At 48.8% G+C, this 70,962-nt stretch overlaps 1 protein-coding gene and 1 long non-coding RNA gene across 3 annotated transcripts; one reads left to right on the top strand and one right to left on the bottom strand.

Annotated features, from left to right (window-relative positions):
- Positions 1-21,401: 21,401 nt before the first annotated feature.
- Ccr7 (chemokine (C-C motif) receptor 7) lies at positions 21,402-32,280 on the bottom strand. 2 transcript variants are annotated; one of them, NM_007719.2, is made up of 3 exons: positions 32,192-32,280; positions 26,238-26,287; positions 21,402-23,237 (listed from the first exon to the last, which is right to left on the bottom strand). In NM_007719.2, the coding sequence occupies exons 1-3, from the start codon at positions 32,199-32,201 to the stop codon at positions 22,161-22,163; spliced, it is 1,137 nt and encodes a 378-aa protein (NP_031745.2). In that variant the 5' UTR covers positions 32,202-32,280; the 3' UTR covers positions 21,402-22,160. The 2 variants fall into 2 exon arrangements, with proteins under 2 accessions (NP_031745.2, NP_001288642.1); NM_001301713.1 differs by lacking the exon at positions 26,238-26,287.
- Positions 32,281-45,514: 13,234 nt separating this feature from the next.
- On the top strand, positions 45,515-52,933 carry Gm32249 (predicted gene, 32249). The gene is made up of 3 exons (NR_168644.1): positions 45,515-45,646; positions 48,086-48,251; positions 48,763-52,933. It is a non-coding gene; the product is annotated as a predicted gene, 32249 (long non-coding RNA).
- Positions 52,934-70,962: the final 18,029 nt, after the last annotated feature.

Consider the following 70,962-nt stretch of genomic DNA (forward strand, 5'->3'; position numbering starts at 1 on the left):
AAGCATGGCTGGTTGAATAGCTGGCTGGGTGGGAGGGCTCAGGGACTTGATGTATAGATGAAGTGCTCTGCTCAGGCCTGGCTCTTCCACAGCTGTGTTTTCCCAGACTTGATTGCCCATTGTGTAGACACTCCAGTTTTTGAAACTGCTTCCCTGTTTTGGTTGCCAGCTTTTGACCTTTAAAGAAAGACTTCCATGCACGCATTTATGCAGATCAACGCTTGGCTTCCATTAGAATTGTTTCCTTGGGATAAATTCCCAGGAATGAGCTGACTAGGTCAAAGTGGGGTAGAAGAGCGTTATGCCCCTCGCTAGGAATTGCTTTATTGCTTTCTAACGACCATCAGAGCTAGCTCAACAGCAGTGGTTTACAAACTGTGAGGGGTCAGCTTCAGGGCTACATGTTATTCACACCCAGAAAATCAACTCCCAGGTCCTTGACAATTACCCAAGGAGAAGGTGGGGGGGGGGGAATGGGGTTCACTGCCCAGCATTCTGGATGGAACCATAGGATGTCAGGAAGTCTAAGGCCCAGGGAGCAGAATGAATGGTGTCCAGCTTGAGCTGTCAACGACATGGTCTTGAGTTTGACTTCTCTCTTCGGAGGTCTCAGCCCAGAATGACCCCAACTGATAACCAATACTGACCTTAAACTCCTGATCCTTCCTGCCTTCTTCTGCTGAGTACTGGAATGTATAGCCATGTGTCACCTCCCCTGGTTGGTCCTGAGTTAGAATTCTGACGTTGCCACTGACTAGCCTTAGACAAGTTACTTTAACTGAGACATCATTTTTCTTTGCATCTATAAGGCAGAAAATGATAGTGATTCTGACCCCCCCATAAAAATGAGAGGAGGGGCGGAGAACTGGATAGGCAGTTAAGAGCACTTGTTCTTGCAGAGGACCCAGGTTTTATTCCCAGCACCCACAAGGCTCACAACTCCAGTTTCAGGGGACCTGACACCGTCTTCTGACCTCCGAGGGCACCAGGTACGGATGTGGTACACACACAGGCTAAACACCCCTGCACATAAAATGATAAATCTCACAAAAAGATTTAAAAGGCGATGGGGAGACTAAATGAAGAATTATTTATTATAGAGCAAGAGATGGGGATAGGACTAGGTGATAGATGTTTCGTCAGCATGCTCACTTCAGTGGCTTAGCCTTAGTTTCCATCTCAGCCCTGTGCACATCCTCCTCTGCTGAGTCTCCATAAGAGACCCCATTTCAGGTTCTCCAAAATTTCCCTCAGCATCTCCTTGTCTCTCTGAGGCCAAATAGTAGTAATCTTGGTGCTGAGACCTTGAGTCTGATAGTGTTTGGATGCCCCCTTGTGGGCAGTTGTTTTCATTTGTGCTTTCTCAGCTAAAGGTGTGCGTGTGTGTGTGTGTGTGTGTGTGTGTGTGTGTGTGTGTGTGTGCACGTGCGCGCGCGCGCATGCGGGGGTGGGGTGGGGGTGGGGGCCTCTGTTTCCAGATAAAACAAGGATATCCCCTCACCTTCCTTGCTGGCTAAGGAAGGGTGGCTTTACGGACTCTCCGCTTATCTGTATGTTGTAGATGGGAGCTGCATGTGCTGTGGGTGTGATCTCATGTGTGTGCCCTTCTTCCCATGTGATCGTTTGGACCCGGCTGTTGTGATACACTCTGATCACTTCTGCTCGTTCAGATGGACAGTCATCAGGTACTTTCTGAAGAAGCACCAGAAATCAAGACAGAATTATCTGTACCCCCTTCACTCTTAGATCAGATAGACAGCCAAGTACATCACTACATCTCAGAGCCTCCTAAACTGCAGGGAAGCCGCCTGGCAGAGCCGACTGCAGCTGATCCCTGGCTCCCCTTCATCTGTGGGGTTTGTATGAAGGACATGCATGAGGTTTTAGAAGAAAGCAAGGCTGTTTCTGAGTTTCTTCTGGCTTACACCAGGGGCTTTGGCCACGATACCCCACATATTCTATCGACTTTGATGTTTTCTGATCTTTATTCACTCTGCCTGAGGAATTCTTTTTCTTCCACCCTTCAGTCACGCTCCACCCGCTTCCCTGAAGAAATGAGAACCAGATTGCGTGGTTTGAGCAGGAAAACACTGGCATCCTCACACTGGCCACGGGTGAATGTTTCTCTGCTCCCACCCCTGCCTTGCTGGGAATCTCCAGCTGCCCAGAAGTGACATGGCCAAGCGGGTGGGGGGTGGGGCGGCGGGAGCTGAACTTTGGTGAGCGTCTCATGGACCCAGTTCCTTTTACATTTGGCCATTTGAGGGTCCCTGTGAGGATACCACCGAGCTTGTGAAATCGCAATTCTAGTTCAGCAAAATGCACACTCATCTGGACCTCTGTAGGTGACCCCGCTGGGCATATAAGAAGAGCCTTCTGCCCTGAAGAGGACCCAGGAAGCTCTCAGAGAAAAGAGACGGAAAGGCAATGACAATGAAGCTGTTTAATGTGGTTCAGACACTTGTACCGTAGAGGTGAAGGTGTGACCAGAACATTGAGTTGTCCTTTCTGTTGACATTAGTCTGGAGGAAGATGTCAGATAATATGCCAAAAGCCTGTAGGTGACTCTACATTTGATTATAATCAGAATATATAGTTTACTGAGTGACTTCAGTCAAAAACCTAACTTCTTTTTTTTCCCCCAGTATGGTTGAAAAGGCTAACACTGAGCATGGACAGTGTCTGTCTGTCTGTCTGTCTGTCTGTCTGTCTGTCTCTTTCAGATTTTGGAATAGGATTTTGCTGTTTCCCAGGCTGGCCTTGAATTCACTCTTGCAGCCTGGACTTGAACTTGTGACCTCAGGCCCCTGTGGAGATACTATGAGGATGGCCTGACATAGGAAGTGTGAAGCGTTTATCTGCAGGGCACACAAGCATCAGAACCCACATGAAAAAGCTGTGCCCCTGGAACCTCAGCTCTGGGGAGGTAGAAAGGAGGCTCTTGGGGGCTTGCTGCCCCAGCCAATTGGTTCAGTTCAGGGAGAGACTCAGAAACTAAGGTGGGGAGTGGTTGAGAGGTTAGCCTCTGGCCTTACATACATGCACACATATATGTAGCCATGTAGGTATACCCAAGTACACATGCACACAGATACAGACAGGCAGGCAAGCAGGCAGGCACGCATGCACGTGCTCACACACACACACACACACACACACACACACACACACACACACAGAGAGAGAGAGAGAGAGAGAGAGAGAGAGAGAGAGAGATCCTAGCATCAGGAGGCACTTCCAAAGTTGGTAGCCCTGCCATTTGTATTGGTCTGGATAGGCTAACTGGTCTAACAAACAGGCCAAGAATAGCTAATTGCTTGGAGACAATAGAGTGCTCCTTGTCCTATACCAGGACATACCAGGGTAGTCAGTGGAGCTGCTCAGAGGCCTGCTGACAGTCTGCCACCTCTGTTTGGTGGACAGAGGGGGAAGAGGGAATGAAGGCATGCCAGCATTGTCTCAGAAGGGACACCTCTGCTCACATCCCAGGGGTGAGAACCAACCATGTGGTTCCATCTAAATGCTGTGGCCTCTTGGGAGATACGGTCCCTGGCTGGCTACTCCATTTCTGGTGTCAGGCCTAGACACAGTGAAGGGAAGGAGTCTTCAGGAGACAAGTGTGTCACAGTTTCTAAGTGTGTGTGTGTGAGAGGGGTTAGTTCTAAAATAGGGATGGGGGAGATTTTTTCTGTTTGGTGATCAGGCAGTGTTGCTCAGGGTGGAGTATAGGAGTTGGGCAGGGGGCTCATCTGAGTCAGGACTTCCCCAGGGTGAGCCAGCAGCCAGCAGGGAGGACACAGGTCACCGGGAGTCACAGGACTCCCATGACCAGCCAGGAGGCAGGAAAGTACAGGCCTGGAGAGTCTGTGGTGGAAAGGGGTGGAGAGGTGAGTTGGGGGCCCACCAGGAAGGCCTGGAATGTTGAGATAAGGGCATGGAAATCGGGAGTCATGCCTGCTCTCCAGGCAGTGAGGTCCAGGAGAGTGGGTGCTTATGGGAGTAAGAAACAAGAAATGGGGGAGGAAGCTGTGAAGATGGAGACTGAGAAATGGGGGTTGAGGGGGTGGGAGAGGCAAGCAGAGGGGAAGGAGAAGGGACAGGATGGGGCCTTGACCAGACCTGCTGTTCACTCCTGGGTTCCCTAGGCCTTCATCTAGCAGCCCTTTACCATAGGGTTCGCCTGCTTGGGGCCCAGCTCCCTACAGCCCTGCATGCAGGGAGAAGTCTTATCTCCCCTTTCTCGGCTTTGTTCTCCTTCCAGGAAGGAAGTGGCTCTGGAGGCCTGTGGGTGGGACATTCCTTGGCTTTGCTTACTGTTCCCAGATTTTTCACGATTCCTGGTGACAGAGCTGGCATCTCTAACCAGCCTTGGAGAGGGGCAAAATCCTCAGGAACATGCTGAACCCCAGGGAAGCCAGAGCCCTGTCTTTCAGCTACCCCAGCCCCCTGGGTGCAAAAGCCACCTGCAGAGGGCAAAGCCTGGGCTTAAGAACAAGCTGGGGGCACAGGGATCGGGAAGAGAGGAAAGAGCCCTGCACAGGTTATGAAGTGCCATCAATGAGGCTGTGCCTGTAAGGAAGGAAAACTGACCTTGGAGGAGGTGACATTTGTAATGGCCCCGTGACATCGGTTTCTACTGGCTGGGGTGGTAAGAAGAAATCGGGAGAAGGAATTGGAAAGTAGGGGAGACCCAGGGCTTCTTAGGGGAACATGAATTGGTGCAGGTTTTAGCTGCTAGGTAGGAAGTCAAGGGGACCCTGGGACGTAGTGGGGTCCAATGAAGGAAAGTTAGGATAAGAGCCTTGAACTTCACTGAGCAGACCCTCTAGCTTCTTAAGGCTTCTGGTTAGGGGTGAAGCTGTACCAGAAACTCCTCTGTATTTAGAACACGTCTCCCAGCTGCCTCTGTCCTGACATGGGATCCTTCAGACTTTAGGGCATTTCCAGAAGTTGATCTAGGGGCTGCCTTGCAATTGCACAGACCACATCGAAAGGCCAGAAGACTTGGGGACAGGAAGGTGCCACTCTGCTCTCAAGAATCAGTTCAGGTTCACCCAAAAGGCCTGTGGTCGTGGGAAGCATCAGGCTAGCATGGAAAGAGAACCAGGGAGGCTGGGGCTCGGCCCACTTCTCGGGCTGGGACCTGGGCGTATGAGTAAGCACCTCTGGCCCTTGGTTTCCTCAGCGTGTGACATGGCCGACAGCGTTGTCTGTGGTAAAATGAGGTCACTGCTTTGGTCTACTCACAGTCGTGTTTAATAAATATTAGTTTCCCTCAAATTGGGACTGGCATGGGTGGGGAATGAGGGTGGGTCAGTGATCCGTGCTGCAGATAGCTCAGCTGGGGACAGTGTTAGGGAGGCGACTTGGATCCTTCAGACTTGGCCCTGTACTGTCTGGGCGGAGTGATGTTCCTTCTCGGGCCTCCCTGTCCCTTCCTGCTCCTTTGATATCAAGAGGGCCACTTAAGGCCCCAGTGTCTGTGCCATTCTTCCTGTTTGAACAGCAAGTGCCACCCAACCGACCTGGCAGGGGTTATCTGGCTCTAGAGGCTGTGGGTCCCTAGGAGAGTTGGACTTGGCACAGGGTAGCAAGGGAGGTTGGAGGGAGGGCCTCAAGCCCAGGCTGGCCCAGCACTAGGGCAGACATCCAGGCCACCAGCAGGTGCTCCCTGGCTAATTTGCTATCTCCCTTTCTTTCGCTGGCTTTCCTGGTACTAGAGTCAACAAGAGCTTGTAGGACAAAACTCACTTGCCAAAGTATGTGAGAAGCGGGTGTCGGGGGTGCCCCTCTGGCTCCTCTGCTGTTCTTGGAAGGAGGCTGAGCAGACTCTTGGCCTCCTGTCTCCAGACTTGGCAGGTGGCAGTGGTACCAGACCCGTCTTGGTCCTAAATCTGGCCCTGCATCTCATGAGCTGGGTGATATTGTGTGTGGTATTAATTTCTTCCAGCCTCAGTTTCTTCCAGCTTACAGGTTCCTTGGCTGTAAAATAGGAATAATGTCATCAGTATTGGGAGAATTAAATTGCTAATAGTTGCAGAGTTAACATAGTGGCCAACACAAATCAGGAGCCTTGGAAGCATCGGTCTTCCTCCCTCCCTTGTTCCCAGATCCCTTCTTATCCCTCCCTCCCTCCCTCCCTCCCTCCCTCCCTCCCTCCCTCCCTCCCTCCCTCCCTCCCTCCCTCCCTCCCTCCCTCCCTTCTCTCTTTCTTTCCAGTCGCAACTCTGAGATGGGAGACCTGTTGGCAGGTACAGGAAGCCCCTCTCTTCATAGAACCCCTCTGGACCTCCAGGCCAGGAGACCGAGTATGGAGTTGGCGACCTGACTCCTGGGTGCAGACTTTTAATCTAGGGATGATGTTCATTGTAGCACGACCACTTCTGGGCACAGGCTCTTCTGTAACACTTGTCCTTGAGCTTCACTGAGGCTAAGACAAACAGGTTGGCCAGCTGGAAGAGGAGGAGGTTGGAAACTAGCTGGCCTGGGCCTTTTCCCTTTCCTGGGACTAGTGTCTTCTATCAAAACTCAACAGTGTGGATGGCCCGGCTCACTCTGCCAGCCAATTCAGGAAGAGCCAGAAGCTAATTCACACTCAAATGTTAATAGCAATAAATGAATCAATGATAGTCACCCCCAGGGGTGTTGATGGCTGTTAATGACTTTCAGGTTCTGCTGGCTGCTTTCAGAACAGCTCAATTCCCCTGAGCTACATCTGTCTTGGGCTTAGTCATTTAGCACTCTCAGCCCTCAGCTTCAAAGGCTGGGAGCTCAGGGAGGCTGGCTCTGGAAGAGTATGGGGTCCAAAGAGGGGGTCTAAAACTCTGATAACCAGAGGACACGAGCCAAGGGCCAGGGCTGGGACAGGAGCTGGCAACACTGGTATCATGGAGGTCGCACCATGGAAGTAGTGGTGGAAGAGAGGGTACAGCGCGGAGTCACTCTGACTGTGTGATGAGCTGTTGCATGTTGCTCTCCAACACGGGTGATGTCTGTGTGTCTGTCTGCCTTATCAGACCCTCTGGACACTTCAGATGCTTTTGGCTGGTGGCTGTATCCAGTAGGTTACAGCCTCCTTGGGGCATAGCTGGAAGCTCGCCGGGCAGGACATAGCTCTTAAGAACTCAGTCCTGAGTTGAGCCCAGTACTATATTTCAATCTTATTGGGGTGGGAAAGATCTAAGGGTCATGTTAAGATGCAAATTCTGGGGGCTGGTGAGATGGCTCAGTAGTGAAGAGCGCTGGATACTTTTCCAGAGGACCTGAGTTTGATTCCCAGCAACCACATGGAGGCTCACAACCTTCTGTGATGCCAGTTCCAGGGGACCCGACACCCTTTCTTGGCATTATATATACCAGGCATGCAAGTGGTGCACATCTATACAAGTGTGCACGCACATTAAAAAAATAAAATCAAGATAAAATTTTAAAAAAATGCAAATTCTGATCCTATGTGTGCAGAACCTGGGGTTTGCATTGAGTTTAAGTTCCCAGATGATGGGGTTTGCTGCTGTTTGAGTGCATGCGTGAGTGAGTGTGTGTGTGTGTGTGTGTGTGTGTGTGCGTGTGCGTGCGCAAGCACGCACGCGTGTGCAAAGGACCATGGGCAGGACACTTTCCTCACTGTGATCTCAGAAGTCCCCTCTGACTCTGACACCGCATCTCTCAGCACATAGTAAGTCAGGGATGAGTTTATCCAGTGCTGCCCCACCACATGCAGGCCAGTAGAGGAAGACAGCTAATCTTTAACGGGGGTGAGGTGGGGTGGGGAGGGGGGTCAATAACGAAATCAATCACCAATCACTGAAAACTTACTGTTGGCTCATCACTTCTCCATTGAAGAATCTGGCCTCAAGATGTTTTTGAGGCTGGGGGGAAACCAGAATCTGGAGAATTTGGAGATGAAGGACATTGAACATGTGTCTGTCTGTCTGTCTGTCTGTCTCTCTCTCTCACAGACCCTTCAGTAGTGATGAGGAGTTTATTAATCCTTTTCTTGGTCCTGGTCTCCAGCAGCCCACTTCACGGATGAATGTGCCGGTGGGACTGCCCCTTAGCAGGGAGGCATGCTGTTATCAGTGATGCCCTGGAAGTGCTTCTGGTCTACCACAGGTAAACAGTAAACTTTGTATCTAAGAAACTTCCCTCAGAGGGCTGGGTTCCTGTCAAGGAGTGAAAGTTTCCAGTGTGTGTGTGTGAGTGTGTGTGTGTCTCTGTGTGTGTGTCTGTGTGTGTGTGTGTGTGTGTTTCTGTGTGTGTGTCTGTGTGTGTGTGTGTATGTGTGTGTCTGTGTGTGTGTGTGTGTGTTTCTGTGTGTGTGTCTGTGTGTGTGTGTGTATGTGTGTGTCTGTGTGTGTGTGTGTGTATGTGTGTGTCTGTGTGTGTGTGTGTCCCACAAGCTGGTGGATGTGCTCTTTGTCCTTTCATCTCTGCAAAAAATCAGGTCAGTGGTTTCAGAGTTATCATCCTTCAAGGTTCAGGAGGGAGGTGACTAGGGTTGCTGTGGCCTGAGGGTCAAAGTCGCTTAGGCTATAGGGTCCCCAGAAACTAGTAGAAATGACTGCTCATCTAAGGAAAGGATGCAGCTTCACCCGGCTCCCTTCCAGCCTTTCCCTGGGGGGCTTCTCTTCTTTCTCTGCCTCTCTGGATGCGAATCTTCCCCTGGTCCCTGGCAGTGGAGTCATGGGAACTGTGGCTGCTCTGTAGTAGCAGGACGCTGGGTGGGAAGCGTGGAGAGCCCTAGGGAAATGGAGGTGGGACTCTCCCTATGGTAACAACAGCAGTAGAGTGCGCTCCTCGGTGTGCGGAGCACTTTCACACTTGTGTCTTTACCTTGCCCACAACACAAAGCCCAAAAAGGCGAGGACCAAGAGGGCATGGGTGGGTGTTACCGCATGTGCTGCCAGTTGCTGATAGCAGTGGAAAGCTACTTCAAAGGCATCTCAAGTCTCACACTCTCCTTCTGAACCCCCGAGGGTCCCCCAGAATACCACCTCAGAAACGGACGGGAAATCGGACCCACTGCGCTTGGTGGTAGCAAAGGTGTCTCTAGTAGCCTCAGGTCGCACCTTGACCCAGACTGACCTAAGCTGGATTTTTTGGGTCTAGGTTTGTCACAGGTGTCCTTGGGTCCCTGATCATTTCAGAACTGGAAGAGACACGGACCTGCTTCCTGGGTCCAATCTGAGTGCTGTGGGGGCAGGGCTGAACACTCCAGCAGCTCTCCGTTCTCTTCCTACCCTGTTCTTAAAAAGTACACCGCCTCACCCGCTGGCCACCCCATCCGCTTAGCCCTCCTGCCTCAGCTTTTGCTTCCCAAGCTGTTTCTCAGAGGCTCGGACAATGGAGGCAGCTGATCTGGAGCCTTCACCCCTTCTGGCGGCTGAGAGCCTCCTGCAGAGCCACGCCCCCTCTCAGCCCCCAGCTAAGCCAGAAATCATCTGTTAGCCATCCAGGGCGCTGGATTGCCAGATGAGATCCTCCCACCTCTTCCTGGAAGTGAGCCCCCTGGCCCTTCACTCTCTGTCATCCCCGCCTCAGTTCTCCCTCAGGGAGGTTCGAGGATAGTCTATGGTCTCTCTGGGTACCTCCTGGGCAGCCCCCTGCAGAGGAGGCAGGGGCTTGGTGCTAAGACTCTCCTGGGAGGTGAGTCTAAGTGTGACTTGCACAGGTCAGCACAGTGGCCTGTGCTGGCCACCTCCCAGGGAGCAGAGCAAAGCAGCTAGCTGTGGGGCGATGAGCCTGACACTGCACAGACCTGCTGGAAATTACAGAGCGCTGGGGAGGGAAAACAAACGGGGGTTTCAGTTCCCATGGAGACAACCTCTATTTGCATAGGTCCCTGCGTCAGAGCCTTGGACTCCGTGGTGTGTGTGTGTGTGTGTGTGTGTGGTGGGAGGGGTGACATTGGAGGGCAGGGTCATCTGTTTACTGTCTGGAACTGTTCCAACATAGCCTCCAAAGTGTGTGGGGGGGGGTGGAGGGGGGAGAACAAGTCTCCCATCCTTCAAACATGATGAAGAGATTTTTTTCAAAAATATTTATTTATTATTATATATAACTACACTGTAGCTGTTATTAGACTCAGACTTACCAGAAGAGGGCATAAGGGTGGTTGTAAGCCATCATGTGGTTGCTGGGATTTGAACTCAGGACCTCTGGAAGAGCAGTCAGTGCTCTTACCCGCTGAACCATCTTTCAAGCCCTGAAGAGATCTTATACAAGACCTTTTGGCCTAGGTGGGTCTTTACAGTACAGGGTTTTTCTTTTTTTTCTTCAGATTTAAAATTTATAACTTAATTTGTCAAAGGTGTAGGAAGACTCTAAATTCACCATTTATACAGTTATTAAACAAACCAATGGTGCTATTTATTTATTTATTTGTTTGTTTGTTTGTTTATTTATTTTTTAAACCTCCCATGTGCCAGACACTGGGCTCTGGGTACCAGCCAGGAGTTAGTTGTTCTGTACTTGCTAGTGTGGTGCTGTGAAGCACCACAGTCCTTTCTTGGAAGGTGCTGGGCTCAGTCAGATGAGGCTGGCTTCTTTGTGGAGATCATCAAAGCCCAGGAACTTGGCTACAGCACCCCCATTCCCTCTGTACTCAAAGCCAGTGACTTCTGTCCTCAGGTGTCAAGGGGACCAGCCAATTTCTACATCTTATAGGGCAAAGACAACCCCTGAATTGCTGAGTGAGTGACCCAGAGGGCAGGGGATCATCCTGGCTATTGTCTGCAGAGTGTCTTCCCCTACCTTCTCTACCACACCATGTGTTACTAGGAGTTCTACACTCGATGCTCAAACAGGGAAACTAACACTCAGGAAGTGCTTGTCAGGGCACCATGAAAATGAGGCATGATGAAACCAGGATGCAGATTGGTGGTCAAAGCTTTCTCTCTCTCCCTCTCTCTCTCTCTCTCTCTCTCTCTCTTTCTCTGCTGCTTCCTCCCTGTCAAGGGGGCGCCTGGTGGTCAGACCTCCCCTCCTGGCCGTCCTCCAGCCGGCCTGCTGCTATTCCTCTTCCTCCCCTCAAATGGGAAGCAGCTGTGCGGGTGGTGGGGTGGTGGTTGGGGGTGGGGGTGGTGGTGGTTGGGGGTGGGGGTGGTGGAGGTGAACTCAGGCCGTGTTGTATCTGGTCACTGTATCCTAGAGGTGGTGTATCTGAAAAGCCACAGGCACTACCTCTGGTGCTCGCTGGTCATTTCATCCCTCAGTGGCTCAGTTTTTATCTCTGCAAATCAACAGGGATGCCTGGCAGACTTCCTGGTGATCTATGCCTTCCCCGTGTAAGAATTCTAATGGAATCCGGTTTTCGGGGCCTTCAAGGTGGCCTAGTGGGTAAAGGGACTTTTCTTGGGTTTCCTGTTGGTAGCCACTCAGGGGGTCTTTTATCCACGTGTGGGTGACTGTGAGTTTGTGTGTGTCTGTTTGCTTGTTTGCTTGAGTTGATTAGGACGAGAATCTCATATAGCCCAGTCCGGTCTTGAACTCTCCCTGTAGCCTAGAGTGACCTTGAACTTCTGATCCCCGGCCTTCACTTCCCAAGTGCTGGGATTGCAGGCCTTGAACCACCACGCTAAGTTTATGCTGCACTCATGCATGCTATGTAAGCATTCCGATGGTTGAGCAATATTTCCCAGCAATTTTGTTGGAATTTTTCTGAGACAGGGTCTTGATCTGTAGCCCAGGCTGGCCGAGAATTCTCTCTTTCTCCCTTAGCCTCCTCAGCGTGGTGGGGTTACAGATGTGCACCATCACAATGAGCTGAAAAGAATTGTTTTTCTGGGTCACTCTTTGAGCATCTGGTATCACCTAACAGGATGGAGGGGCTTCTGGGCAGAGCCTGGAACGGTTTCTTACAGGCAGCACTGGGGTTAGGGGTAGAGAGCACAGGCAGAAAACTTTGGAGGCCTTGGGGGCTGTTTGGCTTGTGGCTGGAGCTATGGGATCAAAAGGAACTGAGGAACGTTGAAAGTCCCCGAAGGGAGGGTGGGCCTTGAACTACGGCCACCTCCCATGCTTGCATCTGGCTGGGAAGTGGGGTGGGGGTGGGGAGACAAGAAATAAACACATTCTGAAGGTCTGCCGTTAATGAGGGGGTCTGGAGTTTCTGAAGCAAGAGTCGGATTGCAAGGCCGGGAAAGAAGGCAAACTGTTGAATGTTGGGAGAGCCCAGAAGATGAGGCCGCAACTTCCACATGCACCACACAACCCTGCCATGCAGACAATACTTTCTCATTCCGTGGAGATGGAGACTGAGGCCAAGCAAGTTCAGCCATGTGCCCAAGGCCACCTAGCTAGAAAGAGGAGTGGGGCAAGGGATTGGCTGTTCATGTGAGAGCAGGAGCTCGGACTTGTCTGGGTTCAAGACCTGCCCCCGCCTCCCCCAGGCTCTTTCAGAACCACCACTCAGGCCAGTTCACTAGGCGCCTCCGTTGTCGCCCAGCCTGCTGTTTTTGGCTAATGTTCTTCTCCTCCTCCCAACCTCTCCTCCCAAGGATTCCTCTACTCCCCAAGGTCTCCTTTTCCTTAGTCTCCGCTGCAAGGGTTGGTGGATGAGCCCATAGCCCGAAAGAGAGGCCAGCTGTGACAGTTGAAGATACAGTAAAGGAGATTAAGCCCTTCCTTTCAGTGCCATCGAGGTGCCTTGATCTGGCTAAGTCAATCCATTCATGTCACTGGGTTGTGGTTGAGCTCTCTCTGGGCCTTTCGAGTGGGTGTCAATGTCCCTTATGGGGGAAGCAGTTGTACTGCAGTGTGTGTACACAGGGGAGCCCCTGTAGTACCAGTGTGTGTGTGTGTGTGTGTGTGTGTGTGGGGGTCTATGTGTCTGTTCCTCTCGCTGTGTGGGCAATGTATGCACTTTTGCCTATCAGTATTTTATAATTTTTAGGCATACTGCCCATATGAATATTTATGAATGAATGCTAGCAAGTTTGGTTCTGTAGCTTGAAGGACAAAGAACAAAATACCCCGTTCAGCTCCTTGCTTAAAACATACTGAAAACTTTAGGGGTGGAGAGATGGCTCAGTGGTCAAGAGCACTGGCTGTTCTTCCAGAGGCCTTGAGTTCAATTCCTAGCAATTATACTGTGGCTCACAACCCTCTGTTATAGGATCCAAAGCCCTCTTCTGGTATGCCTGAAGATAGCGACAGTGTACTCATATACATAAAATAAATTTTACACACACACACACACACACACACACACACACACACACACACACATATGTATATATATTTTAAAAGCACTGATTGCTCTTTCAGAGGACCCAAGTTTGATTCCAGGCACACACCTGGCAGTTTACAACTGTCTATAATCCCAGTTCCAGGGAATCTAATCTGGCCTTTGTGAATGGTAGGGTACACAGACATAGATGCAGACAAAAACCAATATACATGAAATAAAATAGGATATTTAAAAGTTCTTTTAAAATATTGAACATTTCAAAATGGAAAGGACAAGCCATTTGACACATATGTGGTTCTTGTGACATGTGTCACAGCCCACGGAGATGTTTCTTCTGGGATCATTGACTGCCTATTATATGACTTGTTTGTGAGACTGGTGTGTGTGTGTGTGTGTGTGTGTGTGTGTGTGTGTGTTTGGGGTATGAACTGAGGTGTGAAATCTGAACACTTTTGTCACAACCCCCAGGCAGCTACCAGTGCCTATCAAAGGAAAGTTGTGTTTTATTTTTGGCGCCTTTACTGCAGTTCCCACAATGCCCCAGGAGGCTTTTGTTTGATTGCCTTTGTTGGAAGAGTGACAGATACTTCCCCTCACCTGCTGCCACCAGTGGCCCCACCAGAAACCACAGCTGGGGGTGGAGTAGCTTCCTCAGCCCCTCACCCAGGCACTTTGCACCCCTTCCAGGCGTCAACATGCCCTGAGATGTGGGCTCCCTGACCCCACCCAGTCAATATGCCCAAGGCACCTCAGAACCGCAGGGGATGGGTGTAAAACTCACTCCATCTAGGAACTTTCTTTTGCTCTAGAGGAGCTGCAGCAGACAGGTGACTTGTTCATGTTGCCCAGTGGCTCCATGGCAGAGCCAGGAGGCCCAAGAAGGCCTGAGAGAGAAGCAGGGCCCAGTGGGAAGAAGGAGTGGACAGCCTATCACAGCCGGGCTGTTTCCCTGCTCCCTGAAGGCGGTACTCATTCGACCGTGCCTCCTCCCAGGACAGAACTCTGCATCCAGCGTGCTTTGAGAGATGCTATGTACACCCAGCACAGTGCCTAGCTCCTAGCTGCATTTGATTGGATTTGATAAGAGTAGGCAACTATGTGGTTAAATGGTGCAGCAAGAGGGCAGATGCAAATTGGCCTTTGGAGGCCAGCTAGAACTGGCTGACATCCTTTAGTAGTTTTATTGCCTTATGGCTTTGGCACTTTCCCCTCTCTGGGCTTTACTTCCCCATCTGTAAAATGGGCCTTCAATAGGATTGCTAAAACACTTCAATAAGGCTAGGTGTGGTGGTGCACCCCTTTAATCCCAGCACTTGGGAGGGAGGCAGAGGCAGACAGATTTCTGAGTTCGAGGCCAGCCTGGTCTACAAAGTGAGTGCCAGGTCAGCCAGGGCTACACAGAGAAACCCTGTCTCGAAAAAAAAAAAAAAAAAAAAAAACCAGAGAGAGAGAGAGACAGACAGACAGACAGACAGACAGACAGGACAGACTTCAATAAGGTAAGGTTTCAATACACAGTATAAATGAAGTAGGGAATATAATCTTAGCACAGCTGCTGGCTGTGTCACCATGAGTCAGTTACACCAGCCTGCTCTCACCCTTGGCTTCCTCACTTGTGGATTCAGTGCCAGGTGGATCCCTAGAATGGACACTAAGCAAATGTCAGCACATCCTTCCTTCCTCCCTTCCTCAAAACCTCCCCTCCCTCCCGATCCCTCGTGATTCCTGTGTTTCCCCTGCTCTGCTGTGTTTAACCTAAAGCTCGGAAGCTCTTCTAGTTTGTAGTCTGCTTAGGGTTGGCTCTGCTGGGGTGATGGAGAGAGAGACTGTGGTTAGAGCAGGCACGAGTTCTCATCGCGTTCATTCCCTGACCAGGCTTTCTAGTCCAGAGATTGTCAACGGCCAACCCAGCAGAGCCAGAGCATGACGGGCAGGGTAGGTGGTAGACAGAGGTGGTAGCTCGAACAAGATGGCATGTCTACCAGTCCTGTGAGAGCTGTAGTGCAGGAGCAAAGATGGTTCCCACTTGGGTGATTCTCCACCACTAGACTTTTTTATTAGATATTTTCTTTATTTACATTTCAAATGCTATCCCGAAAGTTCCCTATACCCTCCTCCCGCCCTGCTCCCCAACCCACCCACTCCCGCTTCCTGGCCCTGGCATTCCCCTGTACCAAGGTTTGCAAAGACCAAGGGGCCTCTCTTCCCAATGATGGCCGACTAGGCCATCTTCTGCTACATATGCAGCTAGAGACACGAGCTCTGGGGGGTACTGGTTAGTTCATATTGTTGTTCCACCTATAGGGTTGCAGACCCCTTCAGCTCCTTGGATACTTTCTCTAGCTCCTCCATTGGGGGCCCTGTGTTCCATTCAATAGATGACTGTGAGCATCCACTTCTGTGTTTGCCAGGCCCTGACCTAGCCTCACAAGAGACAGCTATATCAGGGTCCTTTCTGGCAATATGCAATAGTGTCTGGGTTTGGTGGCTGATTATGGGATGGATCCCCGGGTGGGGTACTCTCTGGATGGTACATCCTTTCGTCTTAGCTCCAAACTTTGTCTCTGTAACTCCTTCCATGGGTATTTTGTTCCCTATTCTAAGGAGGAATGAAGTATCCACACGTTGGTCTTCCTTCTTCTTGATTTTCTTGTGTTTTGCAAATTGTATCTCGGGTATTCTAAGCTTCTGGGCTAATATCCACTTACCAGTGAGTGCATATCAAGTGAGTTCTTTTGTGATTGGGTTACCTCACTCAGGATGATATCCTCTAGATCCATCTATTTGCCTAGGAATTTCATAAATTGTTTTTAATAGCTGAGTAGTACTCCATTGTGTAAATGTACCACATTTTCTGTATCCATTCCTCTGTTAAGGGACATCTGGGTTCTTTCTAGCTTCTGGCTATTATAAATAAGGCTGCTATGAACATAGTGGAGCATGTGTCCTTATTATCTGTTGGAACATCTTCTGGGTATATGCCCAGCAGAGGTATTGCTGGATCTTCCGGTAATACGATGTCCAATTTTCTGAGGAACCGCCAGACTGACTTCCAGAGTGCTTGTACAAGCTTGCAATCCCATCAGCAATGGAGGAGTGTTCCTCTTTCTCCACATCCTTGCCAGCATACCACTAGACTTAATTACAGGTCTGGAGCTAGCCAGGCTGCAGAAAACACCCCCGGGGCCAGAAGAATTCACCTCTGCCTTTGCAAGAGAGATTGCGCGTGCCAGTTACTGGACCACAGATGCAGAAACCATCCAAGACTAGCACGCCTGAGTTCCCAGCTTCTTTGAAACGTAGGGAAAGGGTTTAGGGCATTTCATCTGCAACATCTGTTCAGCTTCACAATGATATTTGTTTAGAGCAAACATAACGTACACTGTCCTAGGCAAGCTGTGACATGGATTGAGAAGTCCCCTCTCCTGCCCTCGTGATAGAGGACTTGGGTATCCACTTCAGGGCAGACTACCCGTAGGTCACACTGGGAGATGAGAACTCGGTGGGGTCACTGTGGTGTGACACAGTGCCACAACAGCCTGGTCAGGGAACTTTGTGGGATCAGTGGGCAGTAGACAAAATAGAGCGATAGCCATTTGCTTCTGCCTTCCTTTTTCTCCTGGGCATCTTGGAATTTACTATGTACGCCAGGCTGGCCTCAAAATCACAGAGATCAGCTGGCCTCTGCCTTCTGAGTGCTGGGATTAAAGGCATGCGGCACCACGCCCCCCGCTGGCAGTAGCCATTTTCAAAGTGCACAAGGGAAGGGGTAAACCTAACATCTGCAAGGAAGTGTGATCGGGTCACATACAAATCAGAATAGGGAGGAACCTGTGGGCCATGTGACCTCAGGATCACAGAAGTTCTAGCTGGTGCTTCTGTTGACAGTGCCTTCATCTGTGTCCCTGGCTGGGATGCCTGGTGTGTGGAAAAGCTGGGTTCCTGTTGGGGTGAGAGTGAGAGTCCTCAGGGACTCAGTGTAGGGAAACTTGACCTTCTTCCTCCTTCCCCCTCCCTGAAACATGGTTTCTCTGTGTAGCCCTGGCTGTCCTGGAACTCACTCTGTAGACCAGGCTGGCCTCGAACTCAGAAATCCGCCTGCCTCTGCCTCCCAAGTGCTGGGATTAAAGGCGTGCGCCACCACACCCCGGCTAACCTTTCCCTTGAAAAGAACAAACACCCATGGAATCATTTCTTCCTGTGAGACTAGGAGACTTGAGGGAGGACACACACACACACACACACACACACACACACACACACACACTCACTCACTCACACACACGGATTCATCTGCCCACTGGATATACTCTCCATGTCTCGTCTCCAATATACAGCTCCCCCATCCCTGCTCCTTCCTCCGAATTCAGAATCTCCTCTCCGACTCTGTCCTTTATTCCCACCATCTCATAGGCTTGTTTCTTCCTTACCTACTCTGTCCTTGACTCAAAAAACCCGCAAGTGAGTACCTCGTTCTCAAAGAAGACTCATTATCAAGGCAAGAGCTGTCTGCAGGCAAGAGAGGTTCGTATTAAGGATGGATGCTGGCAGACCGGATTGAGGGTGGACCTAAAGGGCGTTAGGATTCTGAGTATCAGAGAGGCCCCTAGAGACCTCAGGTGATCTCCTTCTCCTTGTGCCTCAAATGTCTCTCCTGGCCACCCTGTGGGGAGACCAGACTCTCATCTAAGGTGTCCTCCAGTTTGTTGTGGATTGCGTGTGAACAGACATAGGGCTGAGGAACTGAAGGTGGTGACCTTGAACTTAGCAAGAGTTTCTCTCCTTCGTGTGTGTGCAGGTGGAGGGCAGAGAGACACTGGGGTGTCTGCCTCTGTTCTCCATCATTTACTTATTGCTTATCTATTGAGATGGGGGTCTCTTTGTGAAGCCTGAAGCTTCTACTTTCTGTTAGACTTGGTTGGCCAGAGGCTCTAGCATCTCTGTTTCTTCATCGTCCGCAACACCAACCCTGGCCTGTGAGTGTGGGTTATGAATCTGGACTCAGGGCCTCATGTACAACAAACACTACCCACTGAGCCATCTCTTGTGCCTTTTCTCTCTCTGTCTCTTTAAAGAAACATTTTTATTTTATTTTTTAATATTTATTTATGCCGGTGGGTGGTGTCCTACACCTTTAACCCCAGGGTTTGGGAGACAGAGGCAGATGGATCTCTGAGTTAGAGGCCATTCTCTTCTAGAGAGTCAATTCCAGGACTGCTAGGACTCTACAGAGAAACACTGTTTCCAAAAAATGAAAACAGAACAAAACAAAAGATTTATTTTCATTTTATATGTATGAGTGTCTTGCCTGCATGTAGGCATGTACCCCACACATACATGGCACTGTACCTCATTATCTGACACTAGATTTGCAAACCGTTAATAGCTGCCATGTGGATTCTGGGAACTGAACCTGGGTCCTCTGGAAGAGCAGCCAGTGCTCTAACCATTGACCCACCTCTCCATCCCTGCAATGTTTTAAATCTATAATTTCTCAACTATCTCCCAAAAGATGATATCACTTGCCCGGGTATTTCTAAATATTTTGCTTTTGTAGATGAATTGCTTCCTTACCTCAATCCTGGGAGGCAGGCACGACTAATAACTCCATTATGCAGGTTTGGAAACCGAGGCACCGCACCGTAAGGGAGCGGAGACATGAACCAGGCCATCTGGCTGTGGAGTGGGAGCTCCCCTGCTGCTGCCTCGCTCAACATTCTGGCTCTGTGCTAAGTGTTTACCCAAATCTCCCTTGTTTTGCAATTGAGAAATCTGAGATTCAGAGCAGTTGAGCAACAGCTGAAGGTCACACAGCTGGGGAGCGGCAGGGTTGGGATTCAGAGTAGGCCAGGCTCCATCCCCCCTTTTGGCAACTCTGCCAGACCCTCAGGCTCCACAGCTAGCTTAAGCAACCTCCCCTCATTGCTGTGTCTCTTTGGACAAGCCAGCTCCTTGCTCTGTCTAGAGAACGACAGGGGTCAGCCCCTGCTTCCTGAGGTCTCCAGGAACCTATTAAAGGTTCGGCACTTCTAGCAGAAAGGGCAGTTTCATGACCTGGGAATGTCTTACATTTGGCCTAGGGTCACAGCCAGGGGGGATCTGAGTTAGGGCTGATGTGTGTGTGTGTGTGTGTGTGTGTGTGTGTGTGTGTGTGAGCGCTCACACACACACACACACACTCATAGTTGGGACTGGGCGTGGGGGGCGTGGACAAGGGACTGTTAGTGGAATGGAAGGAGCTTGGGGCAATTGCAGAATGATGGCGTGGCAAGGGACACAGATTTAGAGGCATGGGGCTGTTGTATGGAGCAGACGAGAAGGGCAGAATGAGAAAGAAGACCTGGGTGGGCTTCAGGCAGGGTGCTTTCTTGTATCCTGGGGATCACCCTTGGTAGGCACAAGAGTGCATCAGGCCAGGTCTTAGGCAGCAGGCCAGCGTGAAGCTGAGGATAGAACTTCTGAGACACAGCAGTTTGGGGAATTAGCATTGCTGGGGGTTCTGTTGTTTCTGTAAATATTTGGAGATGTCCAGTTATACTAGCGCAATGTATTTGAGGCCAGGGTGGCATGCTTGTGTGGTTGGCCCAGCTTCCCCTTCCGTGATCCCTCCATTATTTCCTCCCTGGTAGGAATCGAGGGCTGTTTTCCCATCTGTAACTTCATTAGGATCTACAAAGCCACGTGCACTCTGGCAGGTTCCCCTTGGGGATGACCGTGGCCAGTGGCATCGCCTTCTTGCAGCGTGCTTGTGGTCACACAGTCGCAACTGAACCTTTTTAATATTCAGTACCAGCATCCCGAAAGCTGCCCGCCACCCGCCACCCGCCACCCGCCACCAGCCACTGCCTGCACTTGAGCCAGCCTCGTTCCTCCCACGATGCTGATTCCAGACCGGGAGGCCGCCTGACAAATTGTGTTAAAGTCTTTCTAGCCCCATGCATCCTGTGGAGGAGGGTAATGGGTGTTTGTGGTTACAAGCTTAGAGAATGAGCACTGTTATGGAACAGGCTCCATTTTTCTTTTTTCTTGGGGGGGGGGATTGGAACTATGTTTTTGTGTGAATGTCTCACCTCTCTCTCCCACCCCCCACCCCCATCCTACCGCCAGGCTCAGAGCTATTCGGGTGCTAAGCCATTGGACATTTGCCCAGGTATCATAGTTTGGACCAAGCTCTCGGGCTTGGGGAAATTAGGGCTTTGGTTAGACACTGGGACACAATGACAAGGACACTTGGCCTGTGGGGATGGAGTGAGGGGCGACAGAGTCTGGCCCTCTCCCTCTGCTTTCCACACCGCTGTCTTTTGAATGTGTGTGTCCCTCCAATAGGCCTGTGTTTGAATTTGAACCCTAGGGATGATGGTATTGGAGGGTGGGGTGGTTGAGAGATAACTGGCTGGCCGTGAAGGCTCCACCCTGATGAATGGATTTAAGGCCTTATAAATGGACTTGGGAGATACTAGAGTGGAAGTTGTCTCACTTCTAGAATGGTGAGAGATAGATTCCTGTTGTGTATAAGTTCCGCAGACCGCAGTGTTTTGTTACAGGAAACGGGGATGGACTGAGACTCGCACTACAGAGGCACTTAGGGGTCAGGCTGGTAACAGTAACTTCTGTTACTAGTGGGTAGAAAGGAGGGGACCGAGTGGTCCTAGCTCTCAAACACCCTGCAGAGTCCCATCCAGCCTGTGGCATCTGACTAGTCCCTAGTTCCCTTACTCTAGAATGTCATGACCTCTGTCTGAGCTTCCCACCAAACTGGAGTTCTTAGAGGAATGTACGCAAGTCTGAAGGGGCCTGACAAGAGTTAGGGCTGTTTCCGGGCTATCCTGTTACAGCAAACACAACAGGATGCAGGTGTCCATTTCCCCCCAACCCGGGGTTCCTCTGAGTTCCCAGACACAGGAGTTCCTGGGACAACCTCGTCTTTCCATACTCAGAGTGCTCTCCTATGTATACTGCTGCCTGTAAGGGCCTAGGTCCCATCCCACGGGCTCTGCAGGTGTATGTGCAAGACAGACATCCTGTCTTCGCTCTTTTTCCACCTCTTGCAGCCTCCTGGGTTTGCATCTCCGGAGAGGCTCTGTGACCTCATGGTTCTGAGTGCTGAGAAAGGAAGGCTGGGGCGGAGGGGTGTGGGGCGCAGGACTCTCAGGTGGAATGGGGGGACAACTCACTCACTCGCCATTTAACCAAGGAATTTCCTCCCTTCTTTCCAAGTTGTTTCCTCGAGGGAAAATTTTTTTTTTATTTGTTTCTTCATAAAAGATATATGAATCAAAAGCAGAACATGAGGAAAGGTATCAGTGGCTGACAGAGAACAAAGAAGTAGCTTGCTGGCCTCTGTCAGCCAGCAGGGTCACCTTCTCTCCTTTCTGTCACCTTTCCCCTACCTTTTTATTCCCATCATAGAGACCCAACTACTTGTCATTGCCATCCAGAGCCCCAGCTGGGACTGCCTTCAGGCTGATGGTGTGGCCTGGACCTCAGGAAAGGCGGTGGAGAGGCAGAAGGGAGGGGCAGGGGTGCTCTGTGGGAGCATTTAGAGAGACTGTCATCTCTTGCTTGCTTGCTAAGTGTGGAGATAAGCTCTGTCCTTGAATCTCCGGGACATCTCTCTAAGCTAGAAGCAGGTTCATTCAGAGGCCTCCGAAGACTACTCAACCAGGGTGTTCACTGGCCCCACATCCCTCACTCCGGAAAGTGTGGCAGCCTCTCACTTTCACTTTTGGCTGTCGTTTTGGGGATAGCTGTCTTGGCTTGAGTGTTAACTTCTCAGCCATATCTTTTACAGCTTTGGTTGAGGTAGTTATAAGTGGGATGGGGTTAAGCAGTTTCTTAGGTCCTCATGTCAACCTGACTGGCCAGAATTGCTCTTCCCTCAGCAGCAATTCGGTGGATGGAGAGTCTGTGCATGTGTGCACCACATTAAGGCTCCTGGGAGAGGTCCTTGTAGTCCGGGCAGGGGAGCCCCCTACGGGGAGAAGGTTGTGGTGGTCTCCGCCTCCATGCTCACCGACGCGTTCCGTACATGCCGGCAGGAAGACCAGTGCCGGAGCCGTTCCTGGCTGAGGCAGCCCAAGTCCTTGAAGAGCTTGAAGAGGTCGCTGCGGAACTTGACGCCGATGAAGGCATACAAGAAAGGGTTGACGCAGCAGCGGACGGAGGCCAGGCTGTAGGTGACGTCATAGGCAATGTTGAGCTGCTTGCTGGTTTCGCAGCTGCTATTGGTGATGTTGAAGTTGGCCACCGTCTGAGCCAGGACCACCCCATTGTAGGGCAGCTGGAAGACTATGAAGACTACCACCACGGCAATGATCACCTTGATGGCCTTGTTCCGCTCAAAGTTGCGTGCCTGGAGCAAGGTACGGATGATAATGAGGTAGCAGAAACTCATAGCCAGCATAGGCACTAGGAACCCAAAAACCATCTGGGCCACTTGGATGGTGATCAAGGCCTCCACTTGGGCACTGACCAGTGAGCATCTCAGCGTGTCCTCGCCGCTGTTCTTCTGGAGGCCGCTGTAGAGCAGCTCCGGGATGGAGAGGAAGAGGGCCAGCATCCAGATGCCCACACAGGACAGCTTGCTGATGAGAAGCACGCGGGCGCGGTGGCGATGAGCCGACACGGCCTGGACGATGGCTACGTAGCGGTCAATGCTGATGCATAGGAGCAGCAGCATCCCGCTGAAGAAGCTTAACTTATAGATGCCAAAGATGCCCTTACACAGGTAGACGCCAAAGATCCAGGACTTGGCTTCGCTGTAGGCCCAGAAGGGAAGAATTAGGAGGAAAAGGATGTCTGCCACGGCCAGGTTGAGCAGGTAGGTATCCGTCATGGTCTTGAGCCTCTTGAAATAGATGTACGTCAGTATCACCAGCCCGTTGCCGAGCAGGCCCACGAAGCAGATGACAGAATACATGAGAGGCAGGAACCAGGCCTTAAAGTTCCGCACATCCTTCTTGAAGCACACCGACTCGTACAGGGTGTAGTCCACCGTGGTATTCTCGCCGATGTAGTCATCGGTGACCTCATCTTGGCAGAAGCACACCTAAGGGGGAAGGAAGCACCTGATGAGCTCACAGTCCGGATCTCACAGTCAGGACATTGCCCGGGGCTTCTGTTCTCTTGCAGACTCTCAGACCTTAGACCCTTTGGGTCAGCATCTTAGACGGAGGAGCCCAGGAAACTATAGTTTCCCCCTCAAACCCCAAGTGAGTCTTTGACTAGAAATCCACACCTCTTAAGCCTCAGCATGTGGGGCTGAAGAACTGGCTCAGGGGTTAAGAGCAGAGTGCGTGTAGCTCTGGTAGAGAAGGCCGGTTCGGTTCCCAGCACCCACACGGTGCGTCGTGGCTCTCTGTAACTCTAGTTCCATGGGCTCTGATGCCCAACTCTGACCTCCTCTGTGCATGTGGTGTACTTCTATGCACGCAGGCAAAATGTTTATACCCATAAAATAAAATAATCCTAAATAGGGTTAAGAATACGGACTGCTCTTCCAAAAGTCCTGGGTTCAATTCCCAGCAACCACCACGGTGGCTCACAACCATCTGTAATGGGATCTGATACCTTCTTCTCATGTGTCTAAAGATAGCTACAGTGTATGCATTTACGTTCAATGAATAAAAAAATCTTAAAAAGCCAAAAAACCAAACCAAAACAAAAAATAAATCTAAGTAACGATGTTAGCACATGTATGAATTACTCAGGGAGGATCTAGTTAAGATGTAAACGTCTGGCCCTGCAGACTCAGGCAGGACCAGAAAGTTTACATTTCTACTCATCAGTAGCAAAGGCCTGATGTTTTGTCAACTCCTGGGACATCCAGTCTCATCCTCACTGGCTGAGATTGGGGATAGTCTAGGGCTTTGGGGTCTGCTGAGCCCTGAGCTGGAAATCGCACATCTTCTCTGTGTCTGGGAGATAGAGGCAAATCGCAACTCCTGTGCTGGACCGTTGTGGGGTTTGGGACCCTGTGATGTGGGGGGAAAGTGTGTCTTTCTTCTGGAGCCTCTTTTGGGTCCCAGGAGAGTTTTCTTTTTGGGGTGGGGGCTACAAAATGCCTCAGCTTTCGAGGGAAAAAACAAAAAAACAACCCCCTATGTTAGGTTCAAGGTTGAGGAAGGTCCGAAGCAGGAAGAGAAGATCAAAGCTCCTTTGTAGGAATAAACTTCAGTCGAGGGACTGCTGATAAGAGACATGGGGATTTTCACAGCTCCCTGGTACCCACTACACTCAGCGCGTAGACAAATGTACCGTAGGGCCTGTGGGGTAGTGCTTGGGTAAATGTGACTGCCTTCCTATGGCGGCTTGTGCCCCTGGAAGGAAGCGGCTCTCTTCCCCCACTCTCCCTCTGTGTTCCCACCCTCTTCCCACACCTCTTTGCCTCTCTTCCGGCAGATCCCAATCAGCAGGGCTCAGCTGTTCTGGGCTTTTTTTAGCCCTTTAGCAGGGCTGCAGGGTGCGTGTGGGGGACGGTTCAGCAGCTGCTGTGATTTTTATCAATGGAGGGGGTGCCTGCCGTCTGCCTGTGTGTGATGGATGGACCACCACAGATGGGAGGGGGTGGGGTGGTTTGAAGGCCCACTTTGGAAAGTTTAGGGTTCCTCCTCTGGGTAGGAGATTTTCAGTCATTCAGTGGTGATCCACAGATCGCACCACCATTGTGAGCCTACCGACAGGATAAGGACAAAGTGGTGTTCAGGAGCCCTTTCTTGGGGCATGGCTAACTTGAGAAGAAGAGTCCATAGCAACCTTGTTTCCCTGGTCCAGGTTTGACTGCAGCCTGGGGGCCCTGGGAGAGGTTAGCTGCGCTTGGCTCTTCACGAATGGGTCTGTGGCCTTAGGTCTGCGGCCCCAGAGGCTTAAAGGGCTTCTAGACCCTTTGGAGGTCAGAACTCCCAGCTTCTATGAAGTGTGCTCCCACACCACCTCCCTCCCAGTCTTCTCTTCTCCCTCCTGTTCAACACCCCTTCCCCCAAGCTTGCCGCCTCTGCAGCCCACAGCCCCACCACATCCGGCCTTGTCTGAACCCCCCCCCCCCTTCCTCCCAAGTGAAAGACAAAAACCAGCCACAGATGTCTTTACCCTTCTCTGGCCTTCCAGCCAGCAGTACAGGAGGGGCGGGAGTGGTGATGGGGAAAGGGCCAGGCTAAGGGGCTGCAACCCAAGCTCCAGGGGGCCTCTGAGAGGGGTTTGGGGAACAGTGCCCAGCCTGGGGCCTGTGCCTGGCCTGAGCTCCTGGAAAGCTCCCCCTCTGGCCTCCGGACCTGGGAGAAAGTCAAATCCTGAAGCATTGCTTCTCCAGGCTGGCCGTGGCCATTCCCCACCTTGAGAGAGTCCTACCCCAATTGAGGAAACTTGACTCTCAGAGTTTCTCCTGACTCTGGTGGTTGGGGAGACACACGTTCTGCCTCCATTGCTGGGATAGAGAACGGAGTGGGCTCTTGGCTCTGCAGAATTCAGACCCACTATGTGTTCCCTTCACCGTCCTCTCCACCCGGGTCCCGGGCTCCACTCATTCTCCCTCCTGCTCCCCACAGGCAAGCCAAGCCAAGGTCTTTCTATTTTATGAAGGAAAACAGAATGAGATTACAAGGAGACCCTTGGACTGAAAGGCAAGAGGAAGCAACTCTGGGTGACTGGGGAGTAACCAGAGCGCCCGACCGAGGGTCCTTTTCTCAGTTCACAGATGATGTGTGCACCTATGTGCAAAACCAGGCCCACTCTAAGCCCTGTGTTGCACAAGTCTAAGAGATCTCAGACACTGTTTCTGTCTCCTGAGTGAGGAGGTGGGAGCTGGGAAGAACGAGGGTGGGGGTAGGTTACGTCTCCCTGGGCTTTATTTTAAAGGGGGACAATGGAAGTCCAGAGAATGCCTGCCCCCTTCGTGGGGGGAGGCGGGGGGGGGCAAGGGGCCGTGAACGGCAGGTGGGTTTGTGTCTAGACCTTTCGTTCCTTGCAGCGGTCTGTTTGTGTTCCAGCACTCCTGGCTGGGGAGGGGGTGTGGAGGAGGGAAGAGAGCTCTTGCCCTGGCAGGAAGCCTCACCTGGAAAATGACAAGGAGAGCCACCACCAGCACGTTTTTCCTGGGTTTCCCTAGAGGAGACAAAGGAGATGATGTTACCGCCCCGGTAAAAATTGCTCGGTGATTAAGGAGACATTCGGGGGTGGGGCAGGGGCACCATTGGGAACTTTTATCCCAGGCTCCAGGCACCTCGGGCTTGCTGAAAGAGAACATCAGAACCAGATTGTGTGTTTGAACACCTGGCCTGCTGCCCAGCATCCCTGTCTTCACCTCCCTCCCTTCCGCTTCTACTCCCAGGTCTGGGAAAGAAGTAGAACAGCTGGCTCCACCCCCTCCCATCCCCCTCCCATCCCCCTCCCATTCCCCTCCCCCCTCCCCTGCCCTGGCCAGTCTAGGCTGCTGCTGGTTTGCAGTATCCACTGTACCCCAATAACTCCTCCAGACTGCTGGTTCCGCACAGGGTCCTGACTCCCCCCCCCCCAACTTCCCATTCCACATGATGCACAGCCCTGTGGTAGTCGGGATGTATGCACACATGTTCAACACTTCCTTGGTGGCAAGATCCACCGGCCTGGGAGCATTCCTTGATGGTCAAGGGCACAGACAGCCACATGTGAAGCCTCACAGATGTTCTAAGGGCTAAGGAAATGGGAATCTGTTCTCTCTCCCTCAACGTGTTTTCGAATACTCTGCAGACAGAGACCACTGGTTAGAACAGGCTTGCATATGACAGCGACCACTCCTCATTCTGCTCAGAGCTGAGCCTTGAGCCAGCCTGGGCTGTATTTTCTCCTGACAGCTAAGCAAGAGGACAACTGGAAAAGTAATTTTTGCAGACATCTTATGCCCCCCACCCCAGACCTCTACCCCACATACTCCCGTCTCACCCCTGGGGACCCTTGATCCGCCTTCTTTGCTATTGGCACCCCTCTCCAGCCCTTGAATCCCAGTTCTTCAGATCTACAGGAAGAGTCAGACCCTATGGGTCTTGCAGTCCAGAGTAGGACTTTGCTCCCCAATCTGAGTCTGGGGGACCTCTTGAGGCCAGGGAAACAGTTCAAACGCAGATGTTGTTTGTCCTTGGCCATAGCACCACCTGCTGGAGACTAGGCTACATGACACCCAGGGTACCTGACATGTACTCCAGGCTGAGGAGGCTACGCTTGGTCACTCAGTACAGGCAGGAAGGGCATCAGGGTGACCCGGACAAACGTTTTTCCCCTCTACATTCTCCTCCATGCTATGTAAGCACGTCTTACTGAAGCTAACTCTGCCCTCTATTCCTATCTTGCCTCCCTCCTAAATCCCTAACCATAAGTCGAAATCCTAGCTGTAGAGATAGAGAGACGCTTAGGCTTAGCGTGGGGCCCATGCCTCACCAGCTCCATCTTTTTCTGGGGACAGACAGCCACTGTCCCCTTATCATCAGCTTGTACTAGAACGTTTGGAGACAGGAAGGGGAACATCACCACGTGGCTTCACAGCTCATCTCTCTCACACATTCCCCCCCCCAACTGAATTACCCCTGGCACCCCACCCCCACCCCACGAGCTTGAGGTCACATGCCCATTCTCAACTATAGGATTTTCAGGGTCTGATGCACAGCCCGCCCTTCCCTGACTCATTTCGGGGTTCAGCGTTCGAGGTTTCTTTCAACCCATCAACGGCTTTCGGTTACTGTAGAGAAAGCCCAATCTGACTGTCAGGGACGTGGAGAAACCCCTAAGGAACAAGAACTGTTTCTGTTTTACTCTGGGTTCTGTCCCGGTTCTTTTGTAGCCACAAACCCGGAGGGGCTCTGGGGTGTGTGAACAAAATTGATGTCTCATTCCAGGGATACTGGATATGAGGTTGGGGGTGGGGGTTGGGTGGGTGAGTCGGGGTCCTGTAGATCCAGGACAGGCCATGTTCAAGGCAGTTAACAGGAGAATTTGGGGGAATTTGAACGTGTGGTGACAGAGGGACCTGGTCAGTGTTGGTGAGTCAGATGACTCAATAGTCAGAAAGCAACTGCTCTTGAGCTACGGGCAGTTGGGAATGCCAGTGTGGGGGAGCTGTTGATTGAGGTGTTCGGTGTTTCCTGAGTTCTTGGGTTTGCAGAATGATTAAGGTGAAAGGAAAACTCCCTAGCACTCTAGCCCGACACCATCCCAACTCCCCTGCCCTGCCCTGCCTCAGCCTGACACTCAATTCCCTCCCCCGCCCCCAGCTCCCAGCCTGGGAAGCCAGTCGCCTCCTGCTCAGGTCCTAAAGCTCCCATCTGTACATTCCCCCAGTCCCTCCAGGCTGCCCAGGAAACCATGGCTGCTTATCATCTGGCCCGAGAGACACCTCAGGTGATGATTTTCTCTCTGGACCTTCTCAGCCGCTTGTAGGGGACATGAGAAAGGGCAGAGGCTGAAGCAGGGACCCAGCCCGCAGATGGGAGGCAGGGATGTGAGAGCTGGTGGGATCTTGTTATTAGGGCACCAACGCTGTCACTCAGTGATGCAATTGGCACCCACTGAGCTTTCAGTGAAGTGCGCTGTCCACGTGAGACAGGCGCTGCCATCCCCGTCCTCAATGGATACCCTGTGAGACCCCACGTGACAATCAGCCCCAACGGAAGAACTGTCAGCACAAGGCTTCCCTAAGGACACCCAGCCCCTGGCCATGGCCACCTCACTCCTAGCTCCTCTCCCTACATCTCTCCCCCCTCATAACATCTTGTAAGTTCCTTTTGTATTCTAGGAAACAGGCCCAGAGATGTTATGTCGTTCCTCTGGATTCACATAGCTATTAAACAATAGATCAGAGATGGGAAAGGGGAACATCTAGCCTGGGTTCTAATGGCTGAGTCATGTGACATTACTGATGAGCCTTGGGTGTGGAGGGTCCTCCACAGATCAAGGCCACTCTTGCTCTCTCTACTGCTTCTGGCCACTCGTGTCTGTTGCTTCCACATCTCGATCTTCCACATCTTTTGATGTTGGTCCCTCCCCTGTCCTGATACAAGGATCTGTTGTCCCCTACTCCTTCCAAAACACACATTTCATCTATCTGCCCATCTATTTGGAAAAGGGTGGGGGACCTTTGCTGGCCCCCATTCTTTTTAGGGTGGTGTATGGATTCCCTGGTGCTGTCACACAGCGCTGTAAGGGCCACCCCAGTCTAGCTTGTTTCTTGGCACATCTATTTCCCTGACTCCCATCAGCTGACACCATTCCCCCTTCCTTGTTGCTCTATTGCCTTCACCAGAGCTGACTGACTATGAGCTCAAGGTGTGTGCTCATATATGTATGGGTGTGCACACATACAGAGGTCAGAGGCTGACATCAGTGTCTCTCATGGAACCTGGAGTTTGCCAATTCTGAAGACTGGTTGGCCAGCAAGTCTTATTATTCCTGCCTCCCTAAGCAGGCTTAGGTATTACGTGTGTACCTTGCTACAGCCAGCTTTTAAACTCTGAGGCTACAAGCTCAGGTTCCTCAGGCTTGTGTGCCAGTCACGTTCCTGACACTCGGATGCCTCATTTACTTTGTTGGCTTAAGGCTGTAGAGTCTGAAGATCTGGCTACAACCTGGCCCTTCTTTATTAGGTTTGACAACTTCTACACACCCTTCAAAATACAATTGCCATGCTTTCTGGACACGTGTTCACAGCCTTGCTTTTTGCTTTTGAATCTTGTCCTTATGCCCCCTCAGGAGTGCTGTGTCTCTCACTGTTGGTGTTGCGTGTTGACATACATGTTACGTTCCCCACCAGACTCTGTATTCAAGAAGTTCTCAATGAGTGACACATGACTGGAAGACAATACCACACAGAGGAGCGTTTTTTCCTAGCTACTCTGGGCTCCAGTGTTCTCCACAGCCAGGTTTCTGGAGGGCCACAAGAGAATGACCCTGAATTCTCTTCTACTGCCATCTACAGCTGAGCTGTGAGACACAAGTCTCTTATGGGTTCATTTGTCACCCCCTCCCCTTCTCTGATTTTGAGATGTTGTGCTGAGATCTGTGGTCCCATGTCTTGAAGTTAGGAAGGGTATATCAGGGCTGCTCATTCAAATCATGAAAGAGGCCAGCTCAGCCCTGGTTTGTAGTTTCTCATTTTGTATAACAGAAACCTAGGCCTTCTCACCCACCTCCTGTCCCTACTAGGTAGACAAAGAGTGAAAAACAGATAGTTTGTGGCCCACCCGCCCTTCCAACGGCGCCGGAGCCTGTTTTGAGCAAAACTTCTTAAGCAGTTTCCCCTCACACCAGCATTTCAGAGTTAGCTATTAGGGTGCTTCTTAAGTTGAGTAAAAAAGCAAGACTATCTCTTCTTCCAGGACCAGAGTTTGCCCCACCCCCTGTATCAAAGCCATGCATTTAGCATCCCCAAACCTAGTTCAGGAGAGACTCTATAGTGTCCCAAGTGCCAAGGAAGGCAGGTGTCTGTCTCCTTTTTGTGTCAAAACATTTAGACCTTTAATGGGACCGACTAAGGTCAATTGGGATGGTAAAATTTACACCATGGAAATTGGCAAATGCTGTAAATTTAGAACCTTTCCCTATTCTGGGAGCCACATTTTAGGAAGGTGGAGAAGATCTTTGGTGGATGGTGTGGGTTCTCTGAGACTATGGCTGGTGGAGGTAGATACCTGAGGTGTAGGCTTAGAAAGCAGGCAGGTGGGAGGAGAAGCTGGAATAGATATTTGCTTTCTAAAATATACTTAGAGAGGCTGATTCTATCCATCCATCCATCCACACATCCATCCATCCATCCATCCATCCATCCATCCATCCATCCATCCATTCCTCCATCCCTCTCTCCCTCCCTCCCATCAACACTTTTTACTTACACCCAAAACATCTGAGAGGCAGAGGTGTAAGAACAAAATCCTGCTTCCCATGAGTTCATAGCCAGCAGAGGTGGACCCCACTATATACCTTCCACAGCTGGATCTAGATCTAGGGTGCAATGCACGCTGGGCAGGAGAGACAGATAAAGATGCTGCTGGCTGTGGTGTGGCTTGGAGGGGGTGTGAGGACAGCACCAGGGAACCTTCACTTTTTAAAGTCAACCCCTTGTGGCTTTGAGGCTGGTGAGCGGAACTCTAGGAACTTGGCCCCTCCAGCCCCAGCCGAGTCTGACTCTGCAGCCGAGATTTAAGATGTGTAACTGGGGTGTCTGGAGCTGGACTCCCCTTGGCACTTTGCTATAGTAGACACTGAGGCTTGCCTGGTAGAATAGCTTGTTATAGAGAGGGCTGTGGTGTGTGGGCTTTGTTTTAGGGGCTGTGCTGTGCTGGCTACAGTTTCTCTACGTGGAGTGCCCCCTGGGCCACTCAATTTTATGTTAGTCATTCACCCTTTAACCTGCAAGAGGCACAAAACCTGGGATGTGTAGGAGGGAGGAAGGGAGGGAGGAAGACAGACAGAGACAGACAGACAGATGACAGGCAGAGACAACAAGAGGCAGAGGTGGCAGCTAGTATTTGTATTGCACTATGCACAGCACAGTTTCCATCAGTTTCACTCTTCTCGTGAGCAAGGAGATTCAAATCCTGGTTTAACAGGACAGAAAGGAGGGACCCAGAGTGGGAGCAGGGTGTCCTGAACTCTCTAAAGAGAATTTTCTTAGTCCCCAGAGGTGCCAGAGAACATCACCCATCCCTACCAGCTGAGAACGTGTTCTATCCAGGCATCAAGGTCAGTCTACCAGGCTGTTCATTGCCTGCTGCTTGAGAGGACCCAACTTTATGCCTGTGTCTGTCTTGGCATCCACAGCTGTTCCTTCCCCTGGGTCTGAAAGAGCAGGTACATCCTCTCTCCAATGCCTCATCCAACGGGATGGCATTCTCTGAAAGCAGCCACCAGTTCACACCAACTGCCCTGATTGCTCTGGAAACTCCCCCCCCCCCCCATGACCCCTATCCCCCATGCATGTTCATTGCCCTAGAGTCTGGCTTTGTGTCAGAAGTTTTGACTTCTCTTAAGAGAAAGCTTACTTACCTGGGTCCATGGTGCTCTGGGGGCTGTAGAAATCACACAGGAAGGCTGTGCTTTTGGTTCTTGTCTCTCTCCAGCTAGCCCTCTCTGGCAGGGAGGAAGTGGTAAGAGCCCCTTTTAAGTTGTTCCAGAGCCCCTCCCACTCCTGTCCCACCCCTCAGAGTCTTCCTGGGCCACAAGGTATGTGATAACCACATTCGGCTGTCATAGGATCCTGAATCACTGAGTCGTTTGCCTTCAGAAAGCCCCTGGTAGTAGTGCCTTGTAGAGACTCAGGGAGGAGCTGCTTACATCTGTGAGTGCCAAGCACGCCTGGGTGGCTGCTGTGGGGTGAGATAGGCTGAGGCTCGGGAGTCAGAGGTGTACTTGCATCCTTCTCTTGGTTTTGAATAAAAGTCTCCCTTTCAGTATGAACTTGATCAGTGGCTATTGTCCCAGCAGCCGCCAGGCAGCCCCGACATACACCTGCGCAGCCAGGGTGAGGTCTGTTGAACGGTCCGGCCAGCAAGGCTTCAGTGACACAACCACGAAGTGAAAGTTTGAGTGTTTATTTTTAGTACTTAAGCTAAACATCACAGGACCTAGATGCTAGATATGAGGGTGCCTGGAGCCCCTCGGCTTTCTCTACTAACCGAGAGGACATCAAGTCTAAGTCATTATCCAAACTGGTTCCCCAAGAAGAGATTTTATTTATTTATTTATTTATTTATTTATTTATTTTATTTTATTTTATTTTATTTTATTTTATTTTATTTTTGTCAGTGCCATGATTGTCCTAGAACTTGTTCTGTGGACCTAGCTAGCCTCGAACCCATGGAGATCTACCTGCATCTGCCTCCCGAGTGCTGGTATTAAAGACATATGCCACCATGCCTGGCCTATTTTTATTTTACTTTTTTTATTCTTTGTGACCACACCCATTTTCCCCCACAGGGAAACTGATTGATATATTTATTGGCATTTTTAATTGTTGTGCCTGTGTGGTGTGTATGGTGTGTGTACACACGTGTATGTGTGCGATCGTATGCGTGAATGTGGGGATTTTATGCCATTGCACGTGTGAAGATCAGAGACAATGTCAGGTGTCAGCCTACTTCCATTCTGTTGCAGGTATCACGTCTTTATTGAGTGCCCCATTCTATACTAAGGTGAGCTGGCCTTCTGGGTGCGTGGTCTCTTGTCTCTGCTTCCCATCTCCTTGGGGGACTGCTAGGATGACGAATGCTCATGCTACTGCCAAGCTGCTTATGAGGGTTCTGGGATTTGGACTCAGTTCCTCGTGTTTGTGGGGCAATTCTCTGTTAGCTACTAAGCCACCTCCCCAGTCCAAGGAGTGGGTTTAAAACAAGCATAGAGATCATGTGGGGACTGTGGGTGGCCATTGAGTTCTAGAGCAAATATCTAAATGTTCCATTTCCAGGAGAGACACCTGTAAATTTTTTTATCTCTAGCCACTGATTGTAGACAATTCAGTGAGCGACAGGACCCGACACAGAGCTCAGAATGACTTAGCCCTTCTTCTGTATTAACTAGTTAAAAACAGGGGGCTGGAGAGATGGCTCAGTGGGTAAGAGCACTGACTGCTCCTCCAGAGGTCCTGAGTTCAATCCCCAGCAACCACGCGTTGGCTCACAACCATCTGTAATGGGACCCGATGCCCTCTTCTGGTGTGTCTGAAGAGAGTGACAGTGTACTCATATACATAAGATAAATAAATAGTTAAAACAGTTGCCATGACAACATAACCCTTTAGGCACTCACTTGATACCCTTGCTCTGCTCTGCATACAGGGACTACATTTCCCGGACGACTTTCCCTCTAGCTTCTGGAGAGAATTGGCCATGAGGTTATACTGACAGGTAATGGAAGGTTGAAAGAAAGGAATTCATCTGTGTTTCCTTCCTTTCTTTTAAAAGACAACAGCTCTAGTTAGCTATAGTTCATATCTAAATTCACCTTTGAAAACGATTCATTGATTTTTATTTTATGTGTATGAGCATTTGCCTGAGTGCCTTTCTGTGTACCACCTGTGTGCCTACAGCCCGTGGAGGTCAGAAGACGGCGTCAGATCCTCTGGAACTGGAGTTACAGGCCTTGTGAGCTGATGTGTGGGTGCTGGGAACTGAGCCTGGATCCTCAGCAAGAGCATCAAGTGTCCTTAACTGTTGCGCCATCTCTCCCGTCCCCACATTTCCTCTTTTAAAGTAGACATTTCTGTGGTGTTTATATAGTCACGGCGTTTATTCGCCACGGTAAACTTTGAATCATTTTTAGTCAGATCTCCTCAGCCATTATTTCCGATGATTCCCATGTCCTTTCCACCTGTGCACATAACTGCTCTGAGCCGCAGACCTACTTTCTTTCTGTAGATTTGCTTCTGTTGATTAATGCACATAAATAGACACAATGTTACCTTCATATCTATCTTCTTTTAATTAGGTTCATCTATATGGAGTATGTTTCAACTCTCCACTCCTTTCTGTGGCTGAATAATATTCCATTGTGTGGATATACCACATTTGTTTTATCTACTATTAGTTGGCTATTTGGATTGTTTCTACTATTTAGTTATCATGAGTATTGTTGCTATAAATATTCATTTACAAGGGTTTTTGGGGGGGGCATGTATAATTTGTTGTATTTAGTTTTTTATTCCTGTGAACAGATGGCAAGACCAAGGTAACTTATATAAGAAAGCATTTAATTGTAGGCTTGCTTACAGTTTCAGAGGATGAGTTCACATCCATCATGGTGGATGATGGCATGGCAGGAGGCAGGCAGGCAAACAAGGTATGGGAGCAGTAGCCGAGAGCTTTCATGTTGAGGCATGAGGGAAGGAAGGAGAGAATGGGGGTGGGGGAAGGGAGAGGGAGAAAGAGCTGTGTGCAGGCATGTGGCACAGCATGCTTGTTGAGGTCAGAGGACATCTTGCAGGAGTAAGTCTCCTCTTCCCACCAGGTCTACTCCTGGGATCAAACTCAGGTTGTCAGGCTTGTCAGCAAGCACCTTTACCCATTAAACCATCTTGCATACCCCAGAACCCTATATGTTTTGTTTTAGTAATTATCTAATTCATTCATTCATTCATTCATTCATTCATTCATTCATTCAACAAACAGATATTTGGCATGCACTTATGTGTTAGGTATAGTGATGGACAGTATTGATCCAAAGACAAGCACACATGATCCTTGGCCTTGCTTAACTTACATGGAGTGAGTAGTCTGTTTGGACTCTTAAAATACCATGGACTGGATGTCTTACACAACAGAAATATGTTTCCTCATGGTTCTAGAGGCTGGAAGTCCCAAGGCAAAGGCCAGTAGGGTCAATTTCTGGTAATGTCACTCACATACCAATTCCATGGAACCAGGACCCTACTCTATAGTGCTATTTAATTTAAATAACTTCCTTAGATTCTCTACGTAGCAGTAGTTAGCTAAATCATTTTGTGCTCCCGATTCGTCACACCCATGCACCTGCCCAAGAGCTATCTGGATTCAAGAATGAAGCACACACACACACACACACACACACACACACACACACACACCAGTTAATTTTAAATATGCTTTGACTAGCTCAAAGGCTGGGCAGTTCTAATCTTCCCTGTGGCTAGAACACATTTCCCTTTGGTACTCCTGGCTTAATGCCCTCTAATTCTATATTTTATCTTTGTTGCCCTGGCTCCTTCTGGGTGCCCCTACCCCAGTCTTTGCTGCCCAAGACACTTCTGAGCTGTTCCTCCAGGGCCCGAATTCTTTCTCTCCTACATTTCGGATGCTTTTCCTTTTGCGTCTCTAATTCTGATCTGTTTCCCTCCAAACCACGACAATGCTCTCTCCTTCCTCTCTCCCAGTTCCCAGCCTGAGCAAATCTAAAGGTCTTGTTTCAGTCTACCTGCCCAACCATTGGCCATTGGCTCTTTTTTGATTGATCAAAAACCAATTGGGGACAAGGATCTTTAGTGTTTGGACATGCAGTTTCCCGATTTTGGGGGCTGGATTAATTCAAAGCATTAAAACCAACCCCCAACAGCTTTATTCTCAAATCCAGCCATCGTAGGGTCATAACTTTAGCATATGATCTTTGTGGGTGATGGTGGTAGGGAGTATCCAGTCCACCACAGTGAAGAAGATAGACAAAGATGGATCTTGTCTTATCAACAGAGGGTTCTGATGAAGTCCTGTAATTTTAGCACTAAGAAGCTGAGGCAGGGGCTGGACAGATGGCTCTGCAGTTAAGCGCACTGGCTGTTTTTCCAAAGGACCTGGGTTCAGTTCCCAGCACCCACATGGCAGCTCACAACTGTCTATGACTCCTGATCCAAGGGAGCTGGCACCCTCATATATACAGTCAGAACACCAATGTACATAAAATAAAAGTAAATTATTAAGAGGAGGAAGAGGAGGAGGAGGAGGAAGGCTGAAGAGACAGCACAGACATTCAAAGCACTGGCTGCTCTTGAAGAGGTCCTGAGTTCAATTCCCAGCAACCACATGGTGGCTCATAACCATCTCTAATGAGATCTGGTGTCCTTTTCTGGCCTGCAGGTATACATGGAGGCAGAATACCGTATGAAGAAGAAGAAGAAGAAAAAGAAGAAGAAGAAGAAGAAGAAGAAGAAGAAGAAGAAGAAGAAGAAGAAGAAGAAGAAGAAGAAGAAGAAGAAGAAGAAGAAGCAGCAGCAGCAGCAGCAGCAGCAGCAGCAGCAGCTGAGGTAGGAAGATTGCCACACTTGGATCTGCCACCTTTACAGAGTGAGACTCTGTGGCCAAAAAACCAAGGAACACAAAGTGAGACAAATGACAAGACACAATCACTCTCAAACAATATGAAGAGAAATGGCACCCACAAACAGGCTCACCTTAATTTTGGGAAGGGCTCGGAAGGTGATGTTTTATTTATGATGAACTAAAGTCTTCATTGCATTATTTTTTACGGCTTTTTGTTGTTGTTATTGTTGTTGTTGTTTTTTCGAGACAGGGTTTCTCTGTGTAGCCCTGGCTGTCCTGGAACTCACTCTGTAGACCAGGCTGGCCTTGAACTCAGAAATTTGCCTGCCTCTGCCTCCCAAGTGCTGGGATTAAAGGTGTGAGCCACCATGCCCGGCTTTTTATGGCTTTATATATTAAATATTTCATGGTATTTAGGAAATAATGGAGGACAATATTGCATCACAACACTGCAGGACTTAGCTAGGGAACAGCCTGGCATAGCTTAGGCACAGTAGGAGTCCAACCAAGACTCCTATGGGAAGAGTGGCACCTAGAGAGCTGAGGGAGTGGGCCAGGTGAGGGAGGAAGGCAGTGGTGAAAAGAAACGCTATGGTCAGGAGTTTGACTCAGCTTCAAAAGGGCTGCTGAAGTTGGCAGTTTGGAGGGCAGAGAGCGCCACATAGTTTAACTTGGCCTCATTTTAGAGTGCTATGGCCTCTAGGCCAGATTTCTGGCTTTGATAACTGCCCATTGGCTAGGTTGTGGTTGGCACATGAGATGGCTTTGCTTTGTGTCTTTGACATGAAGCTCTCGGGCTGCTGGAGTACGTGATGACATGCTAGACTTTTCTTAGGCGCCAGTCCGTGTCTGTCTGTCCATCCACCATCATCCAGCAACTATAAACATCTACTCTGGGGAGTCCTGGGGGTAGGTACTCAGAATCGAGTGTCCATCCACCATGGTCCAGGGCTTCCAACCAGTGACAAGTAACATTTCCAGGTTTCTATTTGGCTTCTGTATTTCAAGCACATTCTCCACTGCCACAAGTTCAAGGCCAGCTGGGGGCTGCAGACAGAGTCAAGTTTAAGGAGTGAGTGATTGGGACTCCATGACCTTCTCACATGAAACCCTCAGGCTGCTGTGTTTGGTAACTTTCTGTTCTGTGGCTGTAGAAACTGAGACTTAAAAGTGATGTGACCTTTAGCTCCAAGCTAAGGGGCTTTTCTCCTTATGTCAAGCTAGCTCCTGCTGATGCTGAGCGTGGCCCAAAAGGACTAAATCCACGCTTCTCTCTCTCTGGAAGATGTTGTTACACACGGCTTATTGTTCTCTGTTCTCTGAGAATGTGTGTCATTGTTCTTTAGGGGAAGTTTTGCCCAGGAGCAAAGGTTTCAGAGTGTGAGCAGGAACCAGGTCCCTGGAAGTCATCTTTATGGGCCATGTCACCCAACCACCTCACTGATGACTTGATTGTTCACAGGATGAAAGAAAACTTAGTATAAAGGAACACAGAAAGTCTTGAGACCCCTGGAGAAAGTCCTTGACCTAAAGAGTCCCGGGAGAGGAGTCAGAGCAGAGGCTTCTGGATGGAACCAGGTCTGCAGGAACTTCTTATTGTCCTTCTTCCATATGGCATTCAAATGCCACTTGTCCACTGATACTGCTGATGTCTTCTAATCCTTCTCGGCTTGCAATTCAATGAGTAAAGTCTAAGACATACCCTTGCCTCTGTCCCCACCCTCATCTTCAAGCTCCTTTTGATTTCACTCCAGAATCATCAGTGTGCTGGCTAGTTTTATGTCAATTTAACACACTCTAGAGTCATTTGAGAAGAGGGAACCACAGTTGAGAAAAATGCGTCCATCAGATTGGCCTGTAGGGTGAGTCTCTGAGGCTAGTTCACTGGGCGGTGCTGCTGCTGCTGGTCTTGGGTGAAGGGTTAATGACCTAAAAGCCCCAGGAGAGCTGAGAAACTCCGGATGGCACCAGGGATACACTGCTAACATCTGCAGGCAGTTAGGAGCCGGGATTCTCCTGACAAGAAATTCACTAATGGATAAGAACCTCCGTTGGTATTTACAGTGCTGAGACTTGAGGAAACAGATCTGCAGATGGAATTTTCCAACCACAAACGCTTCCTTTTCTGTCCTATAAAACCCTCAAACCCCCTGTGCCTTGGCTGACAGCCTTTTTCTGAGAGACCACTGCCCTTCAGAGTCCTAACAAAGGACCACATGCTTCCATCTGCGTCTGAGGAGGTCCTTCTCTCTTCTTTTCATGCAACTTTGATTAATCTCCATGTAACAATGGATGATAAAAGAAAGCAGACTCAGCAAGCCAGTAAGCAACACTCTTCCATGGCCTCAGCATCAGCTCCTGCCTCTAGGTTCCTGCCTTGCCTTGAGTGCCTGCCCTGACTTCCTTTGATAATGGACCATGATATGGAAGTGTGAGCCAATAAAACCTTCCCCAACCAAATAGCTTTTGTTCATGTTTTTGTTGTTGTTGCTGTTATTTGTTTGTTTGTTTGTTTTTTTGAGACAGGGTTTCTCTGTGTAGCCCTGGCTGTCCTGGAACTCACTTTGTAGACCAGGCTGGTCTTGAACTCAGAAATCTGCTTGCCTCTGCCTCCCGAGTGCTGGAATTAAAGGCATGCACCACCACGCCTGGCTTGTTCATTTTTTTTTTGTTTGTTTGTTTTGTTTTTGGTGTGGTAGCACTACTAACCTTAACTAAGACAGTCAGTTTAGCTTCAGGACTCAGCAACCTTACAGGAAGGTCTGGCATACATTTAGGGATATTGGAATTTGAGAGAGAGTCATCTCAGACCTTACCTAGACTTTTGCGATCCAAAAGAGCTAAGAAGCTTGCTAAATTTCCACACAGGTACATTCTTATGTTGCCTGGCTAGCATGAAGAACTGTGTTTGGATGATGATCAGTGAGATCTTTGGTGTCCAAATGGGAAAGGAGCAAGCGATGTGAGCTGCCAGTTGCAAGGAGGAAGTGTCAGTTGGTTTTGGTTTTTCTGCTGTTGTGATGAAAACACCTTGACAAGAAAAATTTAGGGGAGAAGCGTTAATACAGCTCACAGTTCCAGCGTAGAGTCCATCCTGGTTGGGGAATCATGGCAGCAGGAGCTTGGGGTGGCTGGTGGTGACATTGGCTTGGAGTGGCTGGTGACATTGCACTGATAGGCAGGAAACAAGGGGAGATGAACACCTGCAGTCGGCAAGCTTTCTCCTTTTTATGCAGTCTAAGGCCCAAGCCCTGGCCCTGGGCCACTGACTTATAGGGTGAATTAGTCTTCTCATCCAAGTTAAGGTAATTAGGACGCTCACTCACAGCAGTGTCCAGGTGAGTCAAGGACACTGCACAACGAGGACACTCTCTAGGAGTAAGGAGGAGAGAGAAGGGCAGGGCACAGGTTGGCGGGAAGGCTAAGGTCTCAGCAACACCTGTTGCCATGGCACGGTAGTGGTTTCCTGACACGTGACAGGGCAAGCACAATGCCTTGGCAGCAAGAGGCTTCCTGTTTTGCTGGGAGGGCTCATTGTTGGACACTGAGAGGAGGCGTGTGTGTCTATGTTGTTCAAGTTGCTAAGGTCCTAGAGGAGAGGGCTGGGGCACAGGTGAGGAGGGGTCTGAAGATGGTAAATAGGAAAACAGGGGTGGGGTCTGTTCTTTCAGAGTTACTCATCTAAACCTCGTGCCATTTAGGAGAGAGTAGAGATGGCTCTACTGCCCTGTTGTCATGACAACTCCCAAGTTACAGTCTTAGGGCTTACCCAAGGTTTGTGTCAATGCTTTCTTGACCTCTAAGGTGACCTTTATTTTGGAGAGGTGGCAAGCCCCTTAGCTTGGACGTTTGATTCTGTTGAGGACAATAGAGGGAATGCTGGGATTGGTCTCACGGCAAAATGATGTGTTAGAAAGCCAGTCTGTACTTTCCATGCCCAGGGTACCCATGTGCATAGCTAGCGACTGACGTAGACACCTGAGTGTCCTGGTGCCTGCTGAAACTTGGTCCTGTCTGCTGTGGTGAAGAGGCTCAGGGTCTCTTCTCAGCTCTCTCTTCGTCCTTTCCTCTTGAGGTAGGGGGTCAGAGTAGGGAATAGTGGCTGTCTGTTCTGTCTGGTCTCACCCTTTGGGGACCCCACTGGTCGTCTTCTGAAGACCTCAGAAGGCCAATGATGCACATTTAGGAAATCTCCTCACCCCCTTCCCACCCTTCCCCTGTGGTAGCTGAAGGACTCACTCTCTACTTCCTTCTCCTCGGCAACCTTTCATGGCATCCAAAGCCCCTCTCAACTTGGCCCATTGAACACTCAGGAGCTGTTGCTCCGGACCTGCCAACTGCATCTGCCTTGTTCTCTAACTCTTCCAGGTCAAGGCCCTGACTACTTTCACACATTTTTCTCTCCGGTACCTCTCCCCCGCTCTGTCATCTTTTAACCCGTTCTTCAAGATTTAACGTAAGGGGCTGGAGAGACAGCTCAGTAGTCCCTTCAGCACTTGCTGTTCCTGCAGAGGACCTAGGGTGGGTTTCCCAGCACCCACATGGCAACTGACAACTATCTGTAGTTCCAGGGTGTCTGATACCCTCTCCTGTTCTCCATAGGTACCAGGTATGCTCATGACACAGATGCATAGAGAGAGACCAAACACTCATACGCTTAAAAAAGTCCAGCTCAAAGAGCTCCCAATTCCCTGAAGAATTTCAGAAACCCTCAAGCCTACAGAAAGCGATCCGGCTGTCCCTATCACTGTCTGCGGTTTGAGTACTAGGCTTGGCTTGGTATTTCTCCTCCTCCATACTGGGTCCTTTATCTATTTCTTACATAGCACTTAGTATATTCTTGGTGCTCAACTAAAAGGCACCTAGAGTTAAGCTGAAGTATATTTCAATAGATTTGACCTCAAATAGATGCCACATAGAACTCACGAGGAAGTAGGCAGAGGAGGGAAACTCAGAGAAGAATATTTCCACGCAGAGTCATCCGCCCCGCTTCCAAAGGCCAGCATCCGTTTTGGCTAATGAGCAAAACTCACGGAGACTCTTTTAAAATACTCATCCAAGCTTGGATGAAGGACCCAAAGCCTGGCCTTCAGGGAGCTTCCAGAGGGAGAGGCAGGACACCCATTTCCAGGATCTGAGAGGCTGGGAACTAGTACTTACTCCATCACATCATTTCATCTCGGAACAACTCTGTGAAATCAGTGTCGTGATGCCCATTCTAGAGATGAGGAAATAACAGAACTAGAGAAATTAAGGACTTTCCCAAAGGAGGCTCACAGGCAGTAGCAGCGGGCTGAGAATGGAACTCCCCATCCACGTCTTTCCCCGACACCATCATTAAACAAGGAACCCAATTTCATCACTGACCGTCCCAAAGCTAAAAAAAAACGCCTGCTGCCCCAATGCCCACAAAAATGGAAGCTCTGTGCGGCCCTAGCGTCCAAACCTTAGTTCCCATTTCTTAAGCAAAATTTGCATACAAACTTCTGATTGGTGGAGGGTAGGTCACGTGCCTGTGTCTGGGCTGGAAGGTTAGGCATTCTTGACTTCTTGGTGAGAAGGAATAATAAGGAAATTCCCTTATTATTCACTTAAATTCACTTATTATTAAGTGAGGCTACTGGTGTGACGCTAAACAGCCAGGAACACAGCAGATGGCTGTCACCCTGTCTCACCCTAAATGTCACAGCAAAAGAACTTAATTTATAAGCCTTAATATACTCCCTTTTGAAATTCCCACAGCTTTCTTAAAATGTGGTTTGGAGAAAAAATTATTTCATAATTTTAAAGTATAATTTACATAGAGCAAACTTCACTCATCCAAGTATATTCTAGGACTTCTATCTCATTCCACCTTCTTTCCCCGAATGCCTATAACTGTATAAACACTACTAGTCGCAAGATGCACTTCTGTGGCTTCCTTACCTTGCCCTCCCAGACCCCTTGACTTCCCTGTTTATACTCTCCTCTGCTCTCAGCCTTGGGGAGCTAGCCATCTGTCTCCCTATCTATAGATTCCGGAACAAAGACTTTTAAAGCAAAGAAGAAGAACAGTGGAGGAGATTCTGTGTGTAAATACTAGTGCGTTTGTGTTGAAACCTCTCCTGACTGGGCCCCCCCCCCCCCATCTTGGAGTTGCGGAAAAAAAAAAACCAGGTTATTGCAATAGATTGAATTGATCCGAAGAGTAATTTCTGTAAGCCTGGTGACACAGGCCTGCACTTTGGAAATCTCAAGTACAAGGGTTGTCAAAACTACAGACTGAGTGTAAAGTAGCTTGGTCAATTTAGTAAGATCCTGTCTCAAAGGAAAACTGAAGAAAGCGGGGACTCTGGCTTGGCAGTAGAGCACTTATCTAGCTGAACGGAGGGCTTGAGTTTAACCCTGAGTACGGGGAAAAACTAGGGTGTAGCTTCCTCTCAAATATTAGGTTTAAGGCTCAACACAGATGTCTGCTGCAGCTCCATGTCATGGTGTGAATTGTCATTTAAAGGGACAGGCAGAGAGAACATGCAGTGGATATTACATCGGGCTCATATTCCATAGAGGGACCCATACCTTCAGGACCATCTCTGGTTTTCTCCAGACTGCCCCCCCTTCTCACAGGTAGAAAATGGACCCATGGTTTGTGTCTTCCTGCTACACCCCATTACGCTCTAACCCCAATTCTTCACTCAAGTTACCCTGAGCCCCTTCGGGCCTACACAGAAGATAGCACAGCTGTGGTGTACACTCTAGAGTAAGCTGTGGCCTGTGGCTGCTACTTACGAAAGTCATTTACAAAGCTGAGATACACAGGCTGCTGGGGGGAAGGAGGGGAGTGTGTGTGTGTGTGTGTGTGTGTGTGTGTGTGGGTGTGTGTGGGTGTGTGTGCGTGCATGCACGCACGCATGCATGCATCCATCTCCAAAGAGTGTTAATATTCTAAATTTAGGCAGCTCACAGCTCTCCATAACTCTATTCCAGAGGACCTGATACCCTCTTTTGATCCCTGCAGGTTCTAGGCACATATGTGGTACCCTGTCAACTTTAGAATCACCTAAGAGATGGGTGGGAAACACCTCCCATTGTGTTTGTGTGGCTGTTTCCAGAGAGGATTAACAGAGAAAGAAAGCCCCACCCTCAATAGTATTGCTCACAAGCTGGGGTTCTTCCCCGTGGCCGAACCAAGAAAGGGGAGAGTAGGCAGAGCGTTGGCGTCCCTCCCCTCGTCTTCCCTGTCATCCATGAAGCAAATGGCCGCTCCTCTGCTTCTGCCACCATGGGATCCTGCTCAGGTGCACTAGAGCTGGAGCTCTGTGACGCTCAGCCGAACTCTCTTTGAGGGCCCAAATAAACCTTCCTTTCCCTAAGTTCTTTGTATCAGGTGTTTTGTCACAGCACCATGAAAAGTAGCTAATGGTTGCTCAGCCACCCTGCCAGGTGTGCCTCTGGTCTCCAACTGGTAGGGGCAATATCGGTTTAGTGACGGTTTAGTGACATTGAATTCCTTAATGAGAATGGCGGGGAGCTGCAAGGCCAGTGGGATTCTCCTCTGAATTCACTTCATCCCCTTTCCTAACAGGGTTCCAGGGGGGATGCAGCCAGTCTTTTAAATGGGAGGTGGGGGGAAATGAAATCAAACCCTAAAATTCCAGAGCCTTCTGTGATTGGTCTTATTTTTGTTTCAAAGTAGAAAAAGGCAAAGTACAGGAGATAGTTTGTCGGGGCAGAGCTAATGGAGACATACAGGGGAAGAAGGCATGGATGAATTCAGGTGAATTCCAGTGAGTTATAGGAGAGGGAGGGGTGGGGTAGACTGTGAGTTGGGGTTGGGAGTCAGCACAGCCAATCCCCTGCCCCTGCTTTTAATGTGTGTGTGTGTGTGTGTGTGCACAGACCTGTGTTTATGTGCCACAGCTCAAGTGTGCAGGAAAGAGTTTGCGCCTTCCTCTATGCGGGTATCTAGGAATCGAACATAGGTCGTCAGGCTTGGCTGCAATCACCTTTACCCACTGAGTCATCTCATCAGCCCAACTCTGGCTTTTGTGTCAGGCTGGGTTTCAAATCCAAGTCTTTGGCACTCAACACTTGGCTTTGACCAAGTCACTAAGTGCACAGAACTTCAGTTGCCCTGTCTGTGAGAAAGTAGCCCATACTAAGATTGCATCTTAGAAACACCACAGGGACAAAACGAAGGCCTGCTAGGGGACACCTGGCCTGGAGCAGGCCACCTGCTCCGTTCTCCAGTTCTCTCCCGGCTCCTTACTTAAATTGATACAAGCTCCCTTTGGTACTTTGTAGCAACAACTGAGAGCTCCAAAAATAAACTTGAATTAAAAGTAACATAGGTTTGGTGCTGAGGTCGCTGGCAGGCAGCTCTGTGTAAATAGCAGAAGTGAAACGATAGGGAGAAAAAAAAAAGCGACTTCATTTCTAGTGTTAGAGCGCGCGGGCCAGCCATGGTTGAGGGGGCAGGCATGGTAAGAGGAAGATTTGGTAGTTTTTTTCGTTGTTTTTGTTTTCGTTCTGTGATGATGTGGGGGGGACTCTCCAGGGACATCATGCGTCACAGAGCAGGGAAGAGGGGGTGGTGAAGGCAGGCATGAGCAGGTAGGAGAATGTCACCCTGTCACTGATGTCATAGGGCAGAACTGGGGATCGAGAGAACAGAAGTCAAGGCATGGAAAGGGTCAGGTGACTGTCTTGCCCTTCTCACCTCCTTCTCGGGGGACACAGACGGGTGAGTTTCTTAACTGCATTTGCAATGAATTTCTGAGGAAAAGGTCAACTTCGAGGATTTGTGTTACTCCTCAAAGGGCAGGACTGCAGAGACTCGGGTGTGTGTGTGTGTGTAGGGACACAGAGACTCCCAGAGACAGAAGACAAAGGTAACCTCATTTGAACACAGGCCACAAGTTAGTGACAGGCTATTATTGTTGTTCTTAACAAAGTCCTTTGTGCACATCTCCTACTGCCGTTTTTTTTTTTTTTCTCTATGCTTTGCAGGCTCAGCAAGATGAAAGGAATTTTTCCAAAGATCTCTGCAGCACAGCCTCTCATTGGCTGTTTCCTTTGTGTCGGACTGACACTGCCCAGCAAGGTGGGCTCAGAATTGGAGGCCCAGAGAACACAGATCTCCCTGGCATTCACCCTATCTGTGATTTCTGAAACTGTATTTATGTATCTATCTATGTACATATGTATGTATGTATGTATGTATGTATGTATGTATGTATATATGTATGAAATGGGCACAATGACCTTAAGTCAATATTTCTTTTAAGGAGAACTGATTAATACAGAAGACACTCAGTCCATCAGTACTGCTGCCATGCTTAGCATCTTCCTTCTAGCAGTCTCTGAAGGTGACTTTAGGTAGAATGTGACCAAGCAAGAATCTTCCCAGTGAATGGAGCCATCTTCCCAGGCTCTAAAACCAGCATGTAGAAGCATAGATGCTCTCCGGCTCTGCCAGTAAGAATATGAACAGGTTCAACTTTTCTCAAGAGTGATTTAGTCAATGTTCAGAAGTCTTAGAATTTTGTATTATTTTGGTCTAATTCTTTTCCTTTCTCCTAAGTGGTTGATGAATAGTTTTTCACAAAGATATTGATAATGTTATATTCACAGCAATGATTTTTAAAAAATGAGACCAAAATTGAGGCAATATTAATGTGGACTTAGATAAATAAATTATGTTTTCTATACATTATAGAATACCAGGCAGCTAATACAATTGGTGGTGGAAAAATACTTGGGTTCTTTGTTTGTGTGTTTGAAACAGGATATCTCAGTGTAGCCCTGGCTGTTCTGGAACTCACTTTGTAAACCAGGCTGGCCTCGAACTCAAGAGTTCTGCCTGCCTCTGCCTCCCAGTGCCTGGACTTATAAAGGTGTGCACCACCACCTGGCTGGTGGAAGAATCTTTGTTAATCAAATGAGAATGATGAGAACATTCAAGAAAAACCAAACAAAACCAAACAAAACCACTGTATTAGCTGGAGAGATAGCTCAGGGCTTACAAGTAATTGCTCTCTGGCAAGAACCTGAGTTTGGTTCTGTGCACCCATGTGGAGTTATATGGGCCTATAACTCCAGCTCCTGCAGAGTCGGATGCCCTCTTCTGGCATCTGAAAGTAATCATATATATAGTCCCCTCCCACAAACATACACAAATAAAAATTATAAATCTTTTTTTAAAAAAAGGATTATAATTGAAATTTTAAAATAAATTTAAGTTTTAGTCTTTTAAAAAGTTAAAAATAAAATATCCAGCATAACACAGACCCAATTTCAGTGGACAGACCCATGGGAAGATGTCTGGAAGGATGGAGACATTAAGCGTTTTAACCCTTGATCTTTTTGTTTTTCTGAGTGTTCTCAGTTTTCTATGATGAATATTTAGGACGCTGAAGTCTTTTGTAAGCATTGCGATTCTTAAATTTTTTTTGAAAACCGTAGGGAGCAAATGAGCACATAGTAGGTAGTGCTGCGTGAGCTGTTGGGAAAGGAAGCCATTGGGTCCAACCTGGCCTATGTGAGAATCCCATTCAAAACATCTACAGTGATTTCAAAGCCTGCCAGCCACTGGCAGTGCTGCCTAGGCATGAGAGACCCTTCAGTACCTCCAAGCACAAATTGCATCGTTCAGCTGGAAGATTACTGTGAGTTTGAGGCAAGCTTTGGCTACACAATGGCAGTGAGTCCCAACCTAGCCTGTGCTCCCATAGACTGCAGTTTTTTTGAGCTACATCAACATATCTACTACTTGTGCTTATGTACATTTCATTTAAATTAAGTACATTTACATCAAACTTTAGTTCCTTAGTCACTTTAGCGTCTTTGAGACCATTCGGTAGTTGTCTGTGGTAAGTGGCTACCATATTGGATGGAGCAATTAGAGGTCAATGCTTCAATTTTCAGAAAGGAAGAGAGACCGGAGAGGCTCCTTGCAGGTGGATCTCCTCCTCCTCACAGCCCCAAGGCTCATTCATGCCTAGTCTTGCCTGCAGAACAGGACCTGCACTGACAGGATCGTAGCGTGTTACGATAACTGTGTGCCTAGAGAGTCCTTTCTGCTTTCTTGTGTCTGTCCCTGTCACCTGCCTCGAACACAATGTTTATACCGAATGTTTAATTTCAAGGATGCAACAGGACCAAGCCCTCTCTATCTGTTCAGCCCCATCTAGCTACCAGGAGAGCTGTTTACATGGAATCCAAGTTGCCTGCCAGGGGCAGAGCACGTTTTTCCACAGCTGCTGAGAAAGACGAGTGAGTCAAGACAGAATAACAAAAAGCCACTTCAAAAACACACCAGAAGAAGTACGAAGCTGAGACAATCACAGGTTTGAAACATCCCCTCCTCCCAAAGCCCTGACTAGAGAGTGTAAAAACAAGTCTCAAGGGAGCCTCTGGGCCCTGCAGGTTTCGAGCCTCCTCGTGGTTGCTGACTTGAGAACTGGGCCTGTCCCTGTACTTCTGAGAGGAGCCAGGAGTTGATGTTGTGGGGGCTCAGAAACCTGAGTTCTGAGAACTGTGGGACTGAGAGGGGGACAGCCCCTAGGTTCTCAGTGTCTCTGGGAAGCTGAGTGGTGGTGGTGGTGGTGGGGCTGTGGGAAAAGGCAGGGCCAGGCTGGATGGGCAAAGGTGTAGAGACTCCTCCTGTCTGGAAAACAGCTATGGTAAAGAAGTGGAGTCCTGTCTTATCTCCAGCCTCTGAGGAACTTACAGCCCCAGAAGGCAAGGCATCCACCCATGTAGCCTGTCAGGAATCTAAGGGTATAAGGTCACTCATATCCACAAAATTCTTCCTCTGGGACCTAATGCTTCTCTCTCCAACATCATTTTCCTCTGTAGGACAATAGAGCCCATTGAAGAGGAGCCTGGAGTTGGAGGTATTGGCTCAAGTCCCTCCGACTGTCATTCAGTTGCCATGAGACTTTAGGTAAGTTACTATCAAATGAACCACATCCCTTGCCAAAGTAGGGGCTAAGATTTTTTTTGTTTTGGTTTGGTTTTTCGAGACAAGAGTATCTCTGTGTAGCCTTAGCTGTGTTGGAACTCACTCTGTAAACCAGGCTGGCCTTGAACTTAGAACCCAGAGATCTGCCTGCCCCTGCTTCCCAAGTGCTGGGATTAAAGGCGTGTGTGAGACAGGGTCTTACATGGCTCAGGCTGACCGATAGCTGCCTGTATATTTGAGGATGGCCTGGAGTTCCTGCCTTCACCTCCCAGATGTTGGGGTCACAGGCATGCTCAGTTACTTTGGGTTTCGATTTTCAGTTTTCTTTTTTCCTCTTTTGGAAAGAGGATCTCAAAGATGTAGCCCAGACTACAGGTACCCATGGTGCTGCATTAGTTTAAAAGGTGAGATCTCAACCCTTGGGAGGTACAACAGTCAATCAGTCAATCAATTATCAATAAATCAGTGTGATCCTCAGTGTACCCCGGACATTTTAAATTTAACTAATTGAATGTGTGGGTGTTCTGCTGCATATATGCAACAGGCCAGAAGAGGGCATCAGATCCCCTTATAGATGGTTGTGAGTCACCATGTGATTGAAGGGCTGGGAATTGAACTCAGGACCTCTGGAAGAGCAGTCAGTGCTCTTAACCGCTGGACCACCTCGCCAGCCCTAGCAACACTAGCTTTTAATACTCTTCAAATGATTCCAACGTCCAGGCAAGAACCCTGATCCTCCCAGAACTTCTCGAAGTTTAGCGTGTGCAGGAAATCAGCTGGTCTGGTACAGCTGTTTGACATCTGCAGTTCTACTGAATCCACAGGTGATGCCCACGACCACACCTGGGATGATATTGTCCCTGTTTATGTTCCTGTCCTTGTTCCCTCCAATGACACCGTGGGCAAGCGTTGTCCTCCCGCTCTGTTTTCATGGGCATATCACCTGCCACTTGAATTCTCATTGGATGCTGTGGGTCTGAATCAGATAGACAATCCAAGAGGCTATCCTGCTCCCGCGGGTAGCCAAGAGGCTTTGTAGCCCAGACTACATGTACCCATTGGGGTTGTTTTTTTTGGTTTCTTGGTTTTTTTGGTTTCTTGGTTTTTTTTTTAGTTTCATATTTTTATTTTCTTCTATATAACAGAGTTGAATATGCTTTTTTTCTTACTTATTCACTTTACATCCCACTCATTGATCCTCTCCCAGTCACCCCTTCCTGCAATCCTTCCCTCCATCCCTGCTCCCCTTCCCCTCTGAGCGGGTGGGGGTCCCCCTGATAATTCCCCTACTAGCACATCGAATCTCTGTGGGGCTAGGTGAATCTTCTTCCACTGAGGCCATACAAGGTAGCCCAGCTAAAAGACTATGTCTCATGGACAGGCAACAGCTTTTGGGATAGCCTCTGCTCCAGTTGTTGGGGACTTACATGAAGACCAAGCTGCCAATCCAGCCTGTGTATACTCTACGGTTGGTGGTTCAGTCTCTGAAACCCCCCAAGGGTCCAGGCTAGTTGACTCTGTTGGTCTTCCTGTGGAGTTCCTATCCCCTTTGGAGACCAAAATCCTATTCTTTCATAAGAGTCCCCAGGCTCTGTCCACTGTTTGGTTGTGGATGTCTGCCTCTGTCTGAATTAGCTGCTGGGTAGAGCCTTTCAGGACAGCCATGCTAGATTCCTGTCTGCAAGTATAACAGAGTATCATTAATAGTGTCAAGGATTGGTGCTTGGCCATGGGATAGGTCTCAAGTTGGGCCGGTTATTGCTTGGCCATTCCCTTAGTCTCTGCTCCATCTGCTGTCCCTGCATTTCTTGTAGACGGGATACATTTTGGGTTGAATGTTTTGTGGATGGGTTGGTGTCACTATTGGAAGAGGCCTTTTTTTTTTTTTTTTTTTTTTTTTGGTTTTTCCGAGACAGGGTTTCTCTGTAGCCCTGGCTGTCCTGGAACTCACTTTGTAGACCGGGCTGGCCTCGAACTTAGAAATCCGCCTGCCTCTGCCTCCCGAGTGCTGGGATTAAAGGCATGTGCCACCATACCCGGCTGGAAGAGGCCATTTTTAACTGAGAGAGCTGGAAGGGTCCACAGAGCACAACAGAGTGGCTTTCAAAGCTGTTCCTGCACCCACTTTCTTATCTCAGTTCTCTCTGTCCCTTGGCAAGTGTGGATCGTGTCCCCAGGCCTGCGTGTGAGAAAGATCAGAGTTTAGAATTAGAGGCTTTTCCAATGATGACGTGTACTGTGGGGCCTTAGACTCTGGTCTCACTTGGGCATGAAGGTGCTCACTTGTGATCCCAGCACTTGAGACGAAGAGGCAGGAGAATCCGGAGTTCAAGGTTATCCCGCATAGTAAGTTCAAGGCTAATGGGCTTGTCTTAGTCAGGGTCTCTATTCCTGCACAAACATCATGACCAAGACAAATTGGTACCAGGAGTGGGGTATTCCTGTGACAACCTGACCATGTTTTGGGGAGGACTGTGGAAGGACTTTGGAACTTTGGGCTTGAAGATCCATCCGTTGTTAAGAGCTCTGTCGGATGTTGTGTAGGAGCTTGGAAGATAATATTGAGAACACTGCAGAAGATGGAGGTCTGGTTTGTGAAATTTCAGAGGGAAAATTAAAGACTCTTTTCAGGGCCATTGCTGTTTTGATTGTGAAGATTCTGTAGTTCTGGTTAGCTGGGGCTGAAGAATCAGCTGTGATTAACAAGATACCAGAACTACCAAAGCAAAAACTTTGCATTACTGGGACTATTGATGCTGGTTAGCTGGAGCTAAGAAATTAGCGGTGATTAAGAAGAGACCAGCATCATTGAGGTGACATCTTCTGGGAAGTGTTTTCTGAAAGCACAAAGAGGCTGTGTTCCAGAGATAGCCAAGGTTGTACTCCTGCTGCAGTGGGACTTGGTAATGTGTAAGGGTCACCCAGGTGGTACTGGTTTTGAAGGCATGAAGGGGTCACGCAGAGCAGCTGAGGCTTGGCACTGTGAGAGGCCATGGAAGGCCATTGGTGAAGGTGCAGCCACAGTTGCAATTGACGGCCCAGGACTGAAGGGGTCATGCAGTGTTTTGGAGATGCCAGTATCATGAGATGACCACCAAGAGTAGCAGCAGCAGTGGAGTCCAGGCATCTGGAGCCTAGAGGACAACGTGTGTGCTACAAAGGGCATGGCTGGAGAAGTGACCCAAGCCCTTGGAGGAGCCCAGAAGATTGTGAGTTGGATCCCAGACATTGAATGGTTAGAGATTGACTTTTGCTTTTGATTGTGACTGTGCTCTGATATTTTCCCGCTTGAAGGAAGAAACTATTTTAGTGTAGCCCACAGTTAAGAGATTTTTAATTGTAAAAAGACTTAGGATTTTAGAAGATATTGGACATTTTAAAGGGATTGACTCTTAATATGTAAAGACTGTGGGACTTTTAAAGTTGTTTAGATCTTGGGGATGAATAAGAAATTAAGGGTTGGGGGCTGGTGAGATGGCTCAGTGTGTAAGAGCACCCGACTGCTCTTCCGAAGGTCCTGAGTTCAAATCCCAGCAACCACATGGCGGCTTACAACCATCTGTAACAAGATCTGATGCCCTCTTCTGGAGTGTCTGAAGACAGCTACAGTGTACTTACATATAATAAATAAATAAATCTTTAAAAACAAATTTAAAAAAAAGAAATTAAGGGTTGAGGCTTACTAGTGATGTGTTTGTGTGTCAGGTTGACGAGGGGTCAATTGTACTGGCTAGTTTTGTGTCAACTTGACACAGCTGGAGTTACCACAGAGAAAGGAGCTTCAGTTGAGGAAATGCCTCTATGAGTTCCAACTGTAAGGCATTTTCTCAATTAGTGATCAAGGGGGAAAGGCCCCTTGTGGGTGGGACCATCTCTGGGCTGGTAGTCTTGGTTTTATAAGAGAGCAGGCTGAGCAAGCCAGGGGAGGCAAGCCAGTAAAGAACATCCCTCCATGGCCTCTGCATCAGCTCCTGCTCCCTGACCTGTTTGAGTTCCAGTCCTGACTTCCTTTGGTGATGAACAGCAGCATGGAAGTGTAAGCCGAATAAACCCTTTCCTCCCCAACTTGTTTCTTGGTCATGATGTTTGTGCAGGAATAGAAACCCTAAGACAGGGCTATTAAGATTGTCTCAACAAACCAACAAAAATAAAAAAATAAAAAATAAACAAAATCAAACAAAACACAACCAACCAAACACCACAGAAATGAACATTTGGTTTCTGTGTTGACCAGGTAGGACCTGGGTAGTATTTGAGCTTCCTGCTTTGGTCATACCAGGCCAGATGTACCAAGCTGTTGTTATGACGGGATGAGTCTTGCAGGTATTATTTAGGCAATCTGTTTCAACCCTTCTACTGATCCTCCCTGGCTCCCTGGCCAGAAAAGGAGCTTTAGCTTCTCAGGGCCCTATCACAGAGCCGGAGACCCAGATCTCCCAGATCCCCCACGTGGCAGCCTGTCAGAAGCCTGTCAGAAGTCTCTGCTGCCTGTGTATTCCTCTTTTGACATCACTTCCTTTTCTCTAGGAGTGGGTAGCACATTCCGCCTTACTGGTTGTGCAGTCTTGAATAGTGCTACATGCAACTTACCTGAGGCCCGTGGCTACCAAGATGGCAGCTGATCCTTGTTTAAAATGGCTGCCAACACCCACCCCAGTACTTTTTTTTAAGCTGACTCAACCCAGCTTACTTCACCTCCTGATGCCAGGGCTACAAGATAAAGGTAGAGGTGAGAAAGAAAGGACACCATTGTTTCTGAGCCCCTACTAGGCCATAAGTTCCTGGAGACAGGGACTATATCTTCTCAGTCTCATGTCCTCAGTTCAAAAGACAGACAGACAGACAGACAGACAGACAGACACACACACACACAGAGAGAGAGAGAGACAGAGAGAGACAGAGAGAGAGAGAGACAGAGAGAGAGAGAGAGAGAGAGAGAGAGAGAGAGAGAGAGAGAGAGGAGAGACCTTAATGCTTGGCAGCTGTGTGAGAAAAAGGTGACTGGAAAGCTTTTCTTGTTTCCCTGGATGAGAGCAGAGGTAGCTTTCCCACATGGCCCTGGGGCAGGAGATCCACCCTGCACAGGCAATAGATCCTGCAAAGGCCCCAGAGCCCCTTGGGTGTGGCTCCTGGGCAACTCTTCTCTTTTGCCCATCTCCCCAGGTTGCTGACCCACTTAGGAAGATGAGGTTTTTCTGCAGAGCCCTGGCTCCTTGCTGCACTGGGTGAGCTGTAGAGCGTCAACTCAGAGGTCCCCATCAAGGCCCCACAGTGCCACGGTCCAGGATGATACACTGTGGCATCCAGCAAAGAGGAGCCCTCGTCCTTTTTTCCTTTTTAGAGGGGTCGTCTATTGTAGCAGAAATTCTACAATTGTGTTCGGGTCTCTAACCTCGGGGATGAAAAAGATGAAGGGTTTGATCTATGTTGAAGGTGGATTCTCTTTCATCATTACACACACACACACACACACACACACACATCAAAGGCAAGATACAAAATTCATGCAAAGATACTGCAATTCACCAGAATCTCAAATGACATTGTGTCACAGATCAAAGGACATTGTGTCACAGGCCTGGACACACTCATGGAGAGGTGCTCATGACTGAACTTGTGTCCTTGGGTGAGGAAGTGCAGCTGAGTCCATTTCTGAAGCCTACCTCTTGTCTCATAGGGCTTTAAAAAAAAAAAAAAAAGTAGGTCGAGTGGCTTTCCTTGCTCCCGAGCGCTCTGTCTAGTGGGAGAGAGTTCAGAAAGAGGCAGAAGTTAGAAGAGGCTCCCAGGAGACCAGCTCTGAATTCAGGGGGGTTGGGGCTGCTGTTAACACTATTGCTATTGACCTAACCTGATGTCTTCCTCTGTTAATCCATATATATTGACTTGCCTGAAAATGCCATTCACTCTAAGGGTGAGGGCCAAGGACGGTGGGGTGCAAGCTCCCATGGGGAGCTATTCTCACTTCCTTCTTCAGTACAAAGGCTGCTGTTCTCTGTCAGGATTTTGTTTTGCATTAGAACTTGACCCTGGTATGGGTTAGGAAGATGCTCTGCTGCTCTGCTCCATCTCAGCCCTGTTTGGTTTCTTCTTTGAGATGAAGGTTTTTTTTCTGTGTCCCAGACTGGCCCCTGAACTTACCTTGTATCCCAGATGGGTCTTGAACTTGAGAGCCTACTGTCTTAGCCTCTTCTACACTGGGATTACAGTCTATGTGTATCATTACACCCAGGGACTAGGTATAATGAACTGATGGTGGCCCCAGATGACAGTCTGCAATGAGCTCTTCTGTAACTATTTTTAGACATGGAAGTGGAGACCGCAAGATACCTGTAATTTGCTTAAAGCCCCATAGAAAATTAGTGATAGTGTTGAGGCTAGGGCTTTCCCTCCAAAGCCCCCCAAAGAACCTTACATCATAGTATCATGTGCCAGCTTGTCTTCCTGAGAACTTCTGGTGGGCAATGGGCAAGTCTCCCCCCCCCCCCGCCCCCCCCCCCCCCCCGCTCTTGGCTTCTCAACTCAGTTGCTGGTACACATTGGGGCCATTTGAGGAAAGATGGGGAGAAAACTGGATGGCTGAATCCAATCTGAGATCCTTTACTGTGGACACCATCAAGTGAGAGCTAGTGCCCTGCCCTATGCTCTGTATTTAGCAGCATTCCAAAGACTTAGACCCGACCTTTACCTTTCCAGGCTAGCTTAGCCTGAGGAGTCCTTGAGCAATGCCTGCATGTTCTTTGCAGTTAGCAGCTCTTCTTTGCTTACTTACATGGGAAGGAGTAAGCTTGGGCTGTCAGTTCTAAGTGTGAGCCATGAATACTTAAGCCTGGAAGGGTTAGCACTTGAGTCAGGCTTTGAAAGACAGGTAGTGTCTTTTGTTCAGGCACTGTAACTTAGGACTCAAACAATAAAGATTTCATAGGTGCGTTGGCATAAAGTCCAAAGTCAATGTGTTGGTAATGTTTACTTGGAAGGCTTCTGTCCTTCCTGTGTGTTGATGTCTCTACTCATGGCTCAAGTTCTCTGGGATTCCATTTCCTCCCCCACTTCCCTTCTTCTGGTTCTGGGCCCTGCTCAATCCGGCCCATAGATTTTTTTTTTTATTTGTTTCTCATTACAGATGGTTGTGAGCCACCATGTGGTTGCTGGGATTTGAATTCATGAACTCCGGAAGAGCAGTCAGTGCTCTTAACTGCTGAGCCATTTCACCAACCCACCTTTTCTTTTTGTCTATTTAAATATTTTTGTATTCATGTATATGTGTGTACTACTTGTTTGAGGGTGGTGCCTGCAGAGTCAAGAAGAGAGCATTGGGTCCCTTGGAATTGGGGAGCCACCTTACGTGGGTGCTTAGTACTGAACTTGGGTCCTCTATGAGGTCAGTAGGCATTCTTGACTGATGACTTCTGTTTTCTCTCCTATGAGGACACTCGTCACATTGTGTTAGGATCCTGCACATGAACCCACTTTTCCTTTGTTACTTCCTTAAAGGCCGGGCCCTGGGAGGCAGTCACATTTAGAGAGTTAGAACTTCAGCATGTAAATGTGGGAAGGAGGGCCACACAGTCTAGTGCGTAAAAGGCAGGCTATTTTCATTTGGTGTTTGTTTAATGGCAAAGAGAATTATTGCAGAACATTAAAAACAGACAAAGGTAAGCAGGAACCATGTAGAGATGGCCATTTCTGACTAGTCTCAATATATCTTCATGATGAGTTTGTGCTTGGAGGCACTGTGGGCCTGTGGCTTGACATTTTCACAGAGCAAATGCATCTGGAGCGTTGTCATTAAGTGTTCTTCTACAACCTCATTTTTAATGGCTGCCCAGTAGCCCGTTATGAGGATGTACTTAACCAATGGATGGTGGGCTCTTTTTCTTTATTTTTCTTTATTATTTTAGATAAAGGGATTCTGGTTGGCGAAGATGGAAAGGATGGTTAACAATGTGTGAAAGGGACGGATATAACTCCGAGGGCTCAGTGTGATTACATGCTGTCTTAGTTACTTTTCTGTCCCTGTGACAAAATGCCACAACCAAGATAGCTTACTGGCAGCAGAGAGGCAGGCATGCATGGTACTAGAGCAGTAGCTGAGAGATTACATGTTGAAATAGCAGCTGTAAAGGAGGGGGGAGGGAGAGGAAGAGGGGGGAGGTGGGTTGGGGAGGGAGAGGGAGAGGGGGGAGGTGGGTGTGGGAGGGAGAGGGGGAAGAAGAAGGAAAGGGAGGGGAAGAGGGAGAGGGGAGGGAGAGGGAAAGGAAGGAGAGGGTGAGGGAAAGGGGACAGAGAGGGAGAGAGAAAGGGGGAGGGAGAGGGAGAAGGAAAGGGAGAAGGGGAGAGAGAAGGGGAGGGAGAGAAACAAGCTAACTGGGAATGGGCCATGGGCTTTTGAAAGTTTAAAGCCCATTCTCAGAGACACAACTCCTCCATGGAGACCACACCTCCTAATCCTTCCTAAACTGTTCCACCAACTGTGGCCCAAACATTCAAGCATATGAACCTGTGGAGTCCATTCTCACTCAAACCACCACACGTGCCAGTCACAGAAACCAATCCACCGAGTTCTCAGAATCAGGCAGACGGTGTGTATAAGCACGTGAGTTAGGGGAGGGTGGAGGGAAGTAGACTGTGGAGGCTGCTGCTTCTGAGAAGACCTGAGAAGTCCCGAGAATGAGCCAGCTGCACACTTGATGTCTGACTAATCAGAATCTCAACTAGATCTTGCAAAGCTACTGATATCCCAAAAGGGACTCCAGGTGAGACTGGCCTTGATGAATACACCATAGCCTCCTCACCCTGTACCCCCTACCACCACTGTGTGCTTGCACCTGCACATGTGCATGGAGGCCAGAGGTCACACTGGGTACCAGTCTTCAGGGGCTTTGATGTTCTTCGTATTCGAGACAGGCTTTCTCAGTGAATCACCTGGAATTCACCCATACAAGGCTAGGCTGGCTGACTAGCAAACTGCAGAGCTCTTCCCACCTCTGCCTCACCTCGTGCTGGGATAGCAAGCACACACCATGTCTGACTTTTTTTACATGGATTCTGAGGATCAAACTCAGATACCAGTGCTTTCCTGGCACCTCCACCCTTGGCATGCTGCTGCCATACTAGATGCTCTTGATGACCAACAGTCACTGCTTTTTCACCTTGACCTGCCCGGCCCATTCTCCACCACTCTCCCGGGGGTGGGGTAGGGGGGATTTTTGGTAAACACATTCAAAGAGAAGAGGATGCTGCAGTGAGACTGCAGAGGATGCTGATGAGACTGTGAGTATTGCAGCATCTAGATTCATGGATGAGATAAACCCCTGGGCGAATCTAGATTGGGTTAATGGAGCTGAGAAGATCTACTGGAAATGTGTGGTACTGTTCCATGAGCTGGGGTGCCTGTCTGAATAAAAAGGTGAAAGCCAGCCAAGAGTAAGCAAGTCTCTCTTTGACTTCAGATGCGAATATGACCAACCAAGCTCCTGCTGCCATGCCTCCCCTGCCTGGTAAGACAAGAGATGGATGGTAAGGCCCTCTTGACCACAGGCTGAAATACACCCTTGCTTCCTTAGGGGGCGTCTGCCCAGTATTTTATTATAGCAACCAGAAAGTAACGGGAACTTTATTAGTGATGAGTTTTCTTGTGAAACCCTTGGAAGGATCCTGCAGGGAAGTTTCGAGCTGAGCTGGGATAGCATTTTAGGGAATGAAGACATAGAGAGGGAGGGGGCGATTGCACATGCTCACTTCTCACCAACTCTGTGGGGTGCGCCACGCCATTCTGAGCTTAACCTTTTTCAATAGCAGAGCCTTTTCAAGTTGTGCTCATGAAGCTGGTGGAGTCTCAGGCTTCTCTTGTACCTGTGCAAACTTGTGATATGATGGAGAAAGAAGTGCAGGGTGGGTAAGATGGATCAGTGGGCAAAGGCATTTGTCCTGCCAGCTTGGAGGCCTGAGGATGGTCTCTGCTATCCATGCAAAGGTGGAAAGAGAAAATGGACCCAACTTCCACGCATGTGCCATGGCATGTGTATGCCCATATGCACATATGTGCATGTGTGCACATGCACACACACACACCGTAATAACTCAAAAATTTAAAAGAAAGTGTAGGAATGTCAGTTACAACGTCATTTATAAAACAACCCATTCTCAAGGGGGAACATGACAGGTAGGTCTAAGTTCTTTTTAGTGGACCTGGCCATCATCTCAAAGGTTGTAGGAATCTTAGAACCCTTTTGTGGTACATGCCTTTAATCCCAGCTCTCAGGAGGCAGAGGCAGAGGCAGGGTGGATCTCTGTGAGTTTGAGGCCAGCCTGGTCTATGTAGTAAGGTCCAGACCAGCCAGGGCTACATAGTGAGACCCTACTTCAAAAAACAAAAATAGAATAAAAACAATTACATCTATCTATCTATCTATCTATCTATCTATCTATCTATCTATCTACCTACCTACCTACCTATCTATCAATCTATTATCTACCTCCTAATTACCTACCTACCTATGGTGTGTGTCTGTGTCTCTCCATGTACGTACTTGCCACAGTGTGCATGAGGAGGTCAAAGGCCAGCAAGCTTTGGGAGTCGATTCTCTCCTCCCTCCAGATTGGTCTGAGAACTTGAACTCATTCAGTTTCTCAGGCTTGGTGGTGAGTGCCTTTATCTAATGAGCTAACTTGCTGGCCCCACCACATTCCTTTTTATTGAACAAATGCATCAAAGGGAGGGATAGAGTTATTTTAACTAAGACTAGCTGGGAACATGGATGAATATTCATGAATCTACATATGGCCCAGAAGACCAAGATCTATGTTTTTGGACTTTTGTTTTTTCGTGTGGAGTGGCTTTTCTCTCCCAGCTGCAGGGGAGAGAGTGGCCACCTTCTGTAGCTCCTTTTTGAGATGCTTGAGTTGATGATAGCTTGCTTTGGGGAGGCGATTTCATCAGCTGGCATTATAAGGGAAGTAGCAAGGCCTGCCAAGTTCAATTTGCTGGCAGGAACAGAAGAGGAGGAAGAGGAGGTGACTTGTTAACTGGGCGACAAGGGCCACGTAGTGATTTATGTTTGGCACCGCTCCCCTTTGACTTTCCGGTGATTGCGGGACTGTGAGGCTCCCTTCTGGCAAAGGCTTTTTACTGGCTCCCCTCCCTCCCGAAGTGGGTCTGAAAAGGGTTATGTAAATGACTGCCATTTTCAGAAGCCACCAGCTGCCCCCCACCCCAGCTTGGTTAGGATATTGGAGAAGTTAACTCGGGAAGGATGTATTTCAAGCCTCGAACCAATCCAAGCCATGAACATCCGGTTAAGATCGGTTGCTCTACACAATTCACCACAGCGTCATTTTGATTGGCAGTTTCTCCTGCATTTTATAGCAACTGTTTTCCTTCACAGAATTATGCTTCATGCTCCCCTCTGTAGCAAGCCTCTATGGCCAGGTCTCTAAAATGACACATGCATGCCCCCTGGTTCCTTCTTCCCTATCCTCTATATCTGCTGAGAGTCATGCTACCCAGGAAAGTGGGGGCTGCCTAAAATGGCAGTCACATCCCACAAGTCCCTCAGCCTGGCAGCTCCCCACGCTTAAATCAATCCTTACAAGAGAAGGGTTTATGAGGACTCCGAGTGGAAAACCAGACAGCCAGAGTTACAAGTGACATCTGTGAGGAGAAAAGAGGCCGATGACACACCAAAGGTCCAGTGTTGGTGAGGTGCCCATGGTGAAGTGGCTGTCAGGCATCCCCGAAGCTTTTAATAATGCAACCTGCTCCCATTAAATGCTTTAAATTAAACTAAGAGGTCAGTTCCACTCAGTGGCAAGTTACCGTCAAATGATGGAGAGTGAGAGGCAGAGGGTAGTAGTTTGAAGGACGTGGCCCCCACAGGTGAAGAGATCTGAATACTTGTTCACCAGGGAGTGGCACTATTGGAAAGGATTGGGAGGTGTGGCCTTGTTGGAGGAAAAGTGCTACTGGGGGTAGCAGTCTCTCCCTCCCTCTCCCCCTCCCTCTCCCCCTCCCTCTCCCTCTCTCCTTCCCCCTTTCCTCCTCCTCTCCCTCCCCCTCCTCCTTTATGCTGTCTGCGGATCTAGATGTAGTGAGAGATCGAACCTTTTAAGTTCAGACTCCATTTTAGAGAGCTTGACCTAAGTTTGAACTCAGGTAAACTAACAGGCCAGCATTAGTTTCCAAGTTACTCCTCAACAAAACCCTAGCCTAGCTCCAGTTTCTAGGCGAACCCCAACAAGACCTATGTCTCCAGATTAATCTCTCCCAACAAATCCAGTGTTTCCAGGTTAATTTCTGACAGGCCCGCCCTCTGCCTAACACCCAGCAATGCAGAGGGAAACAGAAGTTAAGTCTATGCTTTGACTCCCAGCACCAGCCATTATGCTAAAGGCCAGAGTAGCTCTCCAATTAGATGCTTGCCAGGCTAGAAACACTCACCCACCCGCATGCCCCTTTCTATAAAACCTTACCCCAATAAATACTCGGGGCTCCTCTCCACCAAAACTATCCTGTATGTCAGGGGTGGTCTGAGCCCAAGTTGGCTCAAATAAAGGCCCTGGTGTGATTTACATAGGATTGGCTCCTGTCTGGCCTTTGGGGGTTCACTAACACTTCCTTGACATTACAGTAGAACCCGCAGCTCCTTCTCCAGGACCATGTGTACCTCTGTGCTACCATGCTCCCCACCATGATAAAAATGGGCTAAACCCCTGAAACTGTAAGCAAGACCCAATTAGATGTTTTCCTTTATAAGAGTTGCCATGGTCATGGGGAGCAAGACACAAAGGTACAATGTCCTCCAAATGTGCCGTGGACAGGTGAAATCAAAGCCTTTCCCACATCTAGTTATGTTTCAGGGCATACTCATCTCTCTCTGATTTTCTTATTACGGTACTGGGTCAGAACTCAGGGTCATGCACAAAGCACTCTATCATTAAACTACTTCTTCCATCTCTTATTATTGAAGAACACAGGTTCTTGAAAGAGAATGTATTGAGGTTTTGTCTTTTACTGTCTATGGCAATGCTAAGTCCAGGCCCCCAAGACCTGGAGTCTGCATGTAGTCCCTGGGACCCTGCCTCCAGGTTAATTCTGGTTGGCGAATAAAGATTCCGGTAGCCAATAGCTGGGCAGAAAAGGCATAGGTGAGGTTGAGATTTGGGGGGTTGCAGGCTTTGGAAGGGAGGACCAGGAGGGAGAGAAAGAGGAGGAGAAGCGACTATTAAATAGGAGAACATGGAGGAGAGGAGGAAGAAGAGCCACCATGGGCTAGCTGAGCTGTAAAAAATATGGCCATGTGGGCTGGCCAGTTGGAGCTAAGAGCAGCCTAGATGAAACTTAGTAGTATTGATAGGAAAGTAGATTCTAACAGCATGGAGGGCAAGCAAGTGCTTAGCTACAGTACTGCCTAAGGCATATTAAAAATATGAAGGCTGTGTATGCCTTTCATCTGGGAACACAAATGGTCTAAAGTGGGGAGGAAGCACTGGGCCAAGACTTTTAATATTTTCTAATACAAAAATCCTAGAAGCAGGTGGCTCAGGCTATAACCACTTGGTATCTACACCTATATCAATCCATTCACCCACCCACCCATCCATCCATCCATCCATCCATCCATCCATCTACCCATCCACTCATTTATCTATACTTCTGTCTTAGTTAGGTGAACAGACACCATGACCAAGGCAAGTCTTATAAAAAACCAACATTTAATTGGGGCTGGCTTACAGGTTTAGAGGTTCAGTCCATTACCATCAAAGTGGGAGCATTACCATCAAAGTGGGAGCATGGCAGTATCCAGGCAGGCATGGCGCAGGAGGAGCTGAGAGTTCTATGTCTTCATCCAAAGGCTGCTAGTGGAAGACTGACATCCAGGCAACTAGGGTTAGGATCTTATGCCCACACCCACAGTGACACACCCATTCCAACCAGATCCTATTCCAACAAGGCCACACCTCCAGATGGTGTCACTCCCTGGTCATCACACCATCCATCTACCTACCCATCCATCTAACTACTCATCTATCCATTCACCCATTCATCTATCCATCCATCCATCCATCCACCCACCCACCATCTACCCATTCATCCATCCATCCATCTATCCATCCATTCACCCATTCACCCATCCATCCATCTACCCACCAACCTAGCCACTCATTTACCCATCCACTCTTCCATTGGACATTTTCCTAGATTTTGTTCACAAATATATGATATATATTCATCATTGGGGACATAAGGATAGAAATTAACCAAATTTTTCTCTATCCCTGCCATGAGTCAGGTTATGAGGACATGTATAGACCACATCTTTGGGTAGAAGACAAACATGTAATGTCTCTCTGTAGTTGGAAGTAGAGATTTGGCAAAATTGCATCTCAACATCAGGGTAGCCATTCATCAGATTGTTGTAGTTCATATCCAGCAGGTGATGAGGCTCAGTGTCTCTTAAAGGTGAGCCAGGGCCACTTTTCAGCCACAACTCATGACCTTCACACAGTCCAACCCCTTGGGACATGCACCATCTTTTGAACTTTGCTAACCCTGAAGGATAAGTACACAGTATGACTGTTTTTTATGATTCTCAGTAGATGGGGGAACTCTTCCCTAAGCTTAATGATGTCATTGGTGCCAATCTTGCTGGAGTTACAGAGAACCCCTATTTTTTTCTATTGATTCTTTAGTCTGGTTTCCCTTGGACCCTGTTGCAAGGGAAGCAGGCTAGGGGCATTCCTGGGTTCTCTGTGCAATTGAAATGCCATCACAGCCACACTGAGAACCAGTGGATGGTAGGCATAGGCAGTTAGCATAACATTGGGGCCAATGCCTTCTCCAGGGCTGCTGGAAAAGGCTGTCACTCTCCCTTCCTAGAGGACATCTGCATAGGGCTGTATAGTGGAGTGTTAGACTGGCAGGCCTTTAGTGTTCTTCTAACATTGTTTCTTCTGATCCAGTGATTTTGTTTGTTTGTTTTGATTTTGTTTTTCAAGACAGGGTTTCTCTGTGCAGCCCTGACTGTCCTGGAACTCGCTCTGTAGTTCATGCTGGCTTTGAACTCAGAAATCTGCCTGCCTCTGTCTCCTGGATGCTCAGATTAAAGATTTGTGCCACCACTGCCCAGCAATCCAGTGTTTTGTTTTGTTTTGTTTTTTCTTTTTCTTTAAGGGCCATGATCATTATAGGACCATCAGAACCCAGTTTTGCGGAGTCTTTCAGAAAATCTTGGTTGAGAATGGAACTCTACCAGTGTTGTCTTAGTTCTATTATGTCAGCTGCGAATCTGAAGGATTTTCCCCTTCCTGGGCCTGAGGCAGAGAAGAGGAAGTGAGAACAAGAGGGGAGAGTTCTCTTACAGTACCTCTTACAGTACAACAACAACCAAAACCCCCTTGGGTTTGAGGAGCACTTAGGGCTTTTCTGTAGCCTGCTCCCCCATTCACAGCCTTTCTCATTTGGTCCTTAGAGCTCCCCCAGTGGAAGGTAGACTTCTGAGCTGCCCCAATTTTATTCTTTTTGTTTCTGACAGGGGGGATAGTCCTAGGAGAGGGTTCAGGTCTGGCCATTTGGGAAGGAGGGAATGATGCAGTCTGGGGAGATGCTGGAGTTTCTGAGATTCCTTGCAGGACCATAAACAAGAGGTAGCATTCTCAGGGCACTCAGATTGGGCCCCGATAATTAAGGAGGAAGAAAAGCCACCAGAACAGGTTCTCAACTGCATAGGGACCCAAGGCCAACTTAATGCAAACAAGAGCCGGCCTTATACCACAGCTCCGTCACCTCCTGCATGGCACTTCACAGAAAGCCTGAGAGCATTTGCGTAAGGCCACAAACACCTGGATGCTTCTTGTCCATTCAGTCCCCTAGGACATCAAGAAAGTCACTGTCTCAAATTCTCCACTCAACCCCCATCTCAGTGCTCAAGGCTTCTCCCCAGGGAAGGCAGCCCTTGACAGAGAAGGACAGGTTAACCTAAAGGAAAGAGACTAGCGGTGGAACACAGAACATGTAATAGCTTCATCTACTTGGAAACAAGGCTCTGGGGTCAGAGGTTATCATCTTCAAAGGTCACCATTCCCCTCCACTCCCCCATCATTCACCCCACTGTGTACCAACAGAGACAGAAGTCGCCGGCACAAACCTGTGTAGAATCTTTCCGGTCTCACCCTAAAAACTAACCCTCCTCCCAACCCTGCAGGCTTGGTTGATTTCTATAATGTCATAGCCCATTTACAAAGCGTTCTGTGTGCTCCCCAGGCCAACAAACTGGTCTATCATTCCCAAGGGCCTTGGTTAAGGGTCCCCTGAGTCTAAAATCCTGGCCCCGTGAGACTTTATCTCTCCAGACCCTCAGGTGGAGTTCGCCTCCCTACCTCTTCTTTTACCCCCGTGTCTTCCCGAGCACAGAAGAGCAGACAGGCTGTCAGGCAGGATTTGCCTTCCGTTGTATGCAAGTCAGGATTTGCTATCAGTGTTGCAGAGCCAGGGAAAGGGGAAAGCTCTGAGCAGCAGGAGCCTTGGGCCCAGCTCCGAGGAGAATCGTGAAGACCGAAGAAAGAAATGAGAAACCTTGGGTGGCTCTCACCTGTGTGGTCCTGTGAGGCAGAGAAGGCAGGAGGAGGATGACTGTCCCTCGGAGGGATGGCTGGCGGAGAGTTCTTAGAACTGGGCCCTTCTCTCTTAGAAAACAGAGAGAAGGAGATGGGACAGGGCTAAGCTGGAACAAGAGGGGAGAAGTGGAGGGGAGGAGACTGGGAAGAGCTCTGGTTCTCAGCCCAGACTGAATCCCACCCTTGGAGCAGTCATCCTGCCCAGGGGTCCAGGGCTTGTCTTTGAGCGTGAGTGGGAAGGGACCCTGGGCAGTATGCTTTTCTTTAGCCCCGAAAGAATGACAAATGGCCCCTGCACTTGATCTTTGTCCAGCAGAACGTCTGGCACCTCTTCTAACCACTGTGACCTCCTGCTCCTCTTCCAGTCCTGAGACTCCAAACCCTAACCAAGCCCAAGCCCAAGCCCAAAGGAAGTAAGAGAAAGCCACCATGATGTGTCCTTCCCAGCCAGTCTCATCTACAATCCATGTCACATACCCTTATTCTCAATACAACTAGGCCACAGAACAGTCTTTCCCAAACACTGACACTGGAATGTATAAAAACACACTTTTATATGATTTATCCCTACCCCCCACTCCACCCAGGCCTCCGGGCTTTCAAAGTTGTTCTGACTCCGAATCAATCTTTTCCAGTGCAAAGCAGAGGGCACTGGACTGGGAGAGGCTACCCTGGGAGCTGGCCCTGGTGCTCCAGTGTGCAACTCGGAGGTCCTGTAGCCACCTGGGTCCTGTCCTATGCTCAAATTGCTCTTCCACTTGACAAAGCACGGGGACCATATCACACTGGACCTCATCTGAGCCAAGTAAGGCTCTTGGCAGATACTGAATAATGTTGAATGAGTGAAAGACCAATGATTAACGGCCCAAAGGAAACTTAAAGTTACCAGCCTCTCTGCCCAGCCTGGGCTGCCACGGCTGACACAGCGTTCTGTCCCACTGACTGAGTCAGAAAGTTCCCATTTTCATTCTCTGTTCTCATTTCAACCGTAAAGATGAAGGTAGGGTCGCACGGGTCCCTGTCCGATCCCTGTATATAGCTTAGGTTCAGCTTTATTTAGCGAGATGACCAACTTGTTTCAGTTAGCCCAGGGACTTTCCCACAGTTGTGGTAAAATGCCCTTCCTCAATCTCAAACTGAGCGGAGTCAGATTTTGTCCGAGGTCCCTGCGGCCAGTTCTTGCCAAGCTCCTGTAGAGGGCGCTAGAGGCCAAGCAGAAGAGGCGGCTCCTAACCTGCCACTTCAGGTGGTTTGTAACAGCGCATCACAGGCGCTATCAGCCCTGGGATTATTGCTTCTCCCCTTAACCTTCCCATCAGGAAGTGCTGTCAGAGAAAGGATGCTTGGGTGAGATGCAGTCCCTATGCTTGTAAACTTCTCTGGTCCCGCTCCCCCTTGGCTCTTCTCTTCCTTCTTTTTTTGAGACTGGGTCTCACAGTGTGGCCCATGCTGGCCTGAAACTCATGTAGCCCGCCAGACTGGCTTCAAATTCACAGCAATCTTCCAACGTCAACTTCCAAGTGCTGAAGTCGTTCAGTGTGAGCCTCCAGGCCAGGCTTACTCTCCTTTCTTGATCCTAGTGCAGTAAAATGCTTGTAAATAAGTTGGCTTGTTGCAGGCTACCAGACTTCCAAACGGTCCTGTGCTAACTATCCGGCATTTCAGCTGCACTGACCTAGAACAACTCAGACCAGGAGTGGAAAAGTTGATTTTGTAAGCAAGGGACTCTCCCTCACCCAACTTTAACCCTTTTGAGTTCTTGCCTGGATTTCTGTAACAAAAGACAGATTAACAAGAAAAAAAAATCATGCAAAAAATGTAAACGTTTTATGGAACAGTAGAACCTTATAGAGAATGAAGACTGTATGCAAGGGGGGTGCAGTAAAGAAACTGCTCGCGTGGGCCACTCCATTAAATGTTTTGGTTGTGAATAAGGGAGGGAAATTATCCAGAGGCATCTGGAATTGTCCAGAGAAGAGAGAAAGAGAAACGGTTTGGATATGGCCAGGGCTCGAGAGCAGAGGATGAGGAATAGAGAGATGGAGGAGCAGGAGAGGGAGGTTGGGGACAACATTGCCATTATGCCATTACGTGGAGAGTGAGTGGGTATCTGGGAGATAGGAAGCCTGGGGAGGTGAGGAGAGACAGTAAGCCATTAGGAAGGCTTTGAGGTGTCTAACAAGTACTAGTGAGTAGTAGAGACTGAGGGAGCCTGGAGGCAGGATGGGCTTTGATGTGCTGATAAGTGCTATAGGTGTTCTTATCAATGGAGAGTCATTTCCCTTCTGCTGGAGGCAAGGCAATGATTGAGGACTGCTGGCCTCTACCAACCTGCCAGAAATCCTTCTGTTGTCCGGCTTGAGCTTCTTTCTTGACACCCGGGATGAGAGACCTAACAAAGACCCTAGGAAACAGGTGTGCAGGTGTGTGTGTGTGTGTGTGTGTGTGTGTGTGTGATAGGTTAGTGGCAGTGCAAAGTCTTCCACACCCCACAGGACAGGGTGAGGGTGGGTACTGGGGGAAACTGAGGGCAGGAGAAGCAAAGCTGGTATATTGGGGAGGCGGCAGGCTAGTTTAACCCATTCCCCATGTCTCTCTTGGGAACAAGGATGGTCTCTTCCAAAGTCATAGGGAGGACTCCTCTCGGTGCTGTCTTGAGACTTAGTTCAAGAGGAATGCAGAGAGACCATTTTTCAAATTTGATCTACTAAAATATTCAGTATTTGGGGGACATCACGTTTTTAATTTTTTTTTAAAACCTCTTGTGGAGCACCGCCAACTCCACCTGCATGTGGTAACACTGACCACTTGGTGAAACTGCCTATGCCTTGCCTGTTGCCAGGGTTCTGCCCAAGCTACGGACACTGTTGGGCTGACTGCCATATTCTAAGTCAAAGTGGGGTCAATCTTCCTAAGTTCCTTCTCCACAGGAAAACCTCTCAAACCTGGGGTTAGGAGCCAAAGGCTGATGCTGCACTCTATGGCAGCTAAAACTTAAATTCTGTCCTGTATGAAGACCGACCACTGCCCCCAGTGAAGCCATCGAGACCATAGGAGCCCAGGGTGACAGTCTAGGTAGTGGTAAGTCTCTGTCATTCTAACTGAGACATTATTTGGTTTCTATAATTTATCCTTCTCAGATTTCTGATGGTGTTGGTAGCTTCATCAATTTAGCAGCAGCAGCAGCTACCTGGCCGATGCACATCATATATAAAAACCATGTCTTACTTTTCTAGAGCTATTGGCTCAACTGATTCAAAAGACAAACCAACAGACAGGTTTGCCTACTAACAAACTTCATATTGAAGGATACACAAATTCCAGATGTAGCTTTTACTGTTTAAAGACACTTGCTTTGCAAAGACTGCTCTCAGTAATCAACCATTTATAATTTATATAGGTATACTGTAGCTTTGATTGCTTTAAGGTTTACTTTTAACGATGGTTCTTTTTTTTTTTCTTTTCTTTCTTTTTTTTTTTTTTAAGCTTTTCGAGACAGGATTTCTCTGTGTAGCCCTGGTTGTCCTGGAACTCACTTTGTAGACCAGGCTGGCCTCAAACTCAGAAATCTGCCTGCCTCTGTCTCCCCACTGCTGGGACTAAAGGCGTGCCCCACCACACCCGGACGATGGTTCTTTTTTTTTTTTTCTTTCTTTCCAATTTTTTATTAGTTATTTTCTTCATTTACATTTCAAATGCTATCCAGAAAGTCCCCTATATCCTCCCCACCCCCACCCCCGACCTTGCTCCCCTACCCACCCACTCCCACTTCTTGGCCCTGGCGTTCCCCTGTACTGGGGCATATGATCTTCATAAGACCAAGAGTCTCTCTTCCCATTAACGATGGTTCTTAACTGCTTTAACCTCCCTTGGAATCAACTACCCACCAGAGATAGTGGAAAAGAACGGATATGGGAGAAGTGGACCCGTTTACAAAGGTTCCTTGGAGGAACTCTCAACTGTGTTGTCTGGAAATCGGCAGTTCAGTTCACAGGTTTGCAGTGGCAGCTCGATCCACACACAAACACCTCACGAGTACACCAGCACTCCAGTTGGATAGAGTTGGGATAGCAAACACCAATCAGCTGCGGTGGCACCACCCAGCAGAGACAGCCAAGCCTCAGCCTCTACACAAGTCAACAGCAGGAAGGACCAAGAGAATCGCCAGAAGTTCTCGGGTCGTTCCTTCGCCTCTCTCAGTGAAGCGAAGATTAGAGAATACTAGAGACCAACAAGCATTATACAGCTAGCTCTATGAGCAAGCCTAGCTCAGCCTCCGTCACTGCCCATCTGTGGAGAGCCGTGCCGCGAGCAATGGCGTGTGTGCCGTGAGCAATCGCCATTATAAGATGGCGCTGGCTTCCACTGCGCCTAACTAGTAAACAAGCCTTATGCACAAGTGCAAGAGTGAACTCACGCCTAGTCACTGCCCATCTCGCTGCGTAGTAATGGGGTGATGGGCGAGCAACGAATCAGGAGCTGTCACGCCACATCAGGTGCTGAAACGTCACGCTGCGGGCTATATAAGCAGCACCGTTTTCCCGGTTTCGGGGTCTTCCCTCCTGATAAGTAAGCAATAAAAGCTTTGCCGCAGAAGATTCCGGTTGTCCTGAGTGTGTTCTTGCCGGTGGGGACAAAAGCTCGGGCAATACCCATCCTCTATGGGTCTTGTCGCACCAGGTGTCTTGCTCAGCACGTGAGTCTGTTCTAGCTGACATCACTCTGCCAATCAGCCGGAGTCTGCAGAAGTGGCAAGAAAGCTGCAGCACACCACCACGAGTTTGTTGGTGTGTTTCTCTTTATGGAGTTCTGACAAATGCTGCTTAGCTACTCAGTGTAAGGCGGACCAATACATGTGTGTTGTTAGTGAAGAATCTTTCATCACATGTCTTTCACGTGCTTGCTTTAGCAAAACATCCTCTCTCCTGTGTCTCCTTCAGTGAAACGTTCCTTCATGAGTCTGTCTTAGCTTTTCACCTGTGTCTTCTTCAGGAAAATACTCTTTCATGTGTTTGCCCTAGCAAAACACCAGCCAACATAACTGACTCTCTAAAGAACCCTTAAGTTTCCACTTCAGCCTAGTGATAAATAATTGGATAAAAAAATTCAAGGTTTATTATATAACTTACAACAGCCTAGAAATAATTTAAATTATAAACACCTAAGGATATAGAGTCTAAATAGATTATGAGAATGTAAGAAAGTGATTTCAGGTATATAAATACAAGTTATTCTATGCTATTATACTAAGATTTCAAAAATTCAAATATTTAACACTAATCAATGGAATTCTAATAACCTGATAAAGCACCCACTACTATTGTTGTAAGCTCAAGACTTTGGATTTCTTCTGGCTGTCTTCTAAATGTAGAGTTAAAGATGTGTCTCATCAAGCTGAAAGCATCTCTTCAACTTACATTATCAGCCCTCTGGAGAGAGAAAAACAAAAACAAAACAAAACAAAAAAAACCTTATGCTTTTTA

This window comes from Mus musculus, chromosome 11 (genome assembly GCF_000001635.26).
Source record: "Mus musculus strain C57BL/6J chromosome 11, GRCm38.p6 C57BL/6J".
NCBI classification, from domain to species: domain Eukaryota; kingdom Metazoa; phylum Chordata; class Mammalia; order Rodentia; family Muridae; genus Mus; species Mus musculus.

Coding starts and splice junctions, on each gene's coding strand:
- Ccr7 (NM_007719.2), bottom strand. Junction 23,238..26,237: donor CTCTCCTTGTCATTTTCCAG/GTGAGGCTTCCT, acceptor CTTCCCCCTTAG/GTGTGCTTCTGCCAAGATGA.